The sequence below is a fragment of the Metopolophium dirhodum genome, chromosome 6, assembly GCF_019925205.1.
Source record: "Metopolophium dirhodum isolate CAU chromosome 6, ASM1992520v1, whole genome shotgun sequence".
In the NCBI taxonomy this organism is placed as follows: Eukaryota; Metazoa; Arthropoda; class Insecta; order Hemiptera; family Aphididae; genus Metopolophium; species Metopolophium dirhodum.
In genome coordinates, this window is record NC_083565.1 from 1,923,202 (window position 1) to 1,995,290 (window position 72,089).

At 33.0% G+C, this 72,089-nt stretch overlaps 2 protein-coding genes across 3 annotated transcripts; both read right to left on the reverse strand.

The window, feature by feature from the left end:
• Window positions 1-2,564: 2,564 nt before the first annotated feature.
• On the reverse strand, window positions 2,565-4,111 carry LOC132946500 (uncharacterized). The gene is made up of 2 exons (XM_061016534.1): window positions 3,775-4,111; window positions 2,565-3,640 (listed from the first exon to the last, which is right to left on the reverse strand). The coding sequence occupies exons 1-2, from the start codon at window positions 3,886-3,888 to the stop codon at window positions 3,254-3,256; spliced, it is 501 nt and encodes a 166-aa protein (XP_060872517.1). The 5' UTR covers window positions 3,889-4,111; the 3' UTR covers window positions 2,565-3,253.
• A 22,926-nt stretch (window positions 4,112-27,037) lies between these two features.
• On the reverse strand, window positions 27,038-35,451 carry LOC132947227 (uncharacterized). Of its 2 annotated transcripts, none has more exons than XR_009664857.1 (4): window positions 35,362-35,451; window positions 34,917-35,060; window positions 28,437-28,483; window positions 27,038-27,571 (listed from the first exon to the last, which is right to left on the reverse strand). XR_009664857.1 is itself a non-coding variant. In XM_061017468.1 (4 exons), coding segments are annotated over exons 1-4 (399 nt in total). In that variant the 5' UTR covers window positions 35,149-35,433; the 3' UTR covers window positions 27,038-27,365. The 2 variants fall into 2 exon arrangements, 1 of the variants encoding a protein (XP_060873451.1); XM_061017468.1 differs by having other exon boundaries at window positions 35,147-35,433.
• Window positions 35,452-72,089: the final 36,638 nt, after the last annotated feature.

The following is a 72,089-nucleotide window of genomic DNA, read 5'->3' on the forward strand; positions in this document are numbered from 1 at the left end:
CTATACATAATAATTAATAGTATAATAATGTATAGTATTATACACTATACAGAATACCTGTATAATGTTATAGTTAGGAAATTTTGAGTTTTGAATGAATGATTTCGATAATATGTTCATGGATGGTTTAATTTTTAATTTTACGTTTTTCACACTTTTCAATAGATGGCCAACGCAAGTCCAAAGGTTAACGCACTATCGTTATACTTGTTGATAGGTATATTCATGTACGATATAGATTTTTACGTTATGGACAAATCAACAGGTCATAATATATATTATAAAATATATATTTATACAATACGTAATAAGCATGGTTGACAGCGCAGGCTATATATCTACAACGAACGAAATATTATATAATAATTAATAATAATATATTATAGGCACATAGCACTTAAATTAAATCCACGTGATGGACGTTCATGTGACGAAATATCACACTGATGGTAACATGGTGAATATCTGTTATTCACTCCTCTCCCATTCGAGCGTCGAGCTATACTTTTTTTATTCGGCTTATATTTTATAGATTACAATATTCATAATGTAAATTATGAATAAATATATATTAAATTTTTTTATGATTTTATCTGAAGTTTTGAAGAATTACGGACCAAATGCATAAGAAATTTCTTGTCTAGTTTAATCTGTGAATGAATAAAATGGTCTATAAAGTTATTTAAAGTGATATGCGACTTATGATAATATACATATTGTCCAATGATTATAGTTTATTGTTTATAAATGTCTAAATGTATCATCATCGTTACTAGTTGACAATAAAGTACCTTGCATTATATACAAATATTGTTAGCTTACATTTCCCCTTCACCTTATGAGTATATATTTATAAAATTTAAATACCGTGGCTTTCATTTTTATCCGAACGATGTTTAAAAAAAATTGGTGATTTAATTAGGTGACTCATTAATTAATAACTATTATTGCAAGTATTTATTTCTATCATGTATGCGTGTGAGGCGTTTTCTGTGTTAAAAAAAAAAACATCATACCGAGAAGGTGAATAACACCTCATAAGGTTCATATCCTGAATATACCCCTCCCCTGCTCCCTTGACCAACAATAACCATAAATGAAATAGCATGATAATATAACCTACACATCCGTCGTTTTTTTATTTATTTATCAACGTGCACAACGAATTCGGTTGTTTGCAAAATTATACAAATGTTTTATGTAAACACGACAATAATTTATTTTAACAATACCTCTAAAATCTATTTTACAATGTTATCGATGTCCCGAAATGACGTCGTATGTATAATTTTATTTACAGCGTTTGTATATTGTAATAATAGCAATATATTATAATAAATAATAATAATTATTATTATTCCGTATTCTATACCGCAGTACAACGATAGTCGACGATTTTTCGCATATTATTTCAACTAAAAAAATTTAATGCGTAGTTAATTCTCCTCGACGACAACAATAACATTCGTTTTTCAAACGCCCCCTGACCGACTGTTATCGGATACCGTCACCACGAATGTCGCACGCACATGGCAGTTTGTGTTGGCAAAAATCGATCGTACATAATAATAGTAATTATATCGCAATAATTATGTTCTATATTATAAAATAACAATGCCATAGTCGTAGGTAGTGTGTATAGGCGATTGTCTAGTCAAATTATTGCCTAATCGAGACACTGCGACGTCTAGTCGTCTAGACCTGCGTGACTGCGGAATGTTTGTTATTGTACCAGGTATCGACGAGCGTGTTTTCACCATAGTATATGGCCAGTATAGATACGACAGCGAAATACAATTTTAACAACTGCGTTTAACCTCTGAGGGCGATTTGGAACGGTGGTGATAACCGTGGTTAATGATAAACAATATAATAATAATATTATTATACCGTCCGGTCGTCAAATCACGCGGACGCGTTTTGTCACCTACATCGCGAGAAAACTATAAAAAAAAAATACCTCAAGATATCGTATGTACATCAGACGATGACGTGCGACGCATGTATATACTGTGTTGTAACTTGTATCGCATAATAATTATATTTTATACTTGCCAGTATACAGCGTACATGTGTATTATACCTTGTACCTGCAGTAGGTATACGCTGTGTCTGGTCGACATTATAATTTATAATAACGATAATAATATGATATACCCACACGAGTTCCTATATACACCAAACGACTGCTGCACGCGTCATTGTACACTCATTAAAATATTCGGCGAACACAAACGCTGTAATGATAGTCAAATAATATTCTGATCCAGTTTTAACGATGTCCTCCTGCACTGCGCATGTAACTAACAGCTATCTATAATCATCTATATGTGTATACTTACTGTATATAGTATACGCGTTTTATATACATTACCACTATAATAATAATATATATGAACTCAAGTAGTCGGTTACCTATTTAATATACCTCTATATAATTTACCTGTGTATATAGTTAACTCAACAATAATAACAATAATAATAATATACACAAAAATATGAACTGGAATAGGAATGACCCGTGGTCGGGTGCCGGCAATATCTACAGTATAGACAACAACGTGTTTAAAATCAATTGATTTTTTTCAATTTTATTTATAACAAAGGAACACAATATAATATAATATAATATAAACATTATCAGTCAACAACCGCAGTTAGTTGTAGATAACTGCAGCTATTAAAATTGAATCACAGAATCGCTGTTGAAAAAACAATTATTTATCACAAATACAATAATAATGCATACGACAGCGTTTTATATACATACAAATTCGTAATACGTTATTGTACAAATATTTTTTTAAAAACAAAAATAAAAATATAATTGTTAAGTCTTAAGTACATATAAAAAAAAAATCAATATATTATAATGATAATCAGTAAAGAATCGCAAGACGATAAAATATCTTTCATATAAACAAAGTTAAATCTAATAATATAATTTGTATATAATAAATATTATATATTCGCTGATCGAAATTGATCAATATAGTGCGATAAATATATAATATATTATTATACGAACACGTTTACAGGTGGTAAAAATGGTTTACACTGTTTAGAGATCCCAGTATTATAAATACCACAAAAAAACATAAAAATAAAAAATAAAAAATAAAAATACACACGCACGCAAACACACATTATATACATGTATAGTATAATAAATTATAGAAACGAGTTTTGAGCAATTTGTGAAAGACTTTCGGGGGCGGACGGACGAGACGGACGACAGCAACTTGGTGCACTATTAGTACCTGCAGGGTTGCTGTCTCTGGGGCGTCTGTTGGCTGGTGAATGATGGTCGGCCGGCGGTGCGGGAGTCCGATTCGAACCAGAAATCGCGGGACATGTAGTACCCGGCCTCCGGCAACAAAGATACGAGCTGCCTGCGGTCGGCGGGTCGGAGTTCCTCGAACGACATGCCCAGTCCGGACTCGATGCTGACCGTGTCCGAGTAATAGTCGTCCTCGTCGTACACGACCGCCTGTGATAGCTTGCGTTCGATGTACTCGTTCTGAAGGTTCTCCAGCTCTTCGGGTGATAGGCCCCGCGGGTCCAGAGCCGAACCGTCCTGTTGGGCGGCCGGAGTCACGGCGTTCCGGCGGCACAACGCTCTCAGTATCGGTTTGATAGTCTGTAAACAAGAGAAAATAATTCCGTTAGATATGGTATAAGTGATGAACGGCGCAAAGATATAATATTGCGTATATCGGATGCGGACAGTTATGTAATAATAATAATATTATGTGTATATGATGCGACGCTTACCTTGTTGATTTTGTGCATTTTTCGGGCGACGAAAGACCGTTTCTTGTGGACGGCCTCCCAGTTGGTAGAGTTTTGCATGTGTTCGAAGTCGAAGCTGTTTGACAGATAAGCCATTTTATCGCGGTTTGTATATGTATCGGATCCGGAAGTAAATATACAACGAATGATAACGAACGACGATATTATAATAATAACAAAAACAATATTATTGTGACACTGTTGGTAGTTTTCACGACGACGATGATAACACTGATGAGATACTGTGTACTGTGATAAGGGCGACGACGTGTGATGTGCTCGGTATGCCGTTCGACGGAGTACTGTTGCCTGTCGATCGGGCGGCGGGCTCTTTTATAGGGTCATAGCGATGGGGGCAGGTGTTGGCAGATGCGGCGCCGCGCAGTGGTCTCGAACGCGCACGGACGGGACCGTGAGAAACGTCGGATTCTCGCGATCCCATGGCGGAGGACGCGGCAGATGGCGAACGGAGCGGCGGCGGCGCTGTGGACGACCCTCGCGGCCCGCACAAACTGCACCTGCGCGCGCGCGCCCGAATCGACCCCGCGCTACGCCCTCGCCCGTGACCGCCGCAGAACTCCCTCAGCCAGCGAGATTTAATATATTATTATTATTGTTGAACGCATATTATTATATTATATCGTGTGCGTAAGGGGTTTTTTTTCATCCCTCGTCGTCGTCTTCGTCGTATATACATATATAATAATGCGTATATACCGTCACGGACCCGTTCGGACCTGCACAATACCGTAAGTGCAACACGCTGGATCCTTTTCTTTTGTACCTCGTCTCCTTATGTATTAAATTCTATAGATATATATTTTAAAGGCATACCCTATAGGTATATACGCGTATGATATTGCGATGTCGTTTTCTTTTTATATTATTATATCGTGTGCTGGATGTTTTATTACTCATCGTTTTCGCTGACCGTTTTGCAACACGTTCGCACAGGTCTCAATTCTGTCGACCTCGAATATCGTCGTGCACCCCCCCCCCCCCCCAAATACGCGAACCGCGAGTACCTATTATACAATATTATTGTACTTATCAGGTAAAGTCGCGGTACATAGGGGTACACGCGATCTGAGGGGCTGACACGTGACATCCACCCGATACTTATATAATACATACACCGATACCTATACGTGCGCAAAGCGCGTGCTTCGACACGGGTCGAGTTACCGCGGTATTGGTTCGGGTCTGGATATACTATAACCCTTTTTCAGTCCGACTCTGGATCGTTTCGCCGCAGATATAGGTAACAATTAGGTACAATCTCTTAAGTACTCTTAATGTACAATCACCTTATATACGATATACCTGTGATAAATAATAACAATAATAATAATAATAATGTATGTATCCCGCGGGCCGCGTATAATATCTCTAGAAACGGTAATTTATTATTACCGTTACTGAAGATTTCAAGATTTTGTTTTTTTTTGTGCCGAGTTACGTCTCGGTATATTATTGTCCTACTACTGCAACCGACGACGCCCCCACTACCACCCTCGGCTTTGTTATTGTTCATCTGTACTGCCTAAGTACATTATATTATTACTATTATATTGCACGGACCCCGACGCCGTCTCGATTGACCGCGGTATACCATTACACGATCGCGGTGACCTGTTGATTTGATCCCTCTTGTAGTGTTATTATACGTATATTAGGTAGGCACATTATATTGTAATATATCTGCATTCGCTGCCTGATTTCGGTTTTTGTATATAATATTATGCAGGAGAGGTCCAATGTATCATTATTACGTAATACAATATTAAGCCGTAAATATACATATACCTTCACCCTAAATACGCGTATTATCCGTTTTTGTACACACGCATGTAATTCTACGGTAAACTCGAATAAAACGTACGACACGACCGGCAAAGTAGTATAGGTAGTTTGTTGTTATTACGTTATTATTATTATTATTTGTGAGTTCTGTCCGGTGCCGCTTTGACTTCGTAAGCAGTTTCACGCATAACATAATATATTATAATAATAATAGAGGCTCGAATATAATTATGACCTCCGAAACTGTTGGGTAAGGTCAAACTACGTCTTCAGAAAATACAGTAGGGCCTGCACCACCGCACACATGTATTTTATTCGTTATTTCATACGAGATTATACAGAAATGTATAATTTATAATATTATTATGTACGATGATAATTTTGCGTACGCCCAACCGACGTGGACTGCAGTCGAGGAATTCTCGTATAGGTATTATATTATGACTCTCATGAATTATTATCACTGGTATGACTTACGATGTGATTATAATGTTATGTACGCCGTACAGCATTCGGACGTCAAACCCGTCTCGGTGTTTCGTTATCGTAAATTTTTTTTCTCCCGAATATTTCCATACGGCGTGTGTAATCGATCGATTATAACATTTACGTCAACCAGTCCGATAAACACGCGCTGCACATCCGCCGCCCGCCGGCCATTGAAATCTGTACAAACACGTGTACGCACACGAACGGACTTCATTACCCTTTGCACATAAATATTATAAAGTTATAATATATATTAATAATATAATAATAATTTTTATATAATTTTATAATATACAAGGAACGAGCAGCGACAATCCAAAATATTATACTATTGCGTAATGCCCAAATATTAATTGTACAGAAATGGACAAAAACTGCTCCGTCTGCTGAATACGTTTTACTACGTGTAATGTGTATTCCCATCTCAAAAAATTTAATAAATTTAATTAAGCAAATTTTTAAGATTAAAATTTTAACTTTAAAAATTGTAAATATAGTTGTTTTCTTGTATCCTTGTTTTCTTTCTACGAATTTGATGAAAAATAAACATTTCCTGGAACCTCGCGTTTTGGCATGAACTATTAATTAAATGTAATACTATGTAAATTATGTTGTATCACACTATTTCCTAGACAAAAATATCTTCTTTTGTAAAAACTTAAAAAAATCTTCTATAATAATATATGACGAAGAATATCAAACTCTAAAATGTTTAATAAAAAACTGACCCAATGGTCACTCGGACATATCAGGTACAATAGCATGCATCAAATCGTCACGCTTATGATTTCCTCGAATAAAAAACCTATATATCCTAAAACCAAATGTATGTGAGTAGCTTATATAATTATATACTCAAAAACTACTCAATTGAATTTGACGAAAATCTCTGAGATTGTTTTTAGAGATGTCAGAAAAGTTTAGAGAGTAAGTAGTTTATACCACGTTGAAAATATACCAAGTGCTAAATACAATCCACGACTTGCGGTTGCCCATCTAGATCAAATTATTATACAAAGTTAGGTACACCGTACGCGTACACTAAAACTGAGATACACTCAAACCGAGATACACGCCTGTATAGCGTTTATACTATTTATATATGAGATCAGCTAGTATAATATACATATGCTGTATGGTATAAACTATCCCGTGACGTCATATTATATATTATTATTATGTATACAGTATAGATGACCTATACGGCTATACACGACGATCGCTCGATCCGGAATTCCGTCCTTTACACATTTTTTACTGTATTACTATTGTGTACGTGACGACTCACGCGGGGCATAATAATATAATATAATTAATCCGCCGCGGCACATAATATCCGTTAACGGCTAGCGTGTGCCGCTTCCCTACATCGCCGTCACGTCATATATTATAATCTCTGCTGTGAGTGCGTGCGTGCACCTATGACATGTACATAAAGCCACCGTATACGATGTGGTACCTACAACTATACGGTTGTAATTGATAGCCGTATACCTATATGTACCGCAGCATAATTATGTTGAATCTCGATCGTCGGCTCGTTTGTGCGTCGGAAAGCCGACGACCGCTGTCGGTGATGCTGACCGCCGGCCCCGCGGCCTACGGGGATAAATCAAATTCGTCTAACCAGAATCTCGTTAAAACAGGTATAATATGTTAAACGGACGAGCTGTCAATTCGTACGGGGTGTATACATACCTACCTACCTACCTACTACTACCACTGACGGTAACAGTAGGTATAAGTGTGTATAATAGCGGTGCCGCGGTTTAAAAGCAAAATATAATAATATTATAATATAGCCAGGTAATAAGGCGAAGGTCAAACCGTATTATTACACCTTGTACACCTGCAGTATATTATTATAATAATATTGTGATTATTATTATAGGTATATTATAGCGTATATTATTATTTGCGCGAATTTCACCATCGTTCGAAACTCGTAACTATATACCGCGTTATAATAATACACGTCGTAAACCTACAACTATGTATATAGTTAATATATATTATATTATTATGGGCATATACGAGATAATTTGACGTGTATAATTATTACGATCTACAGTCCGATCGAGCTGAAGTTCTGCAGGTACACAGCGCTCGTTTATCGCTTATTATATGCACGTATGTTATTTTTATTTAGGTACATCTTCTTCGATCGGAACGATAAGTATAGCTATACTCGACCCACAGATATTATAATATTGTGAAGATGATATTTTTTGAATATTTTATATAATATAATCGAATGTGTCCTGATTAACTGAATAGCGTTGAGCCTTAACTATAGCTATGACAGTTATAGAGACTTTACATTTTTACAAAACTTCGTATACCACCATGTAAAGATTTTGAAATTGACGATGGAAATCATAATTTTTCTTTTTGTTTATAAATGGTTACCATTGGTTATAGAATATAGATTAGGTATACACCGTAGTAATTAGTAGAAATAAGTGTTTTTTTTTATATAAATTGTTGCCACTGCAGGTTACATGAATAAAATTGTTATTATGATTACGATTGTATATAATTTTAACCTGTAGGTATTTGATATTTGGTCACTATGTTTTTACCCACGTCGATTGAAATCAAAACCGCATTGTTTATATCTTCTGCTTACAAATGATTGCCCATAAGTAAAAAAAGGTACTTATTATTATCCTTTGATTTAAAATGAAAACTATTTTTTTTTTAATTTTTGATCACCATTACACTGAATATAAAACAACGAATTGACCAAGTTTGAATTTTGAACCATTTAAGAATTGACATTTTTTACGAGCAACGAAGTGCACGAGGTCAGCTCGTATGTAATATTTTAATATAAGGCCGCCAATTTCGATACCCTGAACGGCGTTGTTACGTTTGTGCGACCGATCTCTGAAATATTTTAATAAGTTGGTATGTGTATCTATATTATATTATATGGAAGTATACGCCGCTCTTCACTGCGTTGTTATTGAGCAGACAATTATGTCAAATATATCTTCATTATAGAAAGAAAAAAAAACGTGTTTCGCGCCCATCCTAGAACCACACGCCCGGGCGGCTCCCGTTTATTATAATAGGTTATGTGTACGTATCCCACTTTTGATAGAAATTCTAGACCTCATTAGACTTTTTTTTGTACACACGCGGTTCGAATATTTTAATATAGTTTTTTTTTTATTATATTAAAATACCTGTCTACAAATATTACGGTGTATAGTAATGGTTCTCATGGCATTTTTTTCAACAATCAATACTCTCGCGGTAGCGTCGACATTTACCGCTAAATGAAAAAAACGTATACCTACCTATATATTATACCTATATATACTATTATCTACTACGCGTCGCTATGTTTAGTAACTAGTAAATAATAACACCTCCCACGATATCGAATGCGTCACATCAGAATGAACGGTTCAACGCCAAAAATCACGGCGCATATTATATACAAACATGTTATTATTTATATATGTTTGGTATATTATATTTAATGTCAAAGAAGAAAGAAACGATTTCGAATGGGATTCGTCGAGTGTTATAATATATGATCCTGTAATTTGTAAAACCGCGTGTGTATGGAACATTTTGTTCACATGAAATAGTCGTCGTCCGTGGCTTATCTAGAAATTAAAATTAATGGTACACCATCACACGTTCGGCCGGTTGTACACAGTATTATATATTATATGTAAGGTACGCGAACGGACCGGAAAACGAGAAACACGCATATAATTATCTTGTTCACATTTGGTACATAAAAATGGTACATCGGGATCGATTACCGCGATAAGGACCGGTGATTAATTTTGGGGATCGTCGACAGCGAGGAAAAAACGTTTTTGGTCACGACGCGTTACAAAAATTATAATATATGTATAAGTATACCTATAATAGTCGCATCAATGTGAGTTTCTACAACACACGTCGGAAACTCGATGTCATTCGTCGAAAAGGATTCTGTACGGTCGCGCGCACGCTGTACATTTCAACAACAATAATAATAATAATAATAAAAATAAAAAAAGAGCGAACAAAAGTGAAGTGCGCGCATACGACGCGTATATTATAATAACCCTCTCCGTCGCGGTCGTGCACTACGAGAGGACTGATCGCACGGGGATCACGCTTTGTAAAAGGTCCCTAGTGGTTCGTGTAGTATTTTTATTTTCACACGACCGTCCAACAATGGTCCCCATCAGTATTATTATAATATTATAGCTCGTGCTACGCGCGTTTTCCCCGCGGATTACAATTATTATTACTGCCGCGAAGACGACCGGTCTCGTGATTTCCGATAAATATAAAATACATAATAACATTTTATACGTCGTCGCCACGTCGACGTGCGCACCTGTATTATAGTAGAACGTGCCTATATATTATGCCAATATAATAATATAATATATTATATTATATCGTGGCAGGGCCGCAGGGCGGGGAACACTTCATTATGATGGCCAGCGCAGTTTGAATGACAATTTAAGTAGGTATGTTGTGCGTATAATGTGCAATGGGTGTAAACATCAGAAAATACGATAAAATATTCATCGGATGCTCACCCCCGATTTTCCCTTTATAGTTATGCATTTATTTAAATTCTGATTTTTGTAATATTTATTTCTTAAGTATATTATGTACCGATTCGAATGAGAACTGCCCTTTTCTGTAAATTGTCAAACAACGTGTGAAAATGTGTATGCATATATAGATTTCAATCAAAATTCGAACAATTGGGTAATCTTGTGTTAATAATTACGTACAACTTTATGTATAAACTAATGATGAAGTCCATTAACAAGAAAAATCCTTTTAGTTATCAATATTTTTAAAAACATCACTTAATTTTATAATTCACGGGAAAAAATTTTGGTTCTCATTCAAAAATAAAAAGTCTGTATTGCCACAGAAAATTGTGTTCAAATAAATAAATGGTATAAATATTTAATTATTTAAAAATATGGTTTTTAAGTAGCTATAAGTACCTATATTAAATGCATTTTAAACAATAAATAAGGGGGAGGGTGTGAGCAATTGGGGTGAATCTGCCTGTAAAGGTTTTCATTTGATTTTGTACGCGAAAGATTTTCGTTCGATCTATTTGCTGTAGCGTTATTGTTTTAGGTACCTATACATACGACACACCTATACACACCCAAAACATAACCGTTTTCGACCTAACAAATAAAAAGAATATTTATATTATGTATTTATGTTATACTTTTTATAGAAAAGTAATAAAAAGGGTATCGCCCCTCCTTATAACACGAATTATTGGACGTATTATTGCTTTTGATTTTTATCAGTTAGATTTTATATCAGTCTACTAAATACAACGCGTAGGTAGGTGTATATCTATAATTTTATTAGATTCGGCGAATCTTTTATCTCAAAATCGATGCGTAGGTTTGTAGGTACGAAAAGTAATAATACGCATATATGATGTATGTATTATTTTTATTTCTTTAAGTTGACCTCCAAACGTACGTGGTATAATTTTTACTAAACTTTATCTAATGTCATTTCCGGGCGTTAAGTGTTTTATATGTTTTTTTTGTGCACAGGATGTACTCGTTTACGTCTAAAATGAGTAGCCATCGTTTCAAAGCAGGAACATATCTATCGCATCACGCGAGCGCCCGCGACGAGTGTAATTCAATGCATGAACCATTAATCATTATTTTACATTTATACTGTGTACAATAAGATAATCTGCGACTGCCGACTGCAATATATACTATTTTGTTATGGAACGTCATATTATAACACATAAATATGCGATATGCATATAAATAGTTTAAGAAAAAACCTAATTAAAGTTAAATTGTATTTTGTAAGTTAGGTTAGGTTAGATTATTGATGTTTTTTTCAAAATGATTAGCGAATATTAATTTTGATTTAAATTGTTTAAAAGCAATATTTCTAACGCCTTCCAAGTTCCAACCTGCAGATATAGACTTAGATAGTATAGTATGAAAATATATCAATATTTTTCATCGAATATAATGAATTACGCATGTAAGTACCGGCAGTTATAGGTACTTAGAATGAATTGTCATATAAACAGTTTAATAATTATTAAAAATGAATTTATTTTGCTTAAATATAAAAGACAACACAGTATATATAGGTACATTTTGTTTACACTTTACTGTCTTCTAACTACGTACATATTTGTCGTTAATACAATATTATATAGCTATTAGCTTTGTATAAATGCTTTTACGATAATATAACTATAATGAGTGTTAAATACAGTCCCAGTGAATAACCTTATAATATTTTGTGCAATGTGCATATAGCATATATGATGTGTATACTATACTGGGTAAGGTCAAATTGCACTTAATTTTGTCGAATTAATTTTATTTGTGTTTAAAAAAAGATGATGTTCAAATTGCAATTCATTTTTATTTATATTAAACTTATTTACTAACAAATATCCTTCGTGACGGTCGGAAGAATAATTTTTTTTAATATATCTAAGTTTTTAAAGTGTATAGTTTTTATTATAATAATTGCGTATTATTACAGTTCGAAACCAAAAATAATAATATAAAAATACGGGGTTGCAAATAATGTAAGTACGAGTATCATCTGATGAATTTCCATTTTCCATTGATAATTAAAACGGTATTCAGAAAATCTCGCGGAGTACCTATAGTGTTCGCGCGTCCAAGTCCATAATATTACTGCGCATACCTACGATAAAACATCATCATAATAATACAATACACGATCGTGTATACCTATATATAATTAATATATAATACTAGCTGATCCCGTGCACTTCGTTACCCGTTAAATGTACAAACTGTATATGACTCAAACTTTGTTCAATGTATTATTTAAAATTAGGTTTATGATGTTCTAGATTTATCTTAACTTTTCTGTTGCCCGGAATAAAAATTCTGATTCGCGGCAGTATACTATCAGGTAGGCAATCTACCTGCGGTAGATCGTGGACCCCGTACTGTTTGTACGTAAGTGTATGATTTAACTCTAGAGTATCAAAGTTATACCAAGTTTGTCGTTTTTACTTAATTCCACCTACGGTGGATTAATATAATCAATTAATACAAAATCCTTACCTAACCTACCTAACCGTACGAAAATCCGATATTAAAAAAACCAAATTTAACCCTTTTTAAATTAGCATATCTTTTTTCCAGAGGTCTAATCTACACACAAACATTCATATATATATTATATATATATATATTGACAAAAAATAATAATACAAATCAACAAACATGTCCGATTAACCAATAGCAACCAATATAATATAATACACTATTATTATTATTTTTATTTTTTTCTGGACAACCCTTATCACTTAGGGGTGTGAAAAATAGATAGTAGCCTATTCTCAAACCTACTGAATATGCATATAAAATTGTTAAGCCGTTTCGGAGGAGTATGGTAACTATTACTAACTAACATTGTGACACGAGAATTTTATAATATTAGATGTTCATGACGTGTATGTGTACATATATGTAACTCAAGGATTCATTTGATCGCCGCCGTGTCCGTCTAGCCGTACGCGTGACCTTTTCACTCGCGCTACACCCAATAACAATATAATATATAGAGCAAGTTTAACGAACCGAATGCAATACTATAGCCGACAGTATATTATATTGGTGGCAAAAACACTCAAAGGTCACAAGCGAATGCGTAAAGGAAAAAAAATTGATATTTTCTATGCTGCACGCGGAAAACATCATAATATTATAGCATATAATTATTATAATGTTTTTGATGGTCGCTGTTATATTTGCTGCCAATTTTTATGATTTAATTTTTTTCTGCGCACACGCGAAATCGGTTAGCAAAATAATATTTATTTATTTGTTAATGTTTGGTTTCCATTTCAACTGTACCGCGTATTATGCTACGCGAAATCATTAAGAAAAAAATATAATCGATATACCTAACTAATATAGTTTAAACTTTGTAATATTGTATTGTTTGGTTGCCGTGGGAACTGTAACAGTCAGAAAATAGTTTTTTGTATCCAGCCCGAAAACATATACCAGATACCTATATTATGTTAAAATTTATAATGAAATCTAGAGTTTTAACGATCGTTCAGATAAATAATATTAATCGTGACCGCGTCGCCACGGAAATACGATATTATAATACATGCGCGCAACAGGTAGGTAGGTTATGCATACCTAGTAATAATGTCATTATAATGACAGTATTTAGGTACGTTATAAAACGCCTATAGTATAATAGTTATATTATAATATATGTGTACAATATAATATATTGTACAACACGTGAGTCGCGGTACAATAATATATCGGTGCGATGTTGCGTAGGTAGTACATAATTATATATGTATGTCGATTATTTATATTATAATAACCATTATTCATTATATGTGCGCCGCGAATCGCGATAGCCTTTGTAACACCGAATCCTAGTGCGTCGGTCGTTATACATTATACTACGTTGTACCCATAACGTATATAATAATATACTGAATAGTATATACAGAGTGGGTCATCGCGACAATCGTTTTCCGATTTTTCAGTGGTGTTTCAAGAGCTAGTCCATCGTGGACTCGTTTGTCCCCGTGAACAAATTTCAGTTTCCATTAGGTCATATTTTTTAGTCCCTGAGCTTATGGGACATATTGTCCTCGGACAGTGTATAGACATTTTCCAAATTTATCCAAATTAAAAAAATTATATAAAAACAATCACTTTGGGTCACAGGGTGACAGCCAATTTTTTTTTTCAACACCTGTTGAGACCGCCGTGCATTTATTTGCCAATTTTACCATTTTTACGGGCAACAAAATATGTCCATGTTCAAGAGAGGCTATTAGGCTTAGCCCACCTCCCCAAAAATTATTGACCCCTAAAGTGTTGGTAATTTTATTAATTATTGACTTTAAATTATGATATAAAAAAATCATCAATAACTAGTAACTAAGTACCTAACTAAGATTATGCACAAGCGTGATTTCGGATTTTTGAACATATTTTAAAATAATATTATTTAGCCTCCCCCAAAAATAAATCCTGGGTGCGGCCCTGAATTTGTTAGAAGTATAAATATAAGTTACTATTATACTGTTTAGGCACCTATTTAATATGTTTGTATATATTATTATATAGTATATTTAAGCACAGATATTATAGGTATTTACTATTTTAACTTTTTTGTTTTTGGTTGTATAAAATATAAATCTCTAAAAATTCCAAATTAAAATGTGATCAAAGAGTTATGTCATTAATGATAATATTATATTATTACTAGAACTGTGATAAAATGTGTAAAATATGTGTAATATTAGCATAATAATTTGACTAATCCCTGCCTTTAATATGCATAGAGCAAACATTTTTGCACGTGCCAAAGAGTATATTATCGATTATTTCGAGATCTTTTCGGCGGACTACCGCGGTGGTATCACGCGCGTATATTATTTCGACACACGTGCCCATCTGAACAGCGTGCACACGCTCGTCGTTTTATAGATTCTGAGGAGTGATACATGTAATTGTCAATGGTCTTTCTCAGAATAATAATTCGGAGTAGTATAATTTTTCAAACCTAAAAATCTTTATACATTTTTGTCGACCGACGCGATAATGACAATACGTAAGCACGCGCTGCGACTTCGGCGTACCTATGCCATATATTAGTGGTGCGCAACCTATTTTGTTACGACCACAAAAATTGTATGATACATTTTACGTAAACCTCCTCTACCCTCAAACAAGATAAAATTAATATAACATAATATAATTTTTACCAAAGGTGGGTGAGTTCATGAAAAAAATCAACTATAGTTAATATAGTGCGTTAAGTCAACATTAAGCTATAAAATATTAGTTATCAGGGTAAATACCTATACATTAAAATAACCTAAAGTTACTACGGAAAATAACATATAGTTAGAAGTACACAATAATTGTATTAATTATTTTACCATCGGAAACATTCTGAGTCTCAGGTAATGACTCATGTTGTTGATGAGTTGTAAGTTGTGAGTATATTATATAAATCGTAATTGGTAAATTAACTAACTCGGCTTTAACTTTTTAAGTATCCTACTGATGTATCCTACCGATGTCTGCATATTATTTTGATTATTACCTACGCGTGATGATAACATTGGTATAACTTATTAATATTGTAATGTATTTCGATCGCCGTGGCGATGCTAGCGAGCAAGGACAAACACGCGACGGCGAGCGCGTCCGCGTGACCTACACGACGGTCGACGACGACTACGACGACGGCGACGGCGACGTGCGCGTCCGGACCGAGAGGCCGCGTGCCGCCACCGCCGCCGGCCGGTCCGCCGTCGCATATATTATGATTATTATTATTATTATTATTATAATCACAAACCGCACACAAACACGTACTCACACGTGTGCATAATGTGCGTGTTTTACGTATAATATTATGCCATCCGTCTGGCGACCCTCGTCGTGGCGCGCGGAGGACGATTGGTTAAGTTATCGCATTGTCCGACTGCGTAGATACACGGCGCATTTATATAATATACGTATATAGAAGTAGTTGTATAATATACGTAAATCGGGACCGGATAATTAAATTATTATTATTATTATTGTGCATGGCGTAGTTTTTTTTCTTTTTATCGCCAACGTCAGGTACAGCCGTACAGGATGATTGTTTTTCACTGCAGTAAACTGCACGAATCAATAATGTACTGAACGTGTCTTAGAACAAAATAGTATTATCATATTATAGTTTCTCGTTATTCCGAACGGCGAAATACGTTTTTAATTTCATACTCATAAGGAGAATATTTTTCTGAGAACATTGATTTCGATCGAGCAGTCAATCAGTTATAAGTAGTTAAAGTTTAGATGCGAAAAGTGCAGCGAATAGTATAATATAGTGCGAAAGTTCGAAATTATTTTGTGGAGCCCCTGTGCTCCTGTGGCTCACTCCACTCTGATCATCGAAGTTTTAAATTCTTAAGTTATAACTGCACAATATTACCTAACCCAGAGTATATAGTAGTAACTTCAGGAGTGGTAGGTGATTTGGTAGGGAGGGGAGACTATAATCAAACATCAAAAGTCTTTCAATATAGTCTCCTAAAAGCGATTAGGTAACAAAATAATTGAAATATTTTCAATCATTTCAATAATTTTGTTAAATAATATGTTCGCATATTGAAAAGCACTATACCTTTATAAAATATTATATTAGTTACCTACTGTGGAAAATATTTTGACCAAAAACATTCTTAATTTTCCATCAACTCCTATGAACTGCATCTGCCTGTCGTATTTTAAAATTAAATCATAAAAACTAAAGAACTCATTTTTTCTGCATATATAGTATCTCTTTTTATAATAACTTATTGTCTCTGAACGAACCAGACGGAAAAGAAATATTAACAGTTACATAAACAGTTTTACACATAAAAAAAACAATGTGTTTATTTTTTTTATGAGAAGGCTATCAATTCTGTTGGCCAAATGTACCAAATGTATAGGTACGTTACTAGCTAAAAATGTGGTTTTGTACATTTGCATCTTCCTCCCAACCATAAAAAATATCCAAGTTACGAACACGATAAGTTCTAACATACCGGAAGACATATTAGCAAAACGGTCAGATAAATAAGTTTCTATGCACGGAATTAGAACTTTTATAAAGACGCGTAAGTTCCTATCAATATTTACAAGTGATGAGTACAAAAAATTACCATTTCACTCGACAATTTTTGCGGTTGGTGCACATGTGCTAAAGTATAAACATGTTTGCCTCGTTTTTTCCTTTAATAATGCATTCATTGATTCATTCAAGTATTATTTTTTGAAATTTTAAGCGTAGGTACTTAAATTAAGGACGTATTTTTACTGTAATTTGTCAATCAGATGATTTTTTGAAATTAGTGACGAAGTTTAATCGTGTAGTTTTTGTTGTTTTTCAGTATTATAAACTTCTTATATAGGTAGGTACTATAAGGATCATGGTCCATAATAATATGTTTAGAAGTGATACTATAGGAGCTATGATGATATTAATAAATTATTAATAATAATATTATAATAACTTTGTTATACCTAATATATATTTACTGAAATTTGATAATTTTTAAAAATTGCTCAATACATTAGGTGACTAATATGTCTTTATATATTTTTATGTATAATTATATTAAGTATAAGGACTATTATTCTTAATTATATTATACATTAAGTTTTATATAACTCGGGAACTTTATTATACTCGTCCGAATTTTGATTTAGACGCGTCAATATTTTCAATGAAATATCTGATTAACAAATTAATATAAAATGTACTTTTCGACAAAAAGACGTCTGTATCGAGCCGAACTATTCTCTTTAAATTGTGTAAGTATTTGAATGTTATGTGGTGTGTGTGTGTGCAATCAAACATCAGAATTCGAATAAATGCATTATTACAGAATAAAATGAGACGTTAATTGTGATAATATCCTTAACGAATCGCTCAGAACACTTTCTGGAACACTTGACGTCTTGACAGGTCTGAGGACTGTTTTCGTTGACTACGCGGCGGAGCCTACACAGTCCTGCAGCGGTTCATTCCGCATAACCCACACATAAGGCTCGGCCCATAAGCGATAAGGCAGAAAACCCCGATACACGCTGACGATCGAATTTTTTTCCGACGAGAAATATATGATGTTAATAACGTGTTAAAACGCTATTATTTTTATTATAAACCTATATGGTATATTACATTATTATTATAACGTATACCACGCACATGCACGCCGCGTGTAAGTCCACAGTTGTCCGGACGCGCGTTCCGTACAGGTATAGGTAAGTATATTAGGTACCTATCTATATAATAATAACATAATATTATGTAGACGTGAAATTATTACGTTACACATATTGCCCATATAGCTGGCGGTGGGCTCGTATACATATTTTTTTTTATTATAATATCATAATATATGCATGCTCGTATGCGTGTGTGTGTTTTTCGTTATAGGCGTTAATAAACTCGTTTACTTATGTATACGAGCGGCGTGTAAAAAAGGCATAGGTGTCATAGGTGCCGACTGCCGACTGCCGACTGCCTCTATATACATATACAGATATACGTGTATATATTATAATGATACGAGACATACGTATGTGTGCTGTCATTGAGATCAATTTTTGTAAATTAATTACTATGTTACATTATATATTTATATATCATATGATATTTTTAATTTTTAATGTCGAGTTCTGTACCTAGCACCTGTAGCACAGCACTATATTATGTATAGGATGTTTATCGTACGGCAGTTACTAGTTAATGGGTCTATGGGTATACTACAGCAAAGTGTATGAAATACAAAAATATTGATTGACTAGACCATCGTCGTAATAAATTCACATTAGGCAAAAAATATTTGCAAATACCTTGTGATTATATTTGTTTTCGTTTAACTCACATTTTTATTTTTTAGGCCGGTCAATATAATATAATATAATATTTTACTCAACAACGCAACTGTACGTCCTCGTTGGTCGACTACCTCTATACCTGCCTACGTGATATGTGTTTTATTCCATCAGCCGTCGCATAACTACAATGTTATTCGAATGTGTCGTGTTAGCAAGTATAATTAAAATATATTTTACAATAAAACTATTAATACTATAAAGTGATAAATGAAATAGTACCTATTCTGCAATGCGTTGTGATTAACTAGTAAACTATATTATTATCTCACAGTAAATATACTACAGTGAAAAACAATTAAAAAATAATAATCGCATTACTTAATAATATATTGAAAGAAATTCTGTTCCGTCACGAGTTAATATTAACTATCTATACATAATAATATATAGATTTGTATTACGCATCGTAAGAGGCAGTAAATCTAAATACGACTATGTGACTGTCAAACAATTAGACGAGAATAGAGAATAAGAATTTGTTACCTATGTAAATATTGTCGATTTGGTTCTACTCAATAAATAGGTAATTATTTAAATACACTTGTTTTTTATATTTATATATATAAATTAAATATACACTACGTATCTGTGTATAGAAATATAATATTTTATTACATTTTAATACCTAGTAACATTATTCTTTATTATTTTTTAAGTGGTTTAGTGAATGCTAATAAATAAACATGCTAAAGCGTCCTCGGTTGTATGTTATAACGAACGTATATGTTCGGAGAAACAAAAATAATAATCATTATTCATTATTGTACTACAGGATATCAATACAGACGGAGTGTGACATGCGGAGAGGATATGCATTTTTGAAATGTGTGTTATAAACACTGTATATCCTTTACAACACGTATTATTACAAAATATATTTCGTGTCTGACCCAACAGCGGAAACACATACGTTGTATGGTCGATTTGGTCATTTCCGCTGAATAATAATACAAAAAATCTCCGAGCGTGTTAACCTTAACAGTTTATTTAGTGAAAACGTAGGTAAATAATGATGTACCTATATAGGTACAATATATTATAATATAATATTATGGGTATACACCATTACACAGAAGAATATTACATTATAGGTACTTATACCCGAAGGAAATGAACCTGTTGCGGGATGATCATACCCGCGGGGACTATTGTAAACACGATGTAAACAATGGGATGCGCAACACGCATAATGTGATTGAAACAAAATATAATATTGTTATTGTATATGCGAGAAAAAGTGCGCTGGAAATGAAAAGATCGGAAGTACAAATTATATAATATTATAGGCGTCATGTGTGCGCGAGCGCGCATATGTGATATCCGAGATTTCAACAGGTGAACAAATCAAATCCGTTTACACTATATAATATGTAATAATGTGTAATATGTAGGTACCTACATCCGAACCGCAGGAAGTCCAATTTCGGTCATTCATTGTCTTTGCATAGGTATAACTTCTCGGCGATACAGTTTTTATTTTCTTTACAATCACGTACCTGGGTACTCGTATAGTCTTTTCCGGCCAGCACACGTCATATGGTGCACGCGACCGACGCCTTCCGAACGGAACTGCAGCAGCAGTCCGGGATGTACCTATGGTAGACCTATAGTCATGCTGCAGTCCTACGACGGCTCCCGCGGACAGGATATTAGAAATTTGGAATTTCATACAATATAACAACAATAATTTATAATATCGTATGCACCAACTATAATCACTGATAGAGAAACGTTTTTGAGCAAGTCCACTCGTTAGGTTATATTATTTTTTTTCATTTTTCCTTGGCAGGAGTCGTCGACAAAACATTATCGTTTATTTTGCCCTAACGAAACCGAATCGTATTCAATACGTAATCACATCATACACACCATTTTATTCATATTATCGAGTAGAATATTTTACGAGTAATAAAGTTTAGTACATCCAGATATATAGTACTTATAATATCTCATAAGCATTTTGACGTATGGAAATGTAGTCAATTATTAATCAATATAATATAGTATTTTCCATATTATACACATATATTATAATATATATTATATTTGTAAATTTATTTTTGTATTAAAAATTCAGGATGTAAGCCAGACGCATAAATAAATAAATTCATGCAATTATACGAGACTGTCGCAAGACACGTGCGGCGTGAGTGTTATAACACCGTGGTTGTAATAATAATATTATTACATAGGTACTGCACCGCGAGTATTATGTATAATATTATTATGAGGACATCCCGCTTGCTGCAGTCGTGTGTATGGCATTAGTAACGAATCTTCACGAACTTTTTTAGGCCATTGTACTTCAATTGGACCTTTATTATCATATAAGACCTTTGACGACAATAACAGTTTATTATATGCTCATATTTTCCCTACGTTCTACCTATACGATCGAGAATGACGTTTAGTTATGCGTAAACACTTCCATAGTAACAAAGTACCTTCCGTGGAAGAATTAACCAAAATTACTATTCTGACGAAACTTTTTTCGGACCTAATTTATTAAATAGTGTGATATAATTCCCCCTCCCCCTCACGATATTATAATTATGTTTGTGACACTCTACCGTTCACTCTTCCTTACTACCCTATTGCTTCTCATTGCAATTTTGATGTACATATTTCTTTTTTTTTAATCTTTCTTAGCGGTACAGCAGACGTTCCCAATCTATACTCGCATCAATCTCACTCCGTGTCCCGAGCCCATCCAACAAAGAACCACTCACTTTTCTATGCTACAGTTTCACCACACCCCACCACGTATGGTATCAATAATCATTTCATACACAGTTTTCTCCACCAGTTTAATAAATTATTTTAATTTTTCTGCTAACCTTAATTTTTAAAATGTATTTCATGTGTTTGTGTTTGTTAACTATAATTCATCTTCTACACGGTTTTACTATATAATTTGTTATAAATTATACAACTTGTCAAATGCCACATGGTGTCAGATAAAATAAATAAAATAAAATCATTCTGACAAGAATTAAAACAAACGGAGCATTTTACAATGTGTGTTACATGCTTTTTTTAGGGGGTGCATCGTGCATATAATATTAATGCTCAAAAAGGTTTATATATAGACATATAGTTTAGGTTTCAAGTTACGAACTATTTTTGGATTAAAAGTGTTAACTATACAATTATAGTCAGTACTGTCGAATGTGGTACGTCAAGTATTCAAAAATCAAAGTGTACAACATTATTATAATCAGTTTTAAATAAACCTAAATTTTTTAATCATCGACGTATATTAATTAAAATAATAATATAAATAATTTATATTCGGCCCATAATTAATTCAAGTATCTTATACATGTTTGTATAGTATACAAAGTTTAATTTGACCTATGATTAACAAAAAAACAAAAATTTCAAAGATTTTGAAAAACTTTAAAAGTTCAAACTTTAAGTTCAAATAGGCACGGGTGAACTTTATCCGATTGATCCTATATTTTGTATGGTAAATTTTTGTATGTATATACACTGTTTTAGGTGGTGAGATGAAAAAATTTTTGAACTTCAAATTTAAGGATCACCCTATAATATTGTATACCTACATAATATTATTTTCAAATTGTTTTGAATATTTTAGAACGTGTACCTATATAGTCATAATAGTAATAATCTATAGAATATAAAATATTAAAATCAATCAGTATGGATATTAATATATTATCGATGCTTAAAAAAGAGACATCTAGTCATATTATAGTCTTTTCATGAAATTCTTAGAACACTCGAGATTAAAATGGTTGACGATTAGGTGTTCTTAATGTTCTGAAATTATACCTGTACACATGCATATTAGATAGTTACGAGTGTGATATTTTAATGTGCTACCTCTTTTGTTCGACTGTGTGTATTGCGTATTACCTATATGGCTATAATATACTCGTAATATAGGTTCACTATACAAACATTTTAATCGTATAGGTAATCAATTGAGTTACCTGCACACTGCACTAAGTACAATCATTGTACAGAAATTAAAAATAGTTTTGAAGAGATACTATTTTTTGGCGGTAAGTATCTGTAATTGGATATCATTAGAAAACGTGATTTTTGTGATAGCTATATTATAGTACGCTGCATTATGCAAATAAAACGGTTGATAATGTATAATATGCTTACCTCTATAATATTTTATAACAATATTTTGTTTTGGAAAGGATCTAAATTGCTAATACATTAAGATATTAAGGATTCTTAGTCCTTACCTATACAATATTAAATATTTAAAAATATTTTAAGCACTTCTTGATGATATTTATTTTCCAAGTCTGTAAGTTATGTACACATAAAATATACTATTAGTAGTAAATGTTAACCATGGGTGTACAGTATGAATAGGGAAAATATAAAAAAAATGTTACAAATTATATTTATATAGGTATTATCATATTAAAATATTTATTACAATATATGAATATATATATTTATTTATTAAATGTATAGTCATAATATTCAATAATATATTATCAATGTAACGTGTCAACTTCTCTATTAATGGCTAATGGTATTACTATTCGTCAGTTATTATCGTAGATATAATGATTTTAATATTGTCATCAATTTGTTATCATCTGCATATTATATTATTCTATAATTTATATCAATTTATTTTTTTCTATTGTCATTTAATTGTTCGTTTTAATATTATTATGATTATGATATTATATGTTACATGGAAATGTGTCATTAGAGACTAGATAAAAACTTCTTATTGCGAGTGATCAAGCTTCTAAAAATTATTTGCGATTGCGAAATGTGGGATAATATAATTAAAAAAAAAAAAACCATTCTATAAACTATACGGAATAGAATAATAAGGCGCAACTAAATTCGATTTGCCTATTATAAAAACACAGCCGTAAGCACAAAAAGATTAAATTATCATAAACAAATTAAAAATTCTTGTGTATAATTAGTGTATATATTCAGGTATACAACGTTAACTAAATTTAGTACAGCTGAATTATTCGATTTTCCGCGAAAATGACCCACTTTAATTATGATATTCGCCTTACTTATTTTTCGCTATAATATGTAAACATTGTACAAAACGAAATTCCGTTTTAAGACACGTATAAAAAACGATTAAACACTCTAGGCATTTTTAGATAGGGCTATATAATTAGATGTTTGGACTGTTATAATATTATAGTCAACAAATTAATTTTTGGTCTAATGAAACGTGTATAGGAACAATCATCGATTGGTGTTAAAACCGATACCTAAAGGAGACTATGTGTATATGCGGTTCAAAAGATAAAGTACTCTAGGGACTCTTGGAACTTAAACTGAACATACAGCTCTCACTTTTCAATTACAGAAAATATTCAAATTAAATACATTTCAAATAGGTACCTCTATATGATATAATATATTACATATTTTTTTTTAAAAAGTATAACTGAATAATTATCAGTGATCAAAAATAGAATAGTTAAATTAACAATGTTTATGTGCTTTGATTAAGTACCTACTTTTAAAAGTTACGTTTTTTTTTATATCAATTTTATTGCTATTGTGACTCATCGCGTATTGCGAACACATGAAACGCGTAATACTATACGTTTTGAAAATAACAAAACAAGACGACAAGCCTATTATATTATAATACTATATATTATTATATTATATTTACGCACAAAACCCGTTTGGCAATAGAAAATAATATGTATTTATATGTGTTAAGTGTACATGATTGAACCAGAGTACACTGCACGGCATATATATATAATGTATAATATATGTGTGTGCATTGCCGAGCATAAACATATTATATATATATACCTATCTATTATATTATATTATTATTCCGCGTGCACGTAACACGAGACGCGTGTATACAATATTATTACACACACAAACACACACATAAGTACCGAAATCGTACTTTCAACGAGTGTGTTTGAACAACCTATTATATTAAATTATATTATATATTATTTATATATATATATATATATATATATACATGTATTATAACCTACCTATATATTATATTCTCGGTTGTCTAAGTGGCGTTTCGTGTTCGGTAAACCGTAAAAGTAAGTAGGCCAAGATTTGAAGAAGAAGATAAATATCTCATATCCTTCGATTACTTTTTTTCCGTATTATTACTATTATTTTTATTTTTTTCGGTTTCGGTTTTTGTTGTCGTCGTCGTCTTAGTTCTTACTTTTCTTCTTCTCTTCCTTATCCCGTGCTCTTCTTACCGGTTTGTTGTATACGGCGGCCCCCGGGGCAATGGAAACCGTCAGACAACCACATCGGCTATGGGTCCTACATTCATTAATCATCCGTATTTGATCCATTAGATCCAACAAAAATAATACGCACGTGTAGAACTATTTTTTTTATACAATAATATAATATAATATCGGTCTCACACGAGCATAAGTCTCCTCTTTGTGTGTGCGACGGGCAAAAAGTAGCGATGAACCCTTTTAAACGAAATAGACCCGCGTTTCGCGATAATACACTATTGTGATATAATATAATATTATCATTATTATTAAGTGTACGTCTTTTCGCCGTCGTTATACATCTTATTTCTAAACAAATTTTTTCATCAATCGCGATCGATTTTGTGTCGCGGGCGAGTGCGTTATCGCCAAACACATATTTCACATCGTGTTTGTGTACGCATCGGAATAATGACTATTTACACATAATAGACTGCCGACTATAATATATTATAATGGCGTATAATATTATGATGATGGAATAATGTGCCGGTACCCTTCACCGACATTAATAAACAAGCATCCGTAGAAATGTGTCAGATGTTATGTACCTAACTACCTATATCATTTTGAACGATGTTTACGGTGCTACTTACTTGTTTTGTCCGTCTCGTTGCGGGTGGCATAGCAGCCGATAACTATAATAATATGTACAACGATTAGGTACAGACGTACAGTAGTCTTAACTCTTAATCCACCAGCCATGTTCACGTTCATAATATTTAGAGAACGACTTGTGAAATCCCTATATTATAATATATTGGTTTTATACCAGAATATAATAATAGAACGTAAACGTGATTGAAATTCATATTTTTAAGGAAATTGAACAACTTTTAAATCGTTATAGTGAAATTTCATTTTTTAAATTTAAATTAGATCCTGAGTGGAATGATGGATAATATATCGATTTTATAATGATTGTTTTTTTATTGTGTGTATGTATAAGTACACGATTTATAGTAAGATTTTCGAGATTTCAATGAATTTTATTCAAATTTATATGCATATAAAAAATAATCGTGCCTATATGACGTATCTTTAATATTTTTGAATTTCTATTAAAGAAACTTAGGAAACTTGCAGATTAAAAATTCAAGATTTTTACTAAGTGAAAAAGTTTTTATAATTTTTATCACATTTTTTCTATACAAAATAGTATTATACTCAACTATTAACAAAAGACAAATATAAAAAAAAATCAATATTTTAGATTAACTCAATGACCGTGGACTGACTTGGCGGCCGCTGGCTGGTGGACGATTCCGGTTCCTCGGGCTCAACGCCCATGGCTGTCGGATCGTCCACCTCCATCGCTACCGGTTGTGCTGGGGAGGTAGGTGGTGGATTGGCGCCCTTAGAGTCCGAGGTTGATTCGTGATGTCTGGCTATCCGCTGTTCCTGACTTACCGCTGATCTCCTGGCCTTCAGCAGTCTTATCACTTTCAGCAATTTTTTGTTGTCGTACACCTTCCTGGAGGTTGTCCGATTTTGCGGAGGTTGAGATAGTGGTGGCTGAGGGCCCCTCCGGATGTCAACACGTAGTTTCTGCCGTAGTTGACTAAAGTAGTGTGCCCATTCTCGATGGTAAATCATCTCCCCTATTGGGTCCCGTCGTACGCGCTGAAGTTCTTGGCGCACCAAAAGTATTTGGAGATTTTGGGGGGCCGTTGTGTGTTGGTCTTCGGGAGGGGTGAGCACGTGTGGCAGTATCCGTTGTAGGCGGCGTTGCGGGATTGTTTCTCGTCCATTTTCCGTCATTGCTAGCTGAAATAGTGATTTGGTTTAAATGGTTATTTTAGTTAAACTAATTAGTCTTAAAGAATGAGTTTAACTTAATCCTCTAACGTGGAAATAAACGTGCCTGCTAGTAACCGTAGTAATGCACTCGAGTGTTATTTTTACGTTAGCTATAGACATATTATAAACAATTAGCAGTGTAAGTATATAGAAATGGAATAGTTTTTTTTAAATTTTTTACTCTGTTCTTAACCATTAATACTGAAGTTACCTTCATTTCTTAGTCAAATTAATTTAAATAGAACGTTAATTTTAATAATATAGCATCTTAACTATTTGAAAGTATTGAAATAACTCATTAGAATTGTAATGTCAGGAATCGGTGTTGTTTAGTTTAATGATTTGGAGAGTTAAATTAACCACAAGTTAAGATCATAATAATAATAATTATTATAATCTGAATTATTTTAACAGTTAAAATTTAAAAAAATCAATGAACGTGGTTATAACTTTTTATGTAGGTCCTTGATTTTGCTGCTATATTTTTACTAAGTACGAGCATAATGTATTATTATAATACCTACCTTTGTATTTAAATAAATATTATAATATTTATTAAGCCCGTCAAAAATATTAACAAATATGAGAATTTATTTAAATCATAGGTATAATATTTGAACATCACGCGAATACCTGTGATTTACCTAATTACTTACTACTAATTGCATTTTTATGCATTTACATTATATTATGTTGTTATATGATAACACGTACCTATATATACACAGCAACAACAATATTATTACGTCCATATAATATAATATTTTATTATTTGTGTTGCACAATATTTAAAGGTATATTAAGCATAATTTATGTTTAAGTTTTTTTGTACCTTGGTGACTAAAGGCGTCTCGATCCACTGACAACACTTCCGTAGTTCTATAATATACATGTCATATTATAATACGTATTTCAAAATTTTAATTAAATAGATTATTTAACTCGTTGACTGTGGCATGAGCTCTTATAATATGAGATCTCACCAAACTTTGTCCTGACCACCACGGAGTTTTTTCATACGTTTACTTAAATACAGTTTTGACAATTTAAACAAAATATTTATAAAAAAACCTAATAATTATATTTGCAAACTTGTAACAACTACAGAAAATGCAACACTGTACATATTAAATCTTGCGTGGTAACACCACACAGATATATCTGTGGAAAATACAGAATATCGACTATCGAGACATAGAACGAAATCTTATTGGAATCGTTTCCAGTGCGAGATACTGAGATTTTATATGAGATCTCAAAATCCTGGTTAAGTAATTTTTTTGGGACTTAGAATTAGATCTTGTAGCAAATTTAAGTAACATAGTGAAAAACCCCCAGCCAACGTGTTAAAAAATAAACAATAATTTATAAAATTTTATTTATTCAAAAACCCTATCATTATTTTAGATTCTGAGCGGAACGATAAATGTATTGATTTTACAATGATAATGTGTGTTTTTTTATTTTTTGTGTCTTTGTACACGCGTGAGGCACGCGATAAGTAGTAGAAAACATAATGCTTCGATTTTCGCCTTCGATAACTTTTCTGGTGGGAAAGAGAATCTTGTTATGGTGCATTTAAGAGGTAAAAATTGAAAAAATTTCCAGTAGTATTCAATATAATATATAGCGTCAAGAAAAACAAAATTACAAAAAAATGGGAATTTTCACGCAAAATCAGTTTTTTACCAAATCAATTTTGGTTTTTGGTGTATTACATATAGGTATAACTTAAAAAAGTAACTGTAGCTGATATTTACCAGATATATGACATTTTTACCAAATATTTATATTGGAATTTTCTATGCATGGTTTAATGTTCAAGAAATGTTGACTTTATTTCAGCTATTTGTACGCATTTTCAATTTTCCATTTTTTTTTAGTTTTTTTTATAAATATCAATAAAAATTTTTTCTCAACGGGTCAATAAGCTTTAAAATATAATACAATGTTCCTCATAAATTGTTATAATAGCAGTGTTTAAAAATGTTAAAGATTCATTTTTTTAAGCATTTAAAATTCAAATTTAGAAAATTTTGAAAATTTGTATTATTTTTTGGTTAAAAACTATAAACTGTTTAATTTTTATAGCTGATGATTGAAAATGTATAACAAGGTTTTTTTATAAGTAGTTCATGCTGTAACGAACAAATCTAAAAATTATATAAAAGCAATTTTTTTTTTAGTTTAATATTATTGAATTCAAATTTAACACATTCATTACGGCGACCCACTCGACACCTACTGTACACCAGAGTGGTATTAACTTGCCACCTGTTTTAAATATATTAACTTAATAAATTGTAGGCTGCTCCTGTAAAATCAAATTTGTTAAAATGGTGTATCATATTATATGATAATAATATGGTCTATATAATATTGTACAGGATAAAATGATTTTTCTGGAGCTTAATGAAAAGTAGGTGCCCCATTTGTTTTTAGTTTCAAAGGAATTATAATAATTATAGTGTGATACTGCTCCAATCATAATGCCGAATGTAAACGGACATCTCGTTCTGTCTATTAACATTTAGTATACGATGAAAATATACTAGAAAGTATATTTAGAAATATGATATTTATAATTAAATTTACAACCCTATAAATGTAATTATAGGTTGTTCAAAACTTTAGACCAACCGCGTGGGATCAGTATTGATTTGGTGACAATAATATACTCTACCAAACATCTTAAAGCCATAACGTTAGTCCAAACATTTTAAAAATGGTATGAGGGCCTGTATCCTCATACAGTTTATAGTTCTATGAATATATATAGGTAGGGACCACGTACGTGGATACATGTATAATACAATGCAGACACACGTTTTTTGCTCTCCACATTGCCACAGCAGTATATACAATGTACATGTACAATTATACAATTATACATGTATCTACGTACGTGGTCCCTACCCTATAAAAGACGAATTCTGAGTACTCTTATTTTCTAAATACCTAAACATATTAGTTCCGCATCGTATATAAACGCATAAATCAATAACGAACGGTTGGCGTCGACCCGGCAGCATGCGCTCAACTCTCTTAATTCCGACGACTTCCGTCCTCGCCGCAGGCCGATACAATGTATACACACACATATACATACTATAATGTGTATACGTAAAAAATTGCCTTCACTGCTTCCACGTGATATGTACAGACAATACACCGACGGTCACATCCGAATCGCGTAAAACACAATGACATGAGTACATACGCGACGCCACCGTCGTCTCGTGCCCCGAGGCCGGACCTCACTCCCCGGTGGGTTGATTTCTCGGATTCCGGACCGGACAAAAGAAACGCGGTCCGAGTCCGAAGTCCGCTTCGTCGGGGCGGTCCTCCATAGATCACCACGCTAATCTTCGGTATCCGGTCTCCGCATTTCTATGCGTATATACGTGTCGCAAAGAACAGCTGCGGAGCTACAGTGCTCCCGTGGACAGCCATGTACCCCGCGTGCACGTGTACCTATATACGCATTTATCGGAAGAAGACGTGCGCAATAATATAATAATATATACAACAATATAATAAAGATGGCACGCATGCACACTCGCTCGCAACAACAATAATATAATATATTATATTATATAACACGCGCTGCACGACTGCAGAAGAACGACGACGACGATACGACCGCGAAGACGAGGACGAGGCCGAGAACCAGCGGGACGCTTTCGCGGTCGGACGTCCATGTATATACGTATAGGTATAGGACTATAGGTATATAATATAATATACGATTGGCGAGATCGCGCACGTGGAGGCACGTACGCTACTTGTCAAGAAGTCACCGTGTGCTTGCGTATAATACCTATGTATTATTATATACGCCCCGAGTCCTTATACACACGCTGTTATACGGTTAGATCGGCCGTTTGATCGATCGCGAGCTCCAACGACGACTACGACGACGACAAAAAAAAACCTTTGTCCGCCTAAACGATCCGACACCGCACGTGTATGTATGAGTTCACGTCTCGACCATCGAAAGACTTATAATAGTATAACGTACGACGACAATATAATAACAGTTGTGCATGCGGTGCATTGTGCTCCGAATCGCTTTATTGCAACAGCAAGTATAACAAGACGTAAACATCGAATGAGAGTCACCGATACGGGTCGTCGCAGCGTGTGCGGGTGTGCACAAGCGTGTGTGTGTTCGACAAAATAATAATATAATATGATAATATATAATATATCGGCCAATATACGGAATTTTCCAGGACTCTCCTGAATATCTTATTGTACAAAATTGTGATATATATATATATATATATATGCGTTTCCAACGTGTCACTATATATACAATTAAATTATAATACATCGCGCGCCCCCGAAATGGATCCGAGGTGGTGTGCTGAATTACTTACATTTCTTTGCCCGTTGTCCCTTTACGATGTTAACATTTTCGAGAAACGAAACCATAAAACCAAATAACTTATTATTATCATAACAGTATACGAATATAATACAAAAATATGTGTCTTATATATAATATAATATTGTATAACACTAAGATACGTATTCGATTCTTGTCAAGTATTTCTCATCTGTGGCGACATTGACATCGTTCGAGTGAGAACGCACATGGTCTTGTTCAAAAAAACCTATAGTAGGCACCTACGTTATATTATTATTATATTAGACAGATGGAAATGTGCCAAAAATACCCATCTCAAGCGAATAACAACGTTAAACATCTTCAAAATATATTAGCCGTAAAATAATAAAAACAACTTTATATATTTTCAAATGATAACCACACAGAAAACAAAGGTATATTTGAAAGTGCTTTAACGTGTATAAGTTTAAACAATATTATTCGATTTAAACGAAATAATCAATAAAATCGATACATAATGATACAGGTATCCGTTATATATCGTACGGAAGTCAGTGACTTTAATGCCACGCATTCGTGTTATGTTCGCACACATAGGTAGGTAATATTTTTTTATCGATAATAATACATTTTAAAAGCTATTAAGGTTTTTTAAAATATAATTTTTACATAATTTTATATTTAAAACAAAAATTATATTGTTTAGTATTTGTTACCGTAATTATTTTTTTTTTTATGATGCCATATTCTTTATTGCAAAGCAGAATATTTTTCTAAGTAGGTAGGTATTTTGATGTCGAATTTCCGATGAGTAGTTCGTGAGTTAAATTTTTGATAACTTATAAGCAGAATTGAGTGACACTGCAGGGATTTCCCACAAGAGTCTTTCGCATGACCACTGTTCAACTTATTTACCTAAACCTTAAATACTGATAATTTTTAAAGTTATAAATAATTAACTATACTCGTCCAAAATTTGATCTGTATAGATCGAAGTACATCGAATACAATTTTGCTTTGGAATATGTAATTAAAAGTGTACCTATATGTTGTCATTCAAAAAAGTAAAAACTTAAAAATTATTAGAATAAATAATTATGAAAAATATAATTTAAATTTAAAATGTGGTTTTGTAACGTCTTTAAATCATGTAAAAATAATATTTTCAAAACTATTAATGTTTTTAAAACAATGAGTGTTTTAAGATGAATAATATTATTGAATAGATTAATGTTAGATCGCGTACGTCACGGTTTTGGAATATATTATGTTCTTTCAGAAACGCACTACGCCGCCCATGAGTTACGTGTCAAACCTGTCCATGTAGCAATAGTTTTCGCATTGGCTCGAAATGACTCTTTTTTTGGTAGTCGTTAAATAATAAAATTGTTGTTCTATATAGCTGCTGATAATACCTGCTATAGTATTATAGCTATAATTATCGTAGTGAATTTCCACGCTGAGCTCACGACTATAATATAATGAATCATGTGTGTCACATTAGCTCAGTATAATAACTTAAATAAACACTTAGGATATGTGTATAATTTATTATAAGTTAGTCGGTTTGTCCCCGACAAATATTAAGAGAGGGCATTTGGTCCCCAGAAATTATTAGCCATAGGACGTTTGGTGTCCTGCAAGGGGCTTGTGGCTTAAATGAAAACTTTATATAACAGGTTTTTACTTTATCGTACAGTACTGTCATAAAATATTGAAAACCATGAGAAGTTACAGTAAAAAAAAGGCATACAATTATGTATTACATATTAGTTAAAAAAAAAAACTAGAACGCAGTCTGACCCAAATTTGAGTTTTGGCACGAATTTGGTTGCACATATAGAATTTAAGTCTATAACTTACATACCTATGTCATGTAGTCAACCTATACTCTACAGCAAAACATTATTTTATTAGTGCATTTTTAAATATTTTATTTTCAATTCATATTATAATAATAAAATTATTAGGTTAATATGTATATTATATTGTATGTATTTGTCATTTTCGTATAAAAAGAAGTTGAAAATTTAATTAGAAAAAGCCTAACGTGACTAATAATGAACTGATATTAAATAAAGTTCCGAACTTCATATAATTTTCTTGCTATATTTGAATGTTACTGAAGAAATTAATAAAAATAATGATTTAAAAAATTTGAGAGATCAAAGTTCTATAGTCAATATACGCTTGGTGTAGTGTTTGAAAAAATCAATTAGAATTTCCGAAATGGGGGAAAAAATACAACCTCACTACGTATACCAAATGCACGAACAAATTTTTCAACAGCGTCATGTAGGCCGCGACGAAACATTCGGGCAACGGATACATCATTTCAGCACCCATTTCGTACAGGAGCAACTGGCTACACGGGAAAGCTATCTGGACTACGCATTCCAAGATTACTGAAAACGTGCGTAAAAGTCGTTTGTTATTATTAGGTATTTATTAATAATAAAATTATGATCGTTATCGCGGTGAAATGTACATGTGTTTGCGGGTGCGTACAGGCCGTGAGCTTGAATTTGAAGTTCATTATAAGCATCGATCAGAAGAGGAAAATCGTCGACACGAAACGGCTGGCCTGAATAAACATTCCATTTTTTTGTTGCCGGGGGCGCTGTCCGCGAACGTCCTGATCGACAAGCTGAGGATCGTGAAAAACTGTATTCGGGTTGTGAATTCCTAGGGGAGAAAACCCACAAATAGACGCATTATTGCACTCGAATTTAAAAAAAAAAATGAATACTAATCGCCGTTGACGACGGATTACGGGGGGGAACGCTGAGTTTGGAAAAAGTCGACGGTATCAGCGCCGCCCACGGGACTGACATCGTGTTGGACAACGTGAAGGCAAACACGAGACACCATACATGCGATTCTTTGAAAATGTAGAATAAAGAAAAAATTACGATTCGCGATTAAAGAGTCAGGAGCGGAGGAGGGGCAAATACGTACGTGACGAGCGTTTTTAGCGAGTGAAACATTTTGGCGCTCTGGTGTGACTCCATCGACAGTTTTGGCTCGTAGGTCAGCGGCGTAATGTGCTTCGGGAAGAACATGTATACCAAAAGCGTGACGAACGCACGTTCAGGACCAGACCTGTAAATGTATATATTATAATATAAGTTAACGGCATTATATACGCGTATTTCGCACGAACGCGCGAGGCGTTCAAGTCTCCGTACATGCGTGCAACATGTGCATGATCCGACTCCTCATGATGAACGGTTTCGGCGGTCCGTTATTTACCACCGATACCACATTGAGGACGATTATGTACCTACGTGACCACCGAACCCAGCGCCGTGTCTGCCGGACAGAAATCTTTAAACTCGCGCGACCGAATCAATATCCCGGTGTAATATAATATTAAAGTATATAGATTATAATATTATGGTACCTATGTGCGGTACATTATGCCGAAAACGCAGGCGCGACGATCATTCACGCCAGCACTGACCGGTAGCCATCGTGTTCCTCTCGTTCTTCGGGAACCACTGCGCCGACATGATGGTTATTATCAGAGGCGTCATCTCCACGACGCCCACGGACTGACATATGGCCGACAAGTGCAAACACCTATAATAATATATAATATAATATATTAAGTATGATGGATCGTTATAATCACTATAACTATACGCGTTACGAAGGGGCGTGCTACTATCTATATATACGTTTATTATACTGCAACGGTTGGACCGATTTAGCGCGTGGTAAACGCTTATACGAGCGAATCAATTTTTATCGTTACAACTTATATTATACATTTATACCTATACCTATATATAATATAATTTGAACGTGTAATTGTATAATAGTGTTAGGTACAATGTATGTGTAGTCTCGCTAGTCGTTCAATAAAATCGTAATTGGTTTTGTGCGACGGTTATTATTATAGTTATTATAATAGGTACTGCAAACTCGTCGAAAAGTGCACTTGTTTAAATTTTAAATAAACCTCGAAATACTGCACGTACTGCTCCGAACATCGAATATTTTATAGTAACCACTTTTTATGAACACTTACATCATGTAATACGAATTTGAATCATTCGTTCAATTCGTTCCGGCGAATAATAATAGGTTATATACATAGTTAATACATTATTATAAGCAAGGCTGGCCATTAACAAAAACGAGTTAAAAAGTTATAGTCAAGTTCCTATTGACTAAGTCTCATAACGTGTTACTTTTATTTTGTAAAGTAACTTCTACAACCAACAAGTTAAATTGTATCCATATATAGTGTGCAGTTACTATAGATAATCAATTAACTAATTTTATAATCCGGTTAAGTTTTTTGTCCTAATATGAACACCATAGATTAAAAATATATTTACTCTTACAAATTATTGTAGTTTTTAGAAAAAAAAAGAAGTAATATAATCGTAAATATTAATAATAATTGTAATATATTATGTATTGTAAATACTAAATTTTAGACAGTTGAAGTGTTGAATCCACTATTTCTGAATTTCAATTAGAATAAAAATAACGTTTATAAAACAATATAAATAGGAAGGTACAACTTTATATAAATTTCCATATTGAAAATATTGCAGTCTCACACTCTCGCCCAATCACATTAATTTCAAATTTGTTAAAAGCTACTACTACTACTACTTAGTTTAAACTTACTAACTCGATTTTCTAGTGTTCCAATTATTTTTATTTTCGAGGAATGTATATGTTATATTTTCCGTGTTTATTTTCCAGAAGAATACTGGGTGAACATCGGTGTATTCTATTGATCGGCTCTAAGTATGGAATTTCTATATCTTACGGGGGATGTGACTAAAATAAAAAATAAGCAGTCTATATAAATTCAGTTATTTGATCATTGTACATAATTTTCATCTTATACGTTTATAATGTATATAGTTACATTTAACTTTTATCATTGTTATACCTATAGGTTAATCGGTTAATGTGAGGCGCTAATAAATATATATTTTTACGTATCTACACAGTACATATTATTGCAATGTAAATGATACATACTCGCGTTATTCGGAATATATACTACACACTTAGATAGTTAGATCGCGTGAAAAAAATAGAACGACCATAACAGTCTCAAATTCTATCCTGCGGTGATAATATTTATAATAATAATTATACCAGCGGTGATATTGTAGTGATTCGTGATAATAATAATAATAATTATACCAGTGGTGATATTGTAGTGATTCATGATAATAATAATAATAATAATAATAATAATAACAACATACGTCCAGACGTATAATGTATAATTTATTATTATTATTATGTTTATATATAATATTATGTATCCGTACCGTATTTATTGATCGTCAGACATGCTGGAAACACTAGCACCGCAGCCATCAGGCTACCCCATATGGGCAATAAGGACAGCGATCTGCTAGTCCAGTTTGGAAAAGCCAACAGTGCCGGCTCGTGTATGGCGCTCCAGATGGACTGAGAAAATGACTAAAGCGGAGGTAAATAAATCGTATAGGTATACATTTTGTAGTCTCCAGCAGAGATAAACAACCATATAGGTAGTGTACCTATTATATAATATGTAAGTATATAATATAATATCTCAAACTTATGGCGCGTTTTTTTTTTCGCTAATCGAATGCAATATACGATCACGCGAGCTGTATATACTGCAATATAATAATAATAATAATATAACATTGCGTTATCGTGTACGTGTGCGAATAAGCCAACGATATAGTAAGACGTACCTACCTATTGTATATATTAATTTCAATAATAATGTATTATGTCAAATCCGGGGCTGGAGGTAGGATATAAAATTTTGAAAATATAAATTACGCGTCCCGCTTTAAAACGTGTTTCGTACATTGTAATATATAATTGGATCGTAAAATTATATCGAAGTGGTCTCACGTATAATAATAATAATAATAATAATAATATATAGTTGGGCATGAATGTTATTTTATAGTATTTGATATTTCGGTATCACGTGATCCGGTAGCTCGCGTGAGGTTACATGTTTTATACTTGGATTAAAAACGCTGTAGACATTATACTGACGACAACAAATCCCATCTCTGACAGGCAAATCCTCTTTCTGTGGAAACTGTTTGATGAAACCGAATGGACGGGTAATCTTGGAAAGATTGTCAAAGTCTCGACGGTATCTTACGAAGACAGTCCATTCTCGATTTTCTTGAGAAAAATCAAAATTACTGTTCAGAACTTTTATAATAATATAGGTACTATATAATATAGAGGTGAATGTGCCACCAAAAACGTCAAATGTTGCGGGTTGGACACAGAATATTATAATATTATAAAATGTAATGTAATACACTACACATTGCGCGATGAACGAGTTAAATTTTGTCTATCGTTACAACTCGTGCAATGTGTATGTTACATTTTATGTCAATTATGTGCATCATGCGTTGTATTTTATATTTTATGTAACTCAGCATGGGTGTTTGTGGTTAATTGTTCGATGCACATTAATATCTATATAGACATGGACACAGCTGACTTTTTAAATATTATAACGATGCACCGTATTATAATATTATAACGACATAACGTTTTACATTATTTATTATGGTCTAACGTCTAACCCTCGGTAACCGTTAAAATGTTATTGTTATTCGGTAAAAACCATAAACCGTTATCGTGCCAATAGCACATCATCGGGCCAAGTCACGTTCACGTTGAACACCGTAAATAAGTTTACTATGTTTTGAGTTTATTGCTTTACGAATCGATACTATTAGTAACAACCATTGAAATATATATGCCTATAACTATACTCAGTACTTTTTTTTATACATATTTTATATTAAAACAACAAATTAGTATAAGTTCGAAGGTTAGTAATAAGTTTGTTAAGATCTTACAACAAATAGTTGCCTAGTATATATTATGGTTCTAAATTAGACACTTTTTTACGTCAGATAGTGGTGACCTTTGACGACCCATGGTGGCGTGATTGTATGAATTCATTGAACTATAGGTATAGGTGTAGGTGATTTTAAGTACATCTAAATATTATATGTAATTAGATTATTAATAACACTAGCACACGGCAATAATTAATGTCAGATTACAAATATTCCACCACGATGCTTATTATAAATTATAATATTATAATATTGTTATACCACTTTAGGCTTTTTTGGAGTTGTCTATATGGAGCGATCGTAATTCATAATAATAGATTAAGGATATCTATGTATAGTCGAAGCCAGAATTGTGTTCGAGTATGCAAGAATCTTAATTGGCCGATGAACTAATGAGGGGCCTATCCCCCATACCCCCTTTCATTCTGCCATAATATGTATATTATACATTGGTATCTATTTATAACTTAATATTATTACAAAAATAATAACTCAACTAGATATTACATATTTGTTAGGATTAAAATGTCAAAACCTCTAAATGACACTTCAAATTTGAAATGCTTGAGCAAAGATTTAAAAGTAGGAAATATAATTGTATGTCTGATACCTGGGGATGTGAATTTAATGGACTATACAAATAAAACATGATATAAAAAATATAGTTTAAAATTTACTAAAATATGCAAACAACATTTTTAACAACTAATTAAAAATTAAAAATTGCATATAAAATATGATATCGTAAATTTTTTTAAAAGAAAAAAATCAATATATATTTATATTTATTACTCATTTTTATATTCATATTAAAAAAATTAGTTGAACTTGGTGGCCCTTAAACCCTAATTTAAAGCAGCCATTTTATCAAATATTATAGGACGTGCAGCTGCATATTCCCTGAAAGACCCAGTGGCTCCGGTCCTTGGCCTAAGTACTTAAACATAGCTATCTTACACATACATCTTATGAGTAGGTACCTAGGTACTTCAATAATCTCATGGGTGTTTAACAACATCGTAAACAAATGAACACTCGATTCCTTGTGGATTAATTCGTGCAAGGAGTTTGCTTTCTTATGGTCGGACGTCCTCGCCAGGGCCGGTAGGTACGACAGTGGAGTTGCACAGACGATTTAACCGTTTACTAAACGTAAGATGAATAATTAGAAAACTATAACATTTTAATGAGAGTATTGTGTTGCGAACAATGCAGATGATTGCTTATATACTAACGTCTAATTAGTAATCAATAAAGAAATGAAACACTGTCTACGCATATGACAACGATTTTTTTAATAATTATTACCACTATAATATGCTTCAGTGAAAATAAAGTCAAATATATCCGAACAGCAGACCTTGAGCTACCCGAATACGATTTAAGGTGGTGGTGAATACGCATAGTTCGACACCACGAAAGGAAAGTGGCGTCTCGCGAAACACGGTCGACGCTGACGTTAAACCTTACTAGTCCTTACGGAGGCGAAAAAGATTTTATGCCGTCACTCATGAGTGTTCCGAAAGAACGTTAATCGTTTATGATATCCGTTCTCGTCGTCATTCCTACAGACTTAATAGTGCGGTTTCTGTATTTTCTATTTTATTTCTATATTTTCCAACTAAAATGTATTTTATTTGTTTTAGAAACTCGTTTTTTTTTTATTAAAAATATAGTCTAATCTTCAAATGTAAAGAACTTATAAAAATTATAAAAATATATCACGTATATATGTGACATGAAAATTATATTTTTTGTACAATAGAGAGTGGTCGGCATGAAATCTAAACGATACTGATGACGAAAAATTGATGTTTTATTCTTACCAATCATTAGACGAACATATAAAAATAACGACGAGGCGTGATAACGAACAAAATCAAATTATATTACGAGTTTCATTAAACGGTCAATTTTTAACATAAATATGTTGCGCTGGAAACATATTTTTTGTTTCTCACCGATTTTTTGTAAGATTTTTGTTGTCATGGTAACTATATTAAAAAAAACATATTTATGATTCATTGATTTTCCTTGTAAAATATCGAGAATCGTGCAATGGTTTTTTCCGAAGAGAATACATGCCGCTACCTTTTGTTATGAAATTTACTCGAACTAAAAAGTTTAATATAATATGATCAACAGGTCAAACGTTAGGTCAAATTTGACTAGATGTATCTGTAGTTTTACTATATTATTATTAAAATAATTGTTAAGTAACTTCGGTTACCAAAAACTTAGACCATCAGTTACTTTCGCTCAGAATCGTTTTTTCTCAATTTATCATTGAATAAAAATTAATACATCATCTATTAGAGTGTCTACTAAATGACGAGGTACACTTTACTCGGGACTCCTACTAAACAGCAAAGCGGTTAGCTTTTCCCCCCTTTTTTAAATCTTTTATTGAAGAAATGTTTTGTTTCAATATTTATCCAAATCTTGAAAATTACTATAGTTGCAGTTTTTCACCTATATATTGTGTATACACAATTACTGATAGTAATTATATACACTTTATATTTTTGTAAGCCCAGTTTTGAAGACTATTTACCTTAGTATAAACATTTTAATAACTGTGAAACCACTCTTTTAAATTTTGAAATAAGTCAACCTTATATAATAATAATCAACATTTTCAAAAAGATAATCCACTGAATAATTTACAGTAAAAAGGTAGATTCTCAGGACATTCCTCATTGAGCAATACAAAAAATGTTTGAAGAGTTTGAAAATATGGTCAACAAGCAAATTTAAGAATTCTAGAAATCAGAATTTGAATAAATTCGTTATTAAACAAAAATAAATAATAACGAAATGGGGGTGAGCATGCTTGGTGAATCACTCTGTATATCATAAACCTACCACGGTTAGAGCGGGGCTGTGGAAATGGACCTACGATATTCAGTACTGCGCGATGTTATACAGAATACCATAGTTCGACTTTACAGAAGTCATCGTTTTTAATTATCGTTCGAGACGGCTCGGTGGATAACGCGCGTAATGTGTTCTCGAGGAATATCACCGAAAACATGGTCATAATAATTCAATAACGAAACTTGTCTACAATATATTACGAAAAGAAAAAAACACACAAATCCGACGATCACGTGAAGACGAGATTATACCCACAGCCCAGACTCCGGAGTAAATTGCTTTGCCCGTCGCGTTCACCACAGGGGTCTCCGCGGCCAAGTTCGTCGTGGACGCCGCCACCGCCGACGTCGTCGTGACGTGTCCTAATTAAACCGGATTTTATTTTTTTACTCTCCTGAAAACACAACGACAATGCGAGCCGACAGTAATAATAATTATTATCGAAGTCCGGTCACGTTTCGTAATTTATTACATTGTACGTATAGAGATAGGTACCTCTGAGTTGCGGCGGCGGCGCCCTATACTAGTTGAAAAAAATAATATTAAGCTTTTTTTCTAGTAATTATTTGTATCGTGCGGGCGGCACGTGTTCCAGACAAATTTAATAACATGCCGTAATATAGGTACCGACGCTATACTGATTATATTTTATTGGTATATAGGTATACTATAACGCGCTGTAGGATGCAGTCGGACTGCAGTGCTGCAGCGACGGCGGCGTCGGTGTTTTTTTTCCGTCTATATATTATATTATATATACACATTATAATAATTCGTACTTGAGTGACGCCGCGGTAAACGGTCTGCGTTACGCAATTACGATCAAAATACTCGACTAATGCCTATAATATAATAGGAGAAAAAAAAATGGACCGAAATTCGCCGCCGAAGTCGCTGCCGGAGGTGTTTTCGCCCCGCGATTATGCTAATTAGAACTACGCCGCCACCGCTTGTCGTCTAATAACGCTCTCGGGGGGTACAAAAACGGGCCCATTAACCATCGTTTTCGGTTAATTAGGGGTTTATTGTTTCCCGGCCGTGTCGGCGCACTGTGTAATTTGGGCGTGTTTAGCGCAGTCGTTTTGTACAAAAATTTTGGCCCGGCCCGGCACATAATATAATAATGATACACGGTGATGGGATAATAAGTCGTCGCTGTGCGAGGCCTACACCGCCGCAGCACACTGACGAATAATATTCTCGTTTAGCAGGTGCAAACTAAATCACCGAGCTCATTAAAATCGACCGAACAAAACGGTCCGTATTAAAACGTAATTTAACGCGGCTCATCAATTCCGGTCAATAAAAATAATAATAATAATAAAAAAAACGCCAAGATTTTATGGTCATATATATGTATTTGTATATATATATATAGGTAAGTACGCATTCCTCCTACAATATAATATGGACGGGTACCTATAATAATAATAATAATAATAATATGTAATAGAGGTACCTAATGTACGCGGAGCCAAGTCGACACGACAATAATAGTAATAATAATAATATTGTATCTCGTATAGAGGAAAAAAATGTCTTAGAAGGAGAAAAAAACGCCCTTCGGGGTCGAGCGAAATGTGTACAAAGAAAACCTCTATAATACGTGCAGGGTTAACCATCATTGTGTGTGTCAGCGCGCGGTGAAGTATTCCGTGCTGTATACATTCGCGTATACATAATAATATAATGTGTAATAATAATAATAATAATAATACGGGTAGTTCTCTCGGAGAAAAAATCAGATCTCGCGGGATGCGTGTTCTTATATTATATTATATATATTATTATATTATTATGTTGTATACTTATCGGAATGCGGCAGATGTTTCGCGCGTTTATATTATTATATATTAGACCCGGTGTCTGTCCGTCCGCGGCCGAGGAATAATGTTTATTTTGCCAGCACGGTTTTAAAACGATCCGAAAATACTCTCCGGGTGTGCCGTCCTTTGTGCCTTTTTGTTATATTATTATGTATATAATATATGTATTGACGACGACGGTTTGCTTAATTTCCAAGACTTCGGGTGGTAAATATTTGGAAACACAGCGGCGTTCGAGGATATCTGATAAATTTGAAGGGCCACACTACAACTATATTCTGCGGCGATGTTTATAATATAAAACGACCTACCGGTCCATATAGTGTGTGTACCTGTGGCTTGCGGTGCAGTGTCCCGGCTAGAGACATTATGTTCCAAAAAGGTCACGAACCATCGACGCCGTTTCGAGTAGGTACCTCTACTTATACCTACAATATTATACGACAATTGGACGCCATATACCTAAACGCTCTCGAGATGAATTTCGGCGTGATAAGTGAGCAAAGAAAAACATCTCAACCATGAGCAGTCACTATATTCTCACTTATATAATATTATATTATTCAAACGCGATAATTGGCGAGTTGTTATAGCCATTCATGCGAAAGTGCGAAACCCGAAAACCTCTCTGTTTTGAGTTAAATAACTTTGTGTATTAAGAATAATAGGATCATGATAATAAGTTTCGAGGATATAGAGGCTTATATAATATGATGATTTGAAAGTTATTAATATTAATCCATCTATACTTTATAATTTGGCAAACTTGTCGGAGTACTTATATCTTATAATAAATACTAGATTCAATATTTAATCTGTTATATATTTTTTCGTAAAATCATCTTTAAGGACTAATATTATCCTTAGTATAACTCGTATAAGTATACATAATACATTTCAATGACTCAGAAACTATAGTCGTTAGAATTTTGATTTAAATAATAGGTACTACCTACACTAAAATTAAAAAAAAATCATTTATCTATATAACAATTTACAGTTAAAAAGTCGGTTCTCATTTGGAAATTACGTTTGTATCATCACATATGACATTCCTTAAATGGTATAAAAAACCTTAGTGATTGAAAATACGGTCCTTCAGTATACCTACTTGAAAATTCCAAAATTATGAATTTGAATAAATTCGTAAGGAAAAATTGGGGGTGAGCATGCTTTCTGCACCTTGTATAATATTATAATGTATTACCGGAGTATTTAATCCACATAAACGCGTACAGTATACATAATCGACCGCCACAGATTCTATACACACCGTGTTTTATGCTATAGAAAATATTAATTTTATTTATTTAAAAGAAAAAAAAACCATGATCGGTTTACAAGACATAATGATAATAATACGTGTAGGTATACAACAATACTCTCCCGCGCGGTTATCGATATAGATTCAAAATATAGATAGGACTATTATTATAATGTTTTCTTTTTTTCGGTTTTACTTTGTCGTGAACACCGCACGCGGCACGCCGCACTTAAAAATTTTAAAAAAAATGTTCATCGACAATATAGTTCAAACATACTTTATAGTTGGCCCGTTGATCGATACACCTCCGGACATTATTATTATTACCTATATACCTACCCAGGTTTGCCTATAGGTATATCATAATGATATGTGTTCACGTAATGGTTTAAATGCCCAACCCTGAGATCTATAACATTATAATGCGACGTGTAACAACACAGATAATAAAATATGATAGTAAAATATTCAACGCGTGTTTAGCGGCGCCCACAAAAGGGGGTGGCGTAAATGTTATACTATGCATTGCCTTATTATTATTACCATATTGTTGTCGGATTTTTAACACCTGTTGGCGGTAAAACTCACTTTTATACGCGACGGTTTAAGAGCGACGTGCATGTATTAACTATTAAATACCAAATCAAAATACAAAATAACGTTAATTTATCGACATTATTTCAATTATTTTATTTCATTTTTTACGACTCATGTACATACTCGGGAACCTATTTTTCTCCGGCTGCAATACAATTTAATATGTCCAGACATTAAAATATTAAATGCCGTTTATATTTTATTTAAGTCGCACGCCGATCCGAACAAAAGTAACAGTTTTTATTATTCTACCCCCAGCCAGATAAATACAAAATATTTATTATTATGCGATTTGACTTCGACTCCGACTACACTTTTTCCGTACGTAAAAACACTAAAAAAAAATACTACTCCGTTCTCTTGTTATAATCTCCGTCGTTAAGGTAGTATATAATATTATAATAATATTACACTAAAAAGGTATGACTACTAAATAGCACACTATAGTAATATAACAACTGTGACTCTTATCATCTTTTCCCCATATTTTTCTGAATAGTAATATAATTTATTTATTGTTGTACGAACAATACTAAAAAAAAAAAGAAAAAAATGCTCACTAAGCGACAACAATAAAGTCTTAACAAAAAAATAAAAAAAAAAACCATTAAAATAATAATAAAAAATAGTTAAAAAAAATAATAAAACCGTTCATAAATATGATTATTACGACGCATATAAAAACACGATGATAAAAGATATTATGTTCTCACCGCCGCCGCGCCGCTTGTATTATATTATATATTATTATAATATGCGCGTATATCGCCGATTACGATCTTAGACGTGTCCTTAATTTTGGTTTATTTCCATGACATCGAAACGAAATTAATAATAATCACCCGACAACGTCGTTATTGAATTTACAACGAGCGTATTAATAATATAATAATATTATATTACGTTTTTCCTCCGACGATTTACGGCCGCCGACTTTGGCCGATGTTTTTTATAGGATATTATACGAGATAAAACTTGATTTGTATATCGACACTGCAGGAACACAACCGGCGGTGTTATTTATAATATATTATGTTATTATTAGGGCTGTGGTTTTATGGCGGAGTGCATTTTTTCCTGCTCATTGTAAACCGTAGTTTTTTTTAACAGATATAGAATTATGTAAAAACGAACCGTTCAAGTTTGTTGACTTGTCATTTTTGATTTCTAAGTCATTTATTTGCACTTTGTTCCTATTTCATTGAATTATTAGAGATTTAAAATCTATAAATTAAATAATTAATAATGCATTCAATTCACACTCCTGAATTCTGTAAACGCGCACGCGTGTAAATACGGCTTGTCTTACAATATTCGCTCTATGTATGATGGACGTGTGCAAATTTGATTGGCAGATACGAGATGCGAAAATTGGAACCCAAATATAATTAATTCTTTTTTTTTTTTAAATATGCGATAGTACAATCAAAGATATTAAAATATAAAATAAGTTATATAAAAATAAGTTAATTAGTAATTAGTTACCAGCTGCAGTGTATAAAAAATAAATAGGTATATATTCACTAAAGTTCAAGACTCATATACTTTTTACCATCATAAGTATATTTTGTAATGGTTTACGACTGGATTGGCTTCTTCGATATAACTATTCCCGGGGCCATTTTTTTAAATACGAAATTTCAATTTATCAATATTGAGTTGTTTAAGAAAAAATACGGGGATACGAATATATAGGCTGCTCCTTCCTGCAGGAGTTGCAGATCAGTAGCTGTAGTGGCGAAGGTACCTACATATCCTGCATATCTCTGTGTTTTTGCATACCTAATTAATTTCAATCGCACTCAAAAAAAATAATAATATTCTAAATTTACTGTTTTGCATTTTAGAGAGATATGGTTGGTTTAAGTAAATTTCCTTTCAATAATTTGGGCTGTATAAAGTGCAGTTAAATCATAATATTATATAGGCATTTAAAAAATTGGTTTCAACTTTATGTTTCTCAATGCTCAGTGCATAATATAGTAATAATCGATGTCATATTAAAATATTACAAATTGATACATATTTAATTATGAACTCTCCTATTTCTGCACGAGCGCACAATTTTATAACGGATGAAATACCTGCAGCACGGTGAAATTAGTCGAGTATAATAATATCAGATTCTTTAATAATGGTTGGATTAAAAAACAACTATACCTAGTTTAAATATATACAATATTTGATTTACTAATGTAATACATCATTGAGTATCAATGGCAATATTGACAATATTGATTGTAGACTGCTGTTGGAAGTATTTTGATATGCATCAAAATTGACATTGGCGCCTATTGCAGGGTGCAAGCCGGGGTACACCCCGCTCCTCTCGGTCGTATAATCCGCACGCCTATTCTATTTAGTATAAAGTAGGTGTATAGAAAAGGGTTTGTTTCTCACCCCGCACGAAGTGCTACGATTTTTTTTTACCGTCTGACAAATAATAATAATTAACGGCGGTGGTGGTGCGCGGGCGGGCCGGGATTGTTCGATTAACGCGCGTCGGGCAACGCGTAATAATTTAATAATTATTATTATTATTATTGTCGTACGCGACATAAATAATAATAATAATGATAATAACGTCGCCGTGGTACACGCGTATTATAGTAGTATGTAGGTAATATATTATTATAATACTATATAAGTACGGTTTATGTATATACAAACGCACACGACGGTTTTTAAGGGGCCGCAATAATAATAATAATTATCGTCGAATATAATAACGTGTGCGCCGCACATGCGGACCGGCCGAGGACGCGACGACGACGACGACGATGACAATTATTCATTTTTACGGTTAAAAAATTGGGGTGCGTCTCGAATATTATGCGTGCTCGGTGCGGCGAAGCAGAGTAAATTAAAACCAGACACGATTTTCGATAGGGCCGGGCCGCTGCACGCTGAACCGATTAACCGGGCCGCAGACCTCGGCTGGCGTTTTACGATATTATTATTATTATTATTATTATTATGTTATAATACGATATTTTCTTCTTACAAATATAATGTTATAATTAGTGTGTCTGCGCTCTGGGTCACCGCTCGTATACGTTTCACGGGCGTCGTAAAACAGTAAATAATAATAATAACGCATATTATGCACATTATGTATATACGCAAGCGGCCAGGCCTGTCCCCTCCTCCGGTACGGTATATGAAAAACGAGAAGATGTCAAAAAAGAAAAAAAACACGAACGCTCAAGAGAGCGCTCGATATATACGGGCTCGAGCTAAACGTCGTCTACGTAATATGTATAACACACGAGTATATTATTGAGTATATACATGTATAACATATAATATGTATAGGACGACCGAGAATATAAAGACACACGCGTATTAACTGTCCCAAAACGTGAAATGCGGCGGCGAACACGTGTTGCTAGGGGTTATAATATCGTAGACGAAGAAATCCGTGAGAACGGGCCACGAAACACGACACCCCGGAATGCCGACGGCGTAACACTATACGCGAGCGGCGCGCGCGAGCCGCCTCCGCCTGCAGTGTATTACGATATTATTATTATTATTATTATTATTATTACTATACACTTAAACACAACGTGCCCGCAAACAAACCTTATAATGTCTCCGACCGCTCGAGCTCGCGCGGTGATGTGTCCTTGGCCCCCCGAACGACGACGAAATAAGAAAAAAAAATAAAATGTATAAAATAATAACAGACTTGCGGAACAAAGCGCGGTGCAATACAATATTATATTATATAGGTTGTAGTGTGGTGTGGTGCGCCGGTCGGTGGGCGCGCGAAGGGTTGCGACGAGGACCTGCACCACGTCGACTCGGAATCCTTTTATGCGCATTATTGTTATAACGTGCGCCGCCGAATAACGTGATAATAATAATATAACGTATAATATTATATACATATCATATATAGAGGTATGTATATGCGAACGGAGAGAAGATCGGGTTTCTCGCGAGTATTCTGGGCTCGCGTCGATTTTTATCGCCGACGTGCACCTACAACTTCGTTTAAGGGTATCGTATTATCAATATGTAGTGCCATTTCATGTAATATATTATTATTGTCGTTATCGTTACCTATATATATATATATATATGTTGTGCGTGGTATGTAGCTGCACCGACCCGAAAGGGGTGTTCCGCCCCTAGTCGGGTTACCGTATAGTGTGCACATTACACATATACAACTGCACATTTCAAAGGTTCGGTCGTGTTTTTTTAACCCTCTGTCACGCTTTATTCCTTTTCTATCTCGGATTTGTCTGTCTAGTTTTGATAATAACGTGCCGACGCGCCGCAAAGGAGCGTTTAGGATGTGACGTATAGCACGCGATTTGCGTTTTTTTCTACCACGCGCGGCGTGCGTCTTTTACGATATATTTTATAAGGTAAAGAAATAATAAGTCTACGGGAAAAAAGTCCTGGAAATGCTGTCTCTATGTGGATAAAAGTCTCTAGACTTGGTGGTTTTATAGTTTCGTGAATCGAATATAAAATTTAAATATTATACATATAATACATTATTACACATAATCAGTGCTTGGATTGTGAAAATATTAGAAGAGGTAAACATATGTATTTTTAAAAGAGAAGAGGGACTCACTTCCCCCGGCCGTTTCCCCTCAATTCAAGCACTGTGACATAATAAAAAAGTTTATGAAGACTCACCCAGTCCGTTAAAAACTGATTTTTCACGGTTTGCAGCTATATTACATATTAATTTATTTAGATAGTTGATTACCGATTTTGCCAACTGTACAGAGATTATTTCATAGAAACAGATTATTTATATTTACTCATTTAATTAAAAAGTTTCAAATTTTAAGTTCTATGGATTTTTGTTCTTATTATTATTATTACTATACGTAAATGTTGGACCCACGTCCCGTAACACGCAAATAATAATACAAAAATATAATATAATAGACAAAATGAAAAAATACGGGTTTTTAAAAAAAAATTCATTTTTTTTTATTCACGAGAAAGGTTTCGGGTTTTTATCCATGGAATTCCACGAGTTCGTGCACGAGCGGACAGCGCCGCTGCGGTGTGTCGGCAAGCGAAATAATATTATAATAAAAAAAAAACAATGTTTTGAAACCGTTTCAACGCTCGTCCATTGTGTGATATTATGGTACACAAACACAAGGGGTAGGTATAGGTGTGCACGAACCGTTCCGATGTGCCTAAACAATGCGTAAGTCGATCGCGTGCGGTCCGCATCACTATGCTGTAACACGACATCAAAATAACTCTGCTGTGCGGTCAATCAGTCGGATGACTTTCTCAAGACTTTCAAACACGCTGGTGGATAAAAAAATTATTAAAAAAATTCTAAGCTGCTGATACTAAATTATCGAAAAAAACACAATTGTACTGATAAAAAAAACTACTGCATAATTAATAATACCTATTGCTAATAATATCCTCAATATAGTCAACAGGATTTGTGTATAAATTGTACAATATGTTTGTTGCACTTTCTGATGTCATCGAACCAATTACTGAACATTTTTGGGTTTGACCATCGGTTTCTTGTTATTATAGAACTAATAAGATTTTTTTTATTGATTCGACAATACTTATTGCGACTTTTTATAATGCGCAATCAATCAATGAACATTGTTGTTGGATAATTTTTTGGTATTATTATTTTATGTTATTACCTATAAAACATTATTGTTACCATAAAATATAATAAAAACATATAATTGTACACTATGATGAACCAACCTATCTGGCTTAAGTAAATTAATTATTCTATCATGTACGACTCAAATCAAAAATATAACAAATCATAATGGCCACTTACCTGATAGACACTAGAAATAAACGTGTGACCCACACATGTTTTAGATATTTGTGGTATAAAAGTGGAGTGTAGGACACTACACTGGAGTGTATGCACCCGATGATATTAGTATTTGGTTATAATTGAAAAATATTGTTGAAAAAAACATTTCGAGTGAGGTTGTCGGAATCAAGGCCCCGCCGCCTTATTTTTCCACGACCGGTATTTGAAATCCTAGATGCGACACTGCAGACTCTTAAACGACAATATGCACAATGCATTGGTGTATGGGATAATGATATTATTATGAGCCGATTACGATGGTTTGCCGAAATACCAAAGGCGCCCGCCATCGGAAGACGTATAAATTCTGCCCCGAAATCGCCGAAGGCCGAAGTTACTCATATATTATATATAATAATTATAATATTATTATTATTTTGTACGCGTGTGTATGAGTTGCTTCGATTAATTGTGCAAAGGGTGCTCGAACTTGTCGGTTTAACCCGCATGGCCGCATAGTATTTATTTATTGTATAATAATTAATCATATTAAACCTAATATAGTGTATTTATAATATACGCGACCCGTCGTATTTTTTCCTCTCCCCCCCCCCCCCCCCCCCGTCGATCCGAATCGTAATAATAATACGTTAGTGCAATCGAAACGATTATCGCGTAGAGTATCGTCGTTTATATATATTATAATGTTATTAGGAGGTATAACTACCATACGTCCGACTGGTTTAAAACCGAGAACGGCGATAAATCGATCGGTGATTTGTTTACGTTTGTTTTTACGTTTCCTTCGAGAGAACAACCACATACGTCGTACATTATAATATATTATAGCGTTGATTTATATCGATTAGACGCTGCAGCACACACGTAGGTATATACGTATTATGTATATTGTACGCAGCTGGCAAAATAAAATGTTTATTTGGTTATTTTTCCCCGGAACATTGGTTTGTTTTCGTAAATCAGAACTCATATTATTATTATTATTATTATTATTATTATCACCGTATTTATAAATGATGGTGAGTGGGTGGGTGGTACGCGCGAGTGTTGTAGATCTTGGACCCTACGGCGGTCATTGTATAATAATATTATAGTCGCCGTCGTCGTCGTCGCTCTCTCGGTGAGTTCTTTATCCCGAGAATCTTGTTTTCGCGGTCCTTGGCGCCACCGTGATGGTAAATAACAAACGCGGTTCGGACCCAAACACGGTTATCTGCTGTAGCAAAAAATAATAATAATAATAAATACTTATTATATATGGTACTTATGTATGTATAGGTATATGTTATATAAGAACAAGAAATCTCGACAACAAACGAATTCGGATTTCGTATTGTTGCGACCTCCAATAGCGGCGCGTTCGGGTTCTCGATTCCATTAGAAGAGGTCCCGCGCACGAGTTATTTGCGTTATTATCGGTTCATCGGTGACGTGCACGCCACCGCCGACGCCGATGCCGCCCGCCCGACCACCCCCCGAGGCAATGCTAAACACTTTGGGTCTGGACTCGTTTTAGCGATACAAAGATGCATCGCCAAATTGGCGGGTGCAACCGCTCGCATTGTGCGCCGTGCGTACCACCTATCCATGTACTGGACGTGTATTATTATTATTATTATTATATTTTATTATTATATACTTAACATGTGTATAAGGAAAATCCTCCTTAGTAAAGAGGAGATTGAACAATTTAAAACGTAATCGCCCAAAATCGATTTCGTAGGTACAATAAAAGAACGATTTCTATCCGTGTTTTGCTAAAAACACGTCAGATGGTTTTTTTTTTCGTTCGAATTCCTGAAGGGCGCCATCATTTTCCTCCAAAAATGAGATAAGTATAATAGGTACCTACGGTTTTCCTCCGATGTCCACTATTGACCAAAAAAAAGGTGAGAGGTACATTCCATTTCCTACCACACACATTTTTGGATTAGATTCGACTGATTCGAGTCTATTTTCCTCCAGATATTAATATCATGTATTCATTTTTTTAAATATTGAAATTATTAATTTTATTTGTATTATTTACGAAATTATGATTTTTAGTATGAGATATGAGGTATTCTTATTAAGTGTATGGATAATAAAAAAAAACACGTTAATTTGTGTATTATATTTTTATTTTTAGTTATATTAAAGTTCTAAATTAAATTATAAAAAAATTATATTATATCACAATGGTTTTTAATTTAAATTTATTTCATTTTCGATGTTTAGATGTAAAAATATATAGAAAAATAGCCTTGGTCCGAAAACGATAGGTAGGTTAGGTATTCAAATTAATAAGATGATGACAATTTCTTATTTTGACAAAGTAGGAGAAAGATGAAGATATTTGTTTTTTTTTTAGGGAAATTGACATTGAAGGAATACAGTATCTGATTTTTGGAAGAAAATGGCCACGTCAATCATCTGTCGTCTACTTTACGTGCTAGTATTATACTATCGTATATGGCACGTTAAGTTTAAGGCACGTTACATTTAATGAAGAGAAGAATAAAATACTTACCTTATAGATATTATCTTATCTACTAAAATATTAATTATACTGTATATAAAATTCTAAAAATACACTAAAATATTATATGTACATAAAATTCTGTATATTCTTATTATGTCGAACGTCGATATATTCATTTTTATGTTATATCGATCTAAATTAAAATCTTGAACATTGTATTACACTACAGTCAGTACAGTTAATATAAAACACTATATCTTGAACTTTAATTGGACATAACGAGTGTTAGCCACATAATAATAATAATAATTTACTATATTATAACTTAACATACTAGAGTTATTAAAGTTACCTAGGTATTCTTAATCATCTGTCCTTTGTTAATTTTGGAGAAAAAAATAACATTGAATTTACAAACTATTTAGATGTGTTGAAAAAAATTGAACATATTTTAGCAATATACAATACTACAATAGTACCGTATCTTTACAAATTAAAATAAAAGATTTCTTAATATTTTTAAATGTTCCGTTATTAATCCATTGTTGATAAAAATGAATAATATGTTTAACTATCATCGGCCATGATAAAGGTACCTTTACGGCTTTACCCAATTATGGACTTGAATTTATTAAATTATCTAGTTGTCAAAATATATAATAAGCAAACAATAATTGGATTTTTAGCCGATTCATTCTCGTTTTGCACCTGCCGTAAATTAAAAACATGACAATAAGCCACTATAATGTTATATTATTACATATTATTATTATACAATAACACAATAATATTATACTCAACTACTCCGAGAGCATTTTAACAATAGAAGTTTAATAATATTTATCTTCCAAAGTATTATTACATATTATTATTATTATTATGTTAAAAACGTACAAAACCCACAACACAATATAATAATATTATACGTATTGTTCACTTCGCTGTGGTCCGACGTAAATTTGAGACTTCGGGTTGTGTGAGTAGTGGGTTACCTGGATAGGTTATTGTATATACCCTATATATAAACATATATATACATATATTATTGATATATATAATAAATAGGGATGGGCCGATATCACTTTTAACCGATAACCGATAAACCGATATGTTATGCAAATTTAAAACCGATAATCGATATATTCAAAAATTTGAATTTTTATCCAAACGCCTGAACCGATAAAATATTATAAAATACCCGATAATACTTACCGATAAGTACTAAGTAGTAACTAGTAATACTAGTAAATAGTAATATTAATATTATTTATTATTATATAATTAATTTTAGTCATAGTTATAGTCTTAATACTTCACACTTTACAGTTAACATGAATACAATATGATAATATGATATTAAACAAGCTTATCAAGCACGCAGATTTGCTGGTGGTTATTGGTAAAAAAAGATAAAATATGTTTTCTTTTCTAAGGAATTTACAATTAATTATTAAAATATTAGATTATACATATAATGATAAATTGTTTTTTTTTATCGGTTCAAATATCGGTTTTGAAAAAAAACCTATACCGATAAAACCGATATTGCCAATATCGGCCGATAATCGATATCGGTTTGCATATCGGCCCAGCCCTAATAATATAATATAATATACTACTTGGTGAATAATATAATATTATGCAGAGAGAAGTCTGGCTAACAATCCACAGTAATCATCGTTGCTCGTGTACCTAGTTGCGGTCACGCAATTCAATATAATAATATATTATTAATTATTATGTGCGGTCGAGTCGGTTGAAAGTTTGTGTTAACTTTCAGTCTGCTCCCAAACGTCATAATATATTTATGGCGTGGCATATACATTACAATGATGGACAAGAAAATGAAAAAATAACCAAATAAGTAGTTCTGCGGTGTAGTTGTAGTAAGCCGTCTATATTGTTCCTAGTCATTGTCTCATTGAGTTTTTTTTAAAAATTACAACCTAGTTACAACGAAATAACAAAAATCGTTTCAGGAAAAATCGTTTATTTTATACGTCTGATTGTGTGAATATCCGATGTCGTGAAAATTTGAACTTTAATATATATATATCCCATAAAGTCATAAAGTTATAAATCAGAAGGGTCCGGTGCTCTTCGGATGTCAATCGGGTGCGGGTGATGTCGTAGGGATGTGCAGCACATGTTTCCATGTACCCTTCGCTCTTAAATTAATTACCTTATTAAAAGTCCAATATGAAGCTTGCGCCTAGTCGTTGTAATGAATTATTATAGAATTTCGATTTTAGTTGTAGGTAATCGAATTTGTAAATTTAAAATTTAAAATGTATAATGTTACATTGAAGGTGTTGACAATATTTTTATTTTACCTAGAAATATTAATTGCATTACTTTTGTTTAAAATAATTTCTACCGTGTTGTGAGCCGTAGTTAATCAATACATTATTTTTTTACCTATCTCATCTTTATCACGGTTATAGATTTTGATCTTAACATAACGTGACAACATATTATTTTACCAACTGTCTGAATTGATGTGAGTAATTGCAACGGACAATCGATTAAGACAATCTAGTGAAGTTAAAATGTTAAGAAAAAATTAATTCTCCCACTTGGTCTTAACTTTTTGACTGGTTGATAAACTACTACCACGCTTGCATACATATTATTATTATTGTAAGCTGGTATAACCTCTACCTACGCGCGATATTAAGTAACGTTTACGACAAATGTTTATCGCTGACACACAGTGACACGTCGAACGAATAAGTAATAACAACGCGGGTCTACATTATTTATTATTGTACGGGGCATGGTAGGTAGGTATGTGTATTATACGCACATAATACGAGATGGGCCCGTGTTGTTAGTGGTACACGAGCGCCTCGGCTACCTAAACCTTATCCTTGTATTGTATTCGTATTTTTATTGGGTTTTGTGAAAATTGTTATTTCATCTGCCCCTCGGCCGAATAACACGACAAACCCATTAGAAAATTATGTGACCCGCCGCTGCGGCAAAGAATACGACGACGACGACCACGTGCAACCGATTACCCTCTTCTTTGGAAACGTGTCACATCGATTACAGAAGACATTTCGCACAATGTGTTCACGGAAGTGTGTACTCGTTCTATAATATTTTTCACCTTCCAAAAAAAAAAAATAAAATAAAGGGACACACACACACGCGCGCGTGCGCCCACACCCACACACACTCGTATATATATATATTATATACATTATACGTGTATATAATATTCTTTGTATACATAATGTGCGCGCGTTCGCACTATACACGCACTCGGCAGTCGGCGTTATTATCGTTTCATTAGTCCGCAGTTCACGGTTTCTGTTCGAAACGCATTTCTTCATCTTCACTAGGCAAATAAAATAGAACACCGCTGCACGTCTTAACTGCTTAATACGCCCTTAACGACTCGGAATCGCCCGGGGGCCAGCGTGTCATTATAATATAATGATGTGATATACGTCCTACCTACCTATACATTATAATATTATAGGTATACCGTGAGCGATATCGGTGCCGAGGCAGATGCGTGTCGCACACCCCGCGCGGTCCGAGAGGTGTGATGTGCAGCGTTTATTCCACTCGAAATCTCCTAGGCGCGTACATTATGCGAGTATACCCATATATAAAATAGAGATAAACAAAATAATAAACTGTCGCCGTTTAATTTCCATATGCACTTGTGACCCCGCGCGAGGGATCCACCCCAATCACGGGCCATTGTTCCAACCCTCCGCGATTTGGTCTCCCCTATGACATACACGATACTTATAATATTACATAGTGCGTGCAGCGCGATCGTGCGCCCCCCTAGAGATTTTTAGTTCCGGTTTCGTCGCGCGGGCAACGGGTCAAGGACGTTCGTCTGTAGTTCCCCTCGGGTACAGGTGCGCTATATAATATTATTTAACCCTTTTGCCGTTATTGAAACCACTGCGCGTGTTCCACCGACCGTGACGGTCGACGGACCATCGTCGCCCCTTCGCAGCCGCATTCGAATCTCGGTACTAGGTATCATCCGTATATAGACGTGCAGTGGTTACGAACGTTTTATATTAGCTTCGGACCGCCGCAAAAACGATACCCTCACCGCAGTTGCCGCGATGTTATACGGCATCAAGCCGGGGGGTTTAGAAGATCAAAAAAAATAATATTAATTTCGAGGTGATAGTGATTCGGAAGACTGACGGAGCACATCACTGAAATTCATAATATTTTATTCAGCAGTGTTATTACGCTATGTTATTCACTACTAAATATTATATATAGACACCGCATCGTCTATCGTTGAGAAATAATAATATACTCGTTTTGACGGACGATAAACGGATAAATATTTGTACTGAGTACTGACACGTCATAATAAACTGAAAAATTGAAATTATTGCAGGTGATGAATGATGATTAAAAATGCACTTGGGCGCTAAATGCCGTATTATTTTATCGACACCGTATAATAACCACAGGGACTCGACAGACGAAAAACATATTATATTATTATTATATAATAATATCTCTCCATATATAATAACAATATTTGACATTTGTTTTTATGCGCGTAAAACGAATAATGGTCGACTGTCGTATAAAATATATAATATACGTCCCCGAGTTTGTATATTATTATTGTATGTTTCTTTTCGCGAGTACAATTTCTTTTTTTTCCAACGCGCATTTGTCGTCTGCCGGTCAAGAATGCTCCATTGTCCGTAAGTGGCCCGCTGTTAACCTTTTGATAGCGAGATGATGATAATAATAATAATAATCGTACGAGAGACGGACCAAAGACTACTCTACCACTATATATACCACGACAGTAGTTATATTATATTATATTATTATTATTGTTGTTTGTGTATTATAATATATAACTGCTCAGAATATTATTACTACAATAACACGGCGCGCTGCAGACGTAGGTATATTAGGTTTTTATATTCGACGAACGGTGGCCGGCTGAAAACGGAAAAAGGAAAAAAAAAGAAAAAGAAAAGGACAATGTGCATAAGACGGAGAAAAGGCTTCCCCGCGATATACATTATAATCGTTTTATATACACGTGAACATAATAAGAGAATCTTGGAAAAGTTTAACGCTTCGAGGAGCAATCACAAAAACCACAGTTTACCAGCCACCCCCGGATCGTCGCCGCCGACCAGACAATGTTAATAATAAAAAAATGATAATAATAATAACACATATCGGCGCATTGAAAGCTTTCCGGGGCCTCCAATACACATTATTTATTATTATCATTATTATTATTATATTATATTGGCTGGTTTTATTCTGCGTTGTATGATTTTCGGCCTATTGGATTAAAATCGATATTAGCCCCGGGAAAATGTTTACGCGCGACGAGGAACGTTTACATTGTTGTCGATACACACACACACACACACACACCACATACCTTATACCTACACATAATTGTTGTACACGTTTTACTATAATATGTTCTATGTAAGACCCACACACTACAACACTCATCGTGAACATATTATTATTATTTACTCCCGCCGACGAGCAGCGTGCTTGTTTGTACACCCACCGACGGAGACCGACGCCGAGTCCGGTCGGACCGTTTAACGCGATTTCGAGCCTAATCGAACACGAGTAAAACGCTAGATCAGGTACCTATGTGCGTGTGTATGATTATCTCGTTTTTTGTTTGGCCGTACAATATCATACATAACAATATTATATATACGATACGGCGCACACGTATACACATTATTATATTATTCTATCGTGCGCGCCATAAACAATACGGTTTAAACGTCCACGGATTTTCGGGTATATATTTACCGTATTTTATATTATTATTATATATAGTATGTGTGTGCGCATCGTGATTAGTAAGACGCACGTGTACGGCGGAGGCCGCGTTTACGTTTGGTTAAAAAAAAAAAACAAAATAATAATAATAATAATTTTACGATGCACTTAAACCCATAAGCACGTGTGTTTTACGTCCGAGAGGAAAACAACGTGAGATAATAGACGCGTCGTTATAATACGTGTGTATATATTATTATATTATATGTAGGTATATTGTATAATATATAATATATAGGTATAGTACGCGGTGGATAAAATATAACGAGCCACCTCCGCGACCTCTGCACAACGTCCCGATCATCGCCTTGCGCGCACGGAACAATAAAAGTTTGATTATATAAATGTATTTTTTTTTTGTCTGAGGTCATCGTTAATGAATCTTAATTTCCACAGCTTCACGTGCGCACGACTGCTGCAGTGTGGTGCGATAATGTATATTATTATTATTATTACATATAGAGACGTTTCGTAATATTATAATTCGTTTAATATAATAAAATATAATATGATGAATAAAAATACGCGTCACTCGTTTGTTGGCGGCGTCGCATTATAATATATTATAATAATATATACGTGTAAAGTGTATATTATGTACACGCTACGAGCGATTCCCATACCTATTAACGCTATTTATGATGTATTTAATATCATTATGACGACATTACGCGTTTTGTGTACAGTAAGAATTATACGACTGCAGCACAGCTTGGAGAAAACCACCATCGAGGCACGTTCTTGGTGCAGCTCGTGATTATAATAATGTTATCTATACCTATACCTATATCGGTCTTGTTAGTATTACCGCGTGGTCCGCATTACTTGTGAAATATTAAGACATTAGGTATATTTTATATGTGAAACCCTCGAATAGCGGACACTCTTAGTCACCGAAATCTTGTCCGCTATTCCGAGGTGCCCGCTATTCCGGGTTGCCCCCTATTCTGCAGAAGAGTTGACGCCGGTTTTAGAGTGGTGGTTAAATAATATATTACACAATAAACTGTATTCATTGGGAGGCCAATTAATAATATAACTACATAATGTCATACGCACCTATGCGTGATGTAGGTATCTCTATGAAATATAATTTTGGTAGATATGCTCGTACTATAGGGTGACTATTTTTGATGGATTTTCAATGTCTGTGTCATAATATTGCGTAATAACAATATAGTAGACAAGACGTGTAGTTTTAACTGGTAAAGTTTTTTATTTATGTATTTGACAATTTAATTGTTCTGGAATTACGATACGAAAATCGTCCGTTATTTAAAGTTTCCAGAAATCATAGGATTTTTTAAAAAGGAAAAAGAAGTTCCCATGTTCATAATAAAAAAAGTTGCCCTTTTCATGTATTATTTGCTATTAAGAGGTGTTCGTTCAATATAGATTTACAATTTCTCTGTTTATATTATATTACTATGCATATTATAATATCCGCGCCTTAACGAAATCAGGGTAGAACTTTAGTTCACTTTAATACTTATACATAATATATATTGTTATCAATAATGAATACGTTTCATTTACACTTAAGGTGTCAGCAGGAAATTTCCGAAAAACGACTATATATGTAGTGTGTGTCATTCGGTTATTCTATTAGACATATGTCAAGGGCGATTTTGCTTTTTGGGGGGAAGGTAGATAATAATATATTAATATATTTTGTTTTATAGAAGAAAAACTAGGATCTGTCATAAGTTTGGTGTGCTGTCGTGCTGATTCCGTGGATATAATATAAAGTTTTAGACTTTTATATAAGTTACAATTTAAATAGCTATATACAGTATACATAGATACATAGATACGTCTTATAACGTAATGTGTGCACAAAGCACTGAAAACATTTTTAAATGTTCTAAAAATTTCGATAAGAGCTACCACTGATAATTGATATATTTTATATGTCCTTTATCGGACATTTACATGTTTAGGATTCAATTTTGTAGTATCAAACTTCAGTAATTTCCTCAAAGAAATGTCTCAACAAATAAATTTCCTAAAATTAACATCACCATAACATTGTGCTTTAGTCTAACTACGACAGAGCGATATAATATTATACGCATTATATTATACAATCGGCTGAGGCGTTTTACGTTATGACGCGCACTGAGTTATTCGATAATAATATTTTAATGACACGTGGACAAATGGCCAATTAAATAACTAATATGACAGTGGACAGTCAGTAAATAAATTGGTGCCATCATATTGTATGACCAGATGATCGCAATGTGTTATGTAACACGCGTGATAAACAAGATGATTTGGGTGAGATATAGCATAACACCATAACGAATTGATGTGTGACACATGGAAAAATATAATTTTCGTAGAGTTTAAAGACTTTAAACTGAAATCTCTTTCCAAGTGAAACGATATAAATGTCGTTGATAAAATTCAATAATAGGTAATACAAATATTAAAATAAACAATTCACGTTCCTTTAAAATTAAAATCCTAACCAATTAGGTTATTATAACTTATTGGGCCGGAGGAGATGTATTGGCAAACTTAGTTCCTTATCCGGTCCTCGATACCACGCAAAAAAAAAAAAAAAGCTTATTACTTATTGCATATAAAATTGTTTATTTAGATACTATGTTGTTTCGTATGTGATGAAGTTTAAAATGTTGACGAGGATTTAGACTATGGAGTTCGCTAACATCAGATTTTAGATTCTGAGCGAAGCGATGAATGTATTGATTTTACAATGATGTGTGTTTTTTTTTTATTTTTTATTTTTTTTTATTTTTGTGTCTGTCATCACCTTTTAGGACAGTAAAAGTGCTTGGATTTTCTTCGATAGTAACTTTTCTGATAGGAAAGTGAATCTAGTTGGTACTTTGGGGGGTCAAAAGTAAAAATTTCCCAGTAGTTTTTACAAGCGACGTGAAAAACAAAAGAAAAATTAAGGAAAAACGGGAATTTTTACGCAAAATCTGTTTTCGAGAAAATTGATTTTGGTTTTTGGTGTAACTCTAAAACAAATGACCGTGGGGACATGAAATTTTGACTGAATGTTTATATTAGCATTTTCTATACACCATAAAATTTACAAAATATTTTGACTCTTTTTGAGCTGTTTACGGCCATTGTCAGTTTTCAATTTTTTTAGTTTTTTTGTCTATAAATATCAATAAAATTTTATCTGTTGAGTAAAAAAGCTTGAAAATTTAATAGAAGGCTCCTAGGTTATTGTTTCAATGGCAGATGAAAAAAATTAAAAATCCTCAGTCACAGTTTTTATTTATAAGCATTTAAAGTTCAAATTTTGACAAAATACGGAAAAATCACGAAAAATAGCAAATTATTTTGATTTGAGAATTCATAAAAATTTTTCTTTTTAAATCTAAGATTTGAAAATGTAATATAAGATTACTCATAAGTTTGTCTACCTTTATCAAAAAAAAGATGTCTAGAAGAAACTTAAATTAAATTTTTATGAGCGTCTGAAATTTATATTTTTACAACATTTGATATTTACTCGATTTCTCATGTAACAATTTTCTTATTTTATTGTAATTAAAAAACGAATGACTGTAGATACTTGAAAATTTCACTGAATGTTTATATTAGCATTTTCTATACACCATAAAATGTTGAAAATATTTTGACTCTTTTTGAGCTGTTTACGGACATTGTCAGTTTTCAATTTGTTTAGTTTTTTTTTTCAATAAATATCAATAAATTTTTATTTGTTGGGTAAAAAAGCGTTAACATTTAATATAAGGCTCCTGATATATCGTTCTAATAGCAGTTGAAAAATATTAAAAATACATAGGCACAATTTTTTTTTTATAAGCGTTTAAAGTTCAAATTTTGACAACATTTATCAAATTTATAATTTATTAATTATTTTGTGGTTAAAAATTTATAAATTTTTAACTTTTATGGCTAAGGATTGAAAATTTAAAAGAAGGCTCCACGTAAATAGGTTATATATAAATTACTTTATTCACAATAATATCATCAAATATACTTGGTAAAATCATAGGCTGACTGACCGTTTTCGCTCAGAATCGTTTTTCTTATACAATGATATTATATCATTGAATTCAAATTTAACACCATCCATTACAGTGACCCACTTGTAACCTACTGTACAGCAGAGCGACATCCACTTATCCACCTTTTTGTATTTAACGATAGTTTAGTATTTATATATTGTATTATATATGATTATGTAATCATTATAAAGTCTTGTCAACATAATAACATATGATAATATCATGCAATTCCTTAATTTAAACATTATTTAAATCAATAAAAGTTAAATAGACAACTTTTAAAACAAATTGTTATTATTACTAAAACTTTAGTTTTTTATAATCTAATATTATAGTACAAGATGTGTACAACGCTAATTGGTTATACATTTTAAACATTTATTATAATATTATATTGATGATCATAAGCATAACATTTTTAATAGGGAACTATATATATTTTAACGATCATTCTTCCCATAAAAGTATGGTCAAAAGTTCATCGACTATCAATGCCTTATTACAATTTTCAATATAATCAAAAATATAATTAGCCAATATTGTAGCATTGAGTGAATAACACGGAATGGATATATTGTGTGGTTTAAAAATATAATATATATAATATTATAGTTATATAGGTACTAAAATATGTTTTATATAAATCATAAATGTAATAATTATTAGGTTCTCTTTTTGTTCATTTCTAACTACGCACCTCCAATTAATAATAATGATATATATTTTGCAAGCCAATGATACAATTTTTTTCAAAATAATATTTATCATAATAAGTTTGCTCACCTCTTTGAAGCAAAAGCTTGGGTTGGAGGTAAGAAGTTCTTAAATTAATAATAAAAAAGAATTGTTGTTTTTATTTAAATACAAACTATATGTTTATCGTTTAACAAACCCATATAAAATAATCGGACCCGACTGTCAGCGAGTAAACGCCATGCCATTATTCAGGAGCATCAATATGGAGAAATACGTTTAAGAGAAATATAAACAAATAGTTATAAGTCATAAAGCCATGCTATATTATTATAATCAAATTGTTACCACAAATAAGTAAAATATAATGTATAAAACTAATGGCCCCTGTCGCCGAAGCTAAAGATCAATAATAAAAAAAAAATAAACTATATGTAGGTAATAACAAGTCAAAGTATGATAATTTATGATTTAGTAATAATGTTCATTATTTAAGCTTTTTAATAGCTAATAACACGAGATCTAAAAGGTTTTTTTTAAAATTATTATTAATAATCAAAAAAATATTAATTTCAAATAATCATCAACTTCAAAATAAATATGTATTTATAATGATATAGTATTATAAGTACATTAATTAAAACTAAATATTATAAAAACGTGTTCGTCCAGTATTTGCTTTAAGTAAAATGCTTAATAAGCAGCGTTGTTCACTATTAAGTTTTCTTGATTTCCAATGTAATATATACTCGCAAATAAAAAACAGACACTAAATTAAAACTAATGAATTGTACATATTATTTCAAGTGGTTCTGTGCCGAAGATTTTTTTAAATTTGGTTTGTGTATTATATTTATACATATTTATACATGAACTAGAGAGTATATTATAAATTATAATACTATCACGCATTTACTTTAAAAAAAAATGATGAAATATGATTTATTGCTTAATTTAATACTTATTAGTTGCTAAACACAGCTAATCAATGCGGTTACTAGAGAAATCTGCTTTAATATTTTATTTTAATAATATTTCGCCGGAAACGTAATTATCTAGATCATAATATTAACATGATGCAATATGTAACTATATTATATTATAAAATGTATACTCGAACGTATTATTTAATATAATACAGAACTTATATAACCACGCGATTTATAACGAATTTATATATATATATATAGTTATACCTATATGATCCCTTAATATGTGCTATGAATTACATGAATATACATTGTACAAAATTAGATTTCATACTATTATAAATTAAGCAATTTAACAATTAATACACATAGAAAGTAATCTTATGAGTTATAACTATGTTTTGTCAAAAATAAAAAATTAGAAAAAAGTCGTTAATCGCCTACCTAGTATGTATAATATATAGTTGGTGGTAAAATGAGGAATATATAAAAGGAAGCAATTTATCTATAAGTACGCTGAGAAATCTTAAAGCACGACAAGGACAGACAAAACCACTTCTTTACTCAAAAGCCCGTTCAAGAATATATGTATAATTCACGCGGAACGCCAACGTTCAGCCAGGACATTGTATTGTAGGTATATATAGTGCGGTTATATATACTTCGATCCGTGAAGAGCGTTCGAGAGATGATTATCAACATAATAACAAACGCATTTATCTCAACAGCACCTAATTCGATTCACATAATAATATAATTTAACCACAGCACCGCCAACGCGACTATAATATAGCCCATTCGTTCCTCGTTCGAGAAGCGAACTCACATCGCATCATCCACCCCCTAGGAATTTGTCACGGTTTACCCGACGGGCGGTTGTTAACGTAAACCGCGTGCATAATATAATATAATATAATGTGTACACACCGGCGTGCATAGCGATTTTAGCCGCAACCGAACCGATTCGAGATCTATCAAGAGCCAGTTAGCGCCGGTTTTTCGGTGGCGTTGAAAACGAGCCGGAAAATTCGGAACGAAACGCGCCCCTCGTCGTCCCAAACAAAATCGCACACCCATTATTACAGTATAATATATTAGGCGGGTAAACGCGCGTATGCGGCGAAAAATCGGTTTCACCACGGTGCTAAAACCCTCGTAAAGAGCTCGTCTTCGTCATCGTCGACGCGCCAAAGGACTATAATATATTCTAAAGATCGGTGGGCGGGTGGCGAAACATCTGCCCGGGCGGGTGATGTGCGTCTTCAACAACGGCGATCGGCCCGGATGAATCGCGAACGGGCCCGGGCAAAGTTTACCTTGCGTTTCGACACGCCGGACGAATTGTGAGCGATTCGTCTCGGACGAACAACCGAGGAAATTCGTCACGGACAGGTTTACAGGAAACCCATTGAAATGCGCATATTATACTCTTTCTTTCCCCCCCGGTCCAATCTGTTTTTCGTCTTCGGCCACCATCCCTCATGCCCCGGCGGCCGGTCGGTCCTTTTCATTCTCGACTCGTCGTTGCATTATGATTGTGCAAATGCGTGCGGCCCGAGGATTACCTGGTTCTTTTAAAGACCCATCGTCGTCGTCGTCGCCACCGGTCGTCCACATATATATGTAATATATAATATATATTATTATTGTATATATATACATATATGCGTATAACGTGCCGGCACCGCGCGCCGCACCACAAAGAGACTTCGACGCATATAATATGATATTCGGCAGGGACCACACGGTTAAACGGCGACGCCGAGAAACGGATCCCATTGTCCGATCGTGCCGATTCTTCTGCCGCGCACCAAAATTATATAATAATAATATAATATAATGTATTACGCACACTCACACACACACACACACACACACACACACACACACATACATATAATATATAATATCGGCAAACGGTCGCCGCCTAGGATTCCGAATGGCGGCCCGCGAATAGTGGCATTGTGTTTTGTCGAATATATATATATACGTATAATATAACCTACCTATACGTACGAATAATCATAATACGCGATGTGAAATAGGAGTAGTATATATATTATTATATTATTACTATCGTTTTTTTATGTACGGGAAAAAAATCGTTTGCAAAAAAATAAATCTCTTTTTTTGGACTGAAAAATAATATATAATCTGAAATATTCCAGGTGATATTATTATATTTTTTTTTAAAGTGATTAACGACCTCCTTCTTTCTGATAAGTGTACGCGCGGCCGTGTCATCCGCGCCGCATTGAAACGATATTCCCGTCCGGACTTGCACAATTAAAATACTATATATTATTATAATACGTGTCACTGTTTAAACGTATTATAATAAATTATTGCGGTGGGTTCGATTTTAGAAACGGAAAACGACTGCGCAGTGACATTTGTCATCCGATTCGATTTAACGCGGTGACCATTATAATATATTTTGTCGGTAAATCGTCACGACGCAATGTAATATATTATGGATATTATCGAAACATAATACTAAATGATATAATATACCTGATATGCAGGTGATGTGTATTTATATACATATAATATTATAATAATATAATATGATATTATGTGCTCGGTAACTCGAATTACCATAAACACGATTACGTATAGGTACAATATAATATACGGCGTTCACTGATATAATAATATAGTATATTATAATATACCACGCGCGCTTTCGGTAAAACTTTAATAGCGTCCCGAAAACGGAGGAAACACGACTCGCATGAGTTATGAATTAGACGCTCGTGGTTGATCTGACAAGCTATAATCGCATGCCTAATGTCTTACAGGTACTGCGCTCGATCATTAATGATTTACTGACGCGTTTTGAGGTAATTTAAATAATTATATTGACCAATATAGACACGCGCGGCATGCGAGGGATCCAAACAGCGTATATAATATTATTAACCGACCGACGACGCATTCATATTATGGCATATTTTACTATTTTTGGAACTCCGTAACATTATACGTGCATCGAGATTAGTTTTGCCATTCATCTTAAAAAACAAACACGTGACATGAATATTATAAAAAATAAAACTATACGTATTATTATAGTCACGGTGCACTTGATGCAGTTGTCTTTTTTTTATATACATAATATTTAATATTATAGGTAGCTAGGTAATACATTTTCGCTTCGTTTACGTATTGTTTTTCAAGGTATTATAGAGTAGCGCGGCGGTAATCTGATTATGTCTAGACTGTCTGTATAGGTGTGGTAAGTAGTAAGTACTCATTGATGATTTTTATCAGTATTTTTTTTTATGATTGTAACGCCTCAAATATTCATCATAATTAATCGCATATTCATATTATTGTTTTTGTTGTAAGACCGCGCGATGACGTCCGACGGAAACCGTATTAACCTATTTATTAGAACAGTAGGTACATATTTATATATAAATAATATATTAACACATAATTCGTGAATTATTAGACATTTATATGGTTTGGAAGCTTACGAAAAAAGTTTTACATCCTCTGTAATAGTCAAATAAACGTTATTATAATATCATACCTACATACAGACCCGTCCAATTACAGCGTATGCCATTCTATTATAGTTATATTATAGTTTCAAGTTCAAGAAATTGTTTTAAGTCCTCTATAGAAAATGTAGATAATTCTAATTAATATTAACAGAAAAAGATGGCAAGTGGGTGTCGAGTGTATAATTTTAATGGACGTATTAATTTGAATTCAATGATATATTATCATTGTATATGAACAACGATTCTGAGTGGAGATGTTCTGTCAGCGTATAACAAGTTCATTTCATGATATGTTTTTTGATATTACTGTTAAATTAAAAAATTTAATAAGACTTTTTTAAAGATATTTTTTTTTTTGATAGACTTAGGCAAACTTATGAGAAATCATGTGTTACATTTTCAAATCTTAGATTTAAAAAGAAAATTTTTTATGAATTTCTAACTCAAAATAATTTGCACATTTTCGTGATTTTTACGTATTTAAGTATTTTGTCAATATTTTAACTTTAAATACTTATAAAAATTTGTGACTACGGATTTTTAATATTTTTCATGTATAATTTTCAAGTTTTTTTACCCTTCAAATAAAGTTTTATAGAAGTCTAAAGAAAAAAAAACCTAAAAAAATTGGAAAATGAAAATGTCCGTCTAGATAAATAAAAATATTTTAAAAATGTTATGGTGTATAAAAAATGCTTATATAAGCATTCAGTCAACATTTCATCTATCTACGGTAATTTATTTTAGAGTTAGACCAAAAACCAAAATCGATTTTGTCGAAAATTGGTTTTCCGTAAAAATTCCTGTTTTAATATGTGCGTCCTAATATGTTAATAATATTATTGCTCAAACAATTGTATTTAACTGGCTAATAACAAATATTAGGAACATGGCAACCTGCATTATTATTATATAATTAAATAGCAATTCAATTTAAGTCGTTAAAATATAATATAAATGGACCTAAACAAATCCTGTTTTATTACAGTAAGTTTCATTAATTCAATGATCATTTCGAGTGAAAATAATAATAATTAATTACTATTCTTAAATTATAGATTGAAGAAGAAGATATTGAAAATAAGGAAAAGAAAAATATTCAAAATGTATAATTGTAGTGTTGGTAATAATTGTATTCGGATTATTATCGACGATTATAATGTTGTTAAATAATGAAAATAATAGTAAATCGCAAATGATTCTGGTAAGTCACAACTGAAAATGTATTTCGTACGTCTGTAAGACAAACTTCCAGGCCCGTGGTAGCAGTTGCACAAACATTTAATGATTCTGGTAAGTCACAACTGAAAATGTATTTCATACGTCTGTAAGACAAACTTCCAGGCCCGTGGTAGCAGTTGCACAAACATTTAAGGGTGTTTTAATTATTGTCATATATGTACTTTTCAATCCATAACATCTACCTTTGATTAAGTAACAAAAAGACCTTGAACTAACCGGTTATAGTTTTGTTATCAAAGGTAGATAGAATTGCGAAATATAGTACCTTTGTCCTCAACGATCATAAATTAATCGATTTCAGATCCGTCTCAAACGTAGAAGGTGACACCAAATATAAGCAACGACGTAATAACTTAAAACCCTTTTATTTAAACTACTTAAACGTACACACATAGCAAAAACTGTTTTCTTTTCTCTCTCTGTATTTATAGTAAAATAAATCACCTCCCCGGTTTTAAATTAGTAAAATACGAGAAAATCTAATATTCAATGTTTTTTTTTTTTTTTTTATATAGGGATGGAAAGACAAAGGCGGCCGCAACGAAACAAATGGTACTCATATTGAAGGCGGCGGACTCATGACCAATGTTTGGAAAACTATGAAAACATTTATTTCGCCTAGCACCCCAGAAATGAAAAATAACATAACAAATGCTACGAACTCAATTATTAATGATAGGAATATCATAACAATTAATAATAACATAACAAAAAATAATTATTATAATTATTACAACTGTACTAATCACACAATGTAAATTCTGTGCCGTATTCCTATATGAGGTGTATCTCTACGGCCTATCATTTACGGTGTGATTACAGTTGTAATAAATTATAATTATAAATTATTTTTGTTATGTTATTTGTTATGTTGTAATTATGACTATGGATAATCATAGCTAGTCTTAGTAGCATTTGTTATGTTTGTTTATGTCTGGCGAAATAAATGTTTGTATGGCTTTCCAAACATACGTCATGAGTCCTCCTTCAATATGTGTATCGTTTGTATCGTTGATGATGATGACGCGACGCTTAACTACCTATTCCGCTTCCGAGTACACAACCACGTGACGACGTGTTAATAAATTAAATAAAAATTTAATGAAATAAATTTATGTATATATGTTTAATTTGATGTATAATAATGTTTAATTCGATGTATAATAATGTTTAATTCGATGTATAATAATGTTTAATTCGATGTATAATAATGTTTAATAATTAAATATATTTTTCACTTGTGTATATATTATCTTATTTTAATAATTATCATAGCAGAGACTGTTAGCGCTTCAACAGTCATTAAAGTATAATTAAAAGACCTGACATGGACTATGCATGGATAGGAGGGGAGGGTCAAGGCCGGGCGCGGCCGGGCAGCATATAAGCATTCTGGGGTCTGTTTCGGCACCTGTGTTCAAATACGCATTCTTATTGGTCGATTTTAAATTCCCGCCAAGTTTAATATCGCGTTTAAAATGATAAGATAAATTATAATATATTACCAGAATTAGACAGGCACCAGCTATAAGAAAGTTGTAAGTACAATATCAAACATTAAAATTCAAAGCTGGGCACTAACTTTTTGGAATGCTACTTTTTAGTTAACTATTTATCTTTACTAGTTAGTTTAAATTCATATTAACTTTGGAACTTAACTAGTTAATTTAATGTGTAAAATAATCTAATCTAACTCGTTAAAAATAATAACTAGTTATTAAATAGTAACTAGTTTTTTTGTTCATTTATTGAACTTTTCAATTTCTTATATTGTTAAACTTTCTATATTATAATGACTGGCATTCCAAGGAATTTGATCAAACTATCAGTTGCCAGTTGTTCAATTTAATTTTTAATTTATCACCAATAATTCAAGTTAGTTACTTACCTACCAACTTAATACCTAATTAATTTATATAATAGGTACATTACATTTGAAAAAAAAAAGTTTTTTAAATTTAAAATTTTAACCTAAAAAAACTAACTTGTACTCTAACTTAAGTTACTATTTTCACCAAACTAACTTCTAACTAAGGGCCAGTTGTACAGTCTGCGATTAAAGTTAATCACAGTTTAATCGGTCGAATTTGGTAAATTTCAGAAACTAACTTATTTTCTAACTTTGTTACTTTTTATACTAAAGTAACTTAACTATAACTAGTTGATAAAAGTGACTAACTTGTCCGGCTTTGTTAAAATTA

Bases quoted from the DNA above. Each gene is read 5' to 3' on its own strand.
- LOC132946500 (XM_061016534.1), bottom strand. From the start codon at position 3,888: ATGGCTTATCTGTCAAACAGCTTCGACTTCGAACACATGCAAAACTCT. The intron at 3,641-3,774 runs GTAAGCGTCGCA...TCTTGTTTACAG, and splicing joins AAATGCACAAAATCAACAAG to ACTATCAAACCGATACTGAG.
- LOC132947227 (XM_061017468.1), bottom strand. The intron at 28,484-34,916 runs GTACGTATTTGC...TGTATATTATAG, and splicing joins TCGCTAAAAACGCTCGTCAC to AACTACGGAAGTGTTGTCAG. The intron at 27,572-28,436 runs GTACAAAAAAAC...TCACTATTTCAG, and splicing joins AGACGCCTTTAGTCACCAAG to CTAGCAATGACGGAAAATGG.